At 38.5% G+C, this 72089-nt stretch overlaps 1 protein-coding gene across 1 annotated transcript; it reads right to left on the bottom strand.

Annotated features, from left to right (window-relative positions):
- Positions 1–61200: 61200 nt before the first annotated feature.
- On the bottom strand, positions 61201–64047 carry LOC147608674 (uncharacterized). Its single transcript, XM_086788242.1, has 4 exons — positions 63925–64047; positions 63439–63837; positions 62789–63353; positions 61201–62675 (listed from the first exon to the last, which is right to left on the bottom strand). The coding sequence occupies exons 1-4, from the start codon at positions 64029–64031 to the stop codon at positions 61545–61547; spliced, it is 2202 nt and encodes a 733-aa protein (XP_086644368.1). The 5' UTR covers positions 64032–64047; the 3' UTR covers positions 61201–61544.
- Between the last annotated feature and the right edge of the window lie 8042 nt (positions 64048–72089).

The following is a 72089-nucleotide window of genomic DNA, read 5'->3' as shown; positions in this document are numbered from 1 at the left end:
TCTGGATGTGAGAGTACCAGACCGAGGACCAAATCAACGTAGATTACCTGAGGAGGTTCAAGCACAACAATGGAGGGATACATGCATAAATGACTTGCAACCACCCTCGGGGGGGTCACTATATGTAAAATATCCCTATCGCGTGCGTTCAAGGCCTATATTTTAAATCCCTTATTTGTGAATTTTTAAATCTATATAATATCCCCTTTTCTTTAAGAATCTGTAAATTTTTTTGAAAAAATTTTAAATCATACTCTTATGTAAATATATTTCTATAAGTTTCATAAATTAAAATTATGCTTCTGTTGAACGCACGTGATATTCACATTTTTTTGTGAGTGACCCCCCCGAGCAACCACCTATCTTGCAAGCCCTTCTTCCCCCCCAGCCCTTCTTCCCCCCCAGCCTCAACATGTTAATTTTGGATCACTATGAGCAACTACATTGAGTAATTCCAAAATTAGCATTGTCTGGTTAACCTTCCCATAGAAATAATGCCATATTTTAGCGCACTCCTTCCTCTACCACCTTCTCCAGAGGCCGGCTTTTGTACAGGGTTGTCCTTGCATCCTGAAGTGATTGATACAATCTTTCCAGCAGAAGTGGGCATGGATCCACCACTAGTGCAAGGATAAGCTCATCAACTCCACAATAAGATCAACAAGCCAGGGCACTTTTCTCCCACTGGGTTTTTCCCCTCGGCTATATTCGGTGATTGGCACCAATAACAAATTTTATTCTTTTCTTTTCTTGTTTGTTAATAAGACATTTTGCAAATATCTCAACTAAACAAGAGCATACAAACACGCTCCAACAGTCCACCTACCGTGCACACAAATTAGGAAGAGGGGAGACATGCAATGCCTACAAAGAGCAAAAGAAGTAATCTGCACATCAGCAATGCATCAAGACAAACGCGCCACATCAACGAGCACTACAACAGGTGTATTCAAATCATAATCTTTATTTCTTTATGTGATTTTCACTTTTGCATATATTGTTTGCATGTTCACACATAGTTGGCTGGTTTAAGTTTTAAATTAGTTGTTACTATGTGGCGAGTGATTTCTAGATTCTTAGAGGACCTGGTAGAAGGTATTTCTATTTGAAGACGGTGTAAGACATATACCAATGGAGTATGGCAAGTTCTTATGCTCTAGAAGTATATTAGTTATCCCTAGTGGTAGCTACCTCTTAGGTATGGACTAGGTGCTATGATAAACAAAAATTTACAAAACACATGCCCTAGAAATATATAGAAGTGACTTGAGACATGATGTGTCTACGGCCATGTGAGATGCTTGGTAGGACCTTGGGTTGTTTTAGCACCTTGGGGCCAATGCCTTGGTTGCCATGGGGTGAACATTGACGTCTAAAAGATTAAGAAGAAGACCTACGAGGACTCTATCGCCTTGATAGATGCTGGTAGGACTCTTGGGCACATTATGGGCCCTCGAGACCGATGCCCTCATCTTCATGGGGTACTCCTTATGTCAAAAAGAAAGAAAAGAGTCTGTCGCCCTTGAGATACTTAGCGGCCTTTAGATTCTCTTCGGGGAGGTCTCTTGGCCATTGCTTGGGTCTCATTGGGATGGAACCTTCCTCTTTATCAAGCTAAAAATAATAATTCTCTTTAATCTTCTGCTCTTTACACACACAAAAAAAGAAAGAAAGAAAGAAAGAAAGAAAGAAAGGTCCAATCACCCATGGCTTATATTGAGGAGTAGGGTTACCACTTAGGAATAACTTAAACACTTGTAGGACATTGAGACTGTGGTCATAACCTACGGTGTACAAGCACACTTGCCTTTGCATATAGCACTATATCTACCACTTAGTCTCACTTTGACTAGTCTTTACTTGCTTCTTTTAGCACTCTTTAAAACTCTAATCGGCCTTTCACTTGCATGCTCACGTGTGAGATTGTCATTGCTGGTTTTTTTTTCAATAAAAGACTTTACTTGTCTTCCATTGTTTTTTGCAGCTTTTGTTTCTAGTGCGCCTGAGGAGTGCGCGATTTAGGAAGGGGGGAATGTTCCACGGGAACACTCACGGGAACACGGATTATGGAAGGAGGCCAGAAGCAATTAATGCGAGAGAGAGGGATTGTAGCCATGGGAACATAAAGACGCACATAATTTTTTCATATTTTTGTGCCAAACTGCAATGTAAATCGTTTTAGGCCTTAGTGTAGTGGGTTTAAGGGATTGAGAGATTGATTGAGGTGTTGAATGGTTGAATCGTCAAGTGGTGGTTCGTGTATGTGAGCTCTCCCGCAAGGGATAAGCCTTCATGCACTAATCGGGTCGAGTCCTCGGATTGATAGTGTGTTTCTCAACACATTTGTTGATCGGTAGTACTCTATGAGCACTATATTGCACGGTAGAGAGAACCGCTCTTCAATACTATAGATGAAAATGAATTGTGTCAGAAATTAGGGTTTTATATCTCTACAGTAGGCATGTCAGACAAATGACACGTTTTTACTTTTTTTTAATAACTTTATAAGTGATTGACACGTTTCACTTCTTTTTGGTGCTTTTTTTGAGATTTCTCCTGTCGTTTTTCTTATGTGTGCCTTCTCAGTGCTCAGGTCTCAATGCAATTTTATACCTAATGCATGGTTCATGATGTGACCCACTATATGATTGAGGAGGGATGCATGAAGAATATGATCCTATCCTTTTGATGGGAAAAAGACTCATTGACGGGCGGTGAGGATATTGGAGAGTACTTGTCATAAGAAGATTATTAGTTTTTCAAAGAATAATTGCATTGTGTATGTGCATGGGGAAAAACAATTGTGCTTAATGCATAGTGCCATGTAATGTTGCAGTCTTATATGATAATGATGCATGGAACATGTGTGTGAGATGAAAACATGGTTTTGGGCTTTTGGTGCGAGACTCTTCCTATGGAATCTACTTTATTCCACTGGCTAGCACTTAGATATATTCACGTATTGACCATTTTCCTACCCCTCCTATACATGTGACACGACTGTCCCTTTCCTTGCCTCTTCTAGCACAAGTGACTCTCATTAGCCAGATTGGCCACCAATACTAATATTACACTATACTCACTAATAACTATAACTATATAATATATAACCTATATAATACTATCTATATTAACTATATAATATATTACTAACTATGTTACTAACTATATACTATAATTAACTATACTACATAATATAAACTAACATAATATAATTAACTATACTACATAATATAAACTATACTAACAATATAATACTAACTATAATTGACTATACTAAATACTATAACTTATAACTAAAAACTAGAATAGTTATACTATACTATATTAATAATATTATATTGTACTAACTAATATATTAACTAATAACTATAACTACATAATAATATCTAGATTAACTATATAATATATTACTAACTATATAGTAACTATATACTAACAATAACTAACTATATTAACAATAATACATACTATAATAACAATATAATTAACTATACCACATACAAACTATACTAATAATATAACACTAAATAGATTAACAAGCAAAAACTAACAGCTTAGCTAGATTGTACAAAGTTCACTTGATATCCATAGCAAAAAAAAAAGATTTCAACTAGAGAAGGATGGTATGGTTCTAGGTGAGTTGGGCTGTAGTGGTAGGAAAGACAATATTCTAGGATTAGGATTATGCAAAATAGTAAAGCCAACTTGTAAGCACTGGAATTTGTTGTAAACACACGTACAAAAACATTTGTCTATGGAAGTGCTTCAAAGTACTTGGCTTTCCCTTCCTATAAATACATTTTCCTGGACCCAAAATAATGTTTTCACTACTATTACAACCCAATCTCTATGACTTTTAGCCCCATGTTTGACTTTACCCCAAAGAAAATGAAAAGCTTGCTAGCATGCAAACATCCAAAGATTTGACAACATTAAAGAGGTTACCTAATCTTAAGCTACCCCTACCAAATAGCATAGATCATTCATGCATCATGACACACCCCATGCCTATGAGAGGAGTGCAAGTGGCATTGTTCCAACAAGAAGGTGCCATATTTGATCTTCATGCAAAGAGGACTTCCCAGGCTGGTGAACCGACTCAAGGATCCCAATAAGGTCACCTTGCGACGAGGATGATGGAACCCTGGCCCACCATCCAACTGTTTGCATATTAAACCTTACCTATAATACATAGGTATATATATTTCTAGTTAGGTATTTATTCTCGCATCACATTAATGTAAGATTCCTCCCTCCAGCTTTTGAGGTGTTCAGGTATAAGAACCTCCCCTTCTGGTCTTATAATTATTCCCCTCTCTAAAATAAAAGAAAGATCCTGTTTTACCCTGTTTTGCCTAGAGAGAGAAAATATCTAGAGAGAGGTAATTCAAAATTGAGATATTTTTGGATATAATAATCTTCCTAGTGTCTAAAATGGTTTCCCCTGAAATAGAAACTCAAAAAGAACTTTCCAATGTGCAATTGGAATTAATTGAAAATAGGTTAAAAGGACCTTAGTCTAAGGGTCCAGATTTTTAAAAATTTTTGGATTATGGTCCAATTAAGGTTCCTATGGACCAATAAGATTAATCCAAATGTAGGGAGGAGATAAATTGAAGAATAAAAGAAAATCTCCCAAAAATGAGTAAATACTCACATAAGATGAAGAGTTGACTAAGGACAAGGTTTATTAGTTAAAAAAGAAGAGATATTTAGAGGAAATGATGCATTTTTGACACCTCAGAGTGTGGGGATCTCCCCTCATGAAGGAGGTACCTATTTCACATGTGTGGAGGAGTTTTAAAATAATAAATAATGAGATATTTTCATCTCTCCTCTCTTCTGTTTTAACTAGATCTAAAAAGTAAGCTAAACTGACCCAAAAATTGTCAAAATTTGACCAAACTGATCTGGAAAATTCTAGAATCAGTTTGCTTGGCTAGAGGCTCATTTTTTCCTATAAATAGAAGCCTCCCCCTTTATAAAAGGTTAATAGTGTTTATGCACTGTTACTCTACTCCTACCCAGAGCCAATTACATTGAATTTTCTTGATAATTCAATTGTTTTTGGCTTAATCCTCTCCAAAGTAATTGGTGGCCACTCTTGATTCAAACAAGAGTAGAATCCTCAATCCCTCAAGCCAAAGGAAAGCTTACAAACTCTATGTAAGCTAAATTCTTCTTACTTTTAAATTTTAAATCTATGGTTTTCTTAATCATCTTGTTTTTTTTAGTTGATTAAATTAAATTCTGATGCTATGCCTTGATGAAAAGGCCATCCCCTTCTCTTCCTTACAATTCAACCTTTCTTTATCCTAGAATTATTAACAAAAAAATTGATTAAACTTTTCTTATTGTTTACTCTCTTGAAATTAAAAATTGTGTAGATTAGAGTCTCTATATCTTATTGGGGTTAATTTAAATAGAAAATAGAATGTTAAAAATTGAGAAATGGTCAGCCATACAAAGGAGGTTATGGTAAATTTTCTTGAATTTTTTGAAAAAGAAAGTTTATTTTTATGTTATTCTAAAAGAGTAATTCCCATCGTTTGTGCATTCTAAAAGAAATATTCTAATTTACTCCATGTATATATTCACCTATGGATATGCATGGATATCACTGATATAATTATAAAAATCAATTTCTATGCATAGAAAGATGCATAATGGAAATTTTTATTATAAAAGCATTGTTTTGATTGAATTTAATTTCTATGCATAGAAAGATGCATAATGGAAATTTTTATTATAAAAGTATTGTTTTCATTGAATTTAATTTCTATGCATAGAAAGATGCATAATGTAAATTTTTATTATAAAAGTGTTATTTTCATTAAAATTGATTTTATGCGCATAGAAAGATACATAAAAGATTTAATTTTATTTCAAAAGTGTTATTCTCATTAAAATTGATCTTATGCATAGAAAGATGCATAAAGGATTTATTTCAAAAGTGTTATTTTCATTAAAATTGATTTTATGCCTAGAAAGATGTATAAAAGATTTATTTTTATTTCAAAAGTTTTATTCTCATTAAAAGTAATCTTATGCATAGAAAGATGCATAAAGAATTTATTTCAAAAGTGTTATTTCCATTAAAATTGATTTTATACCTAGAAAGATGCATAAAATATTTATTTTTATTTCAAAAGTGTTGTTCTCATTAAAATTAATCTTATGCATAGAAAGATGCATAAAAGATTTATTATTATTTTAAAAGTTTTATTCTCATTAAAATTGATCTTATGCATAGAAAGATGCATAAAAGATTTATTTTTATTTCAAAAGTGTTATTCTCATTAAAATTGATCTTATGCATAGAAAGATGCATAAAAGATTTATTTTTATTTCAAAAGTGTTATTCTCATCGAAATTGATTTTATACATAGAAAGATGCATAAAGGATTTTGTTCAAAAGTGTTATTCTCATTAAAATTGATTTTATGCATAGAAAGATGCATAAAGGATTTATTTCAAAAGTGTTATTTTTATTAAAATTGATTTTATGCCTAGAAAGATGCATAAAAGATTTATTTTTATTTCAAAAGTGTTATTTTCATTAAAATTGATTTTATGTATAGAAAGCTGCATAAAGGATTTTTTTTTTCAAAAGTGTTATTTTCATTAAAATTGATTTTATGCATAGAAAGATGCATAAAGGATTTTTTTTTCAAAAGTGTTATTTTCATTAAAATTGATTTTATGCCTAGAAAGATGCATAAAGGATTTAATTTTATTTCAAAAGTGTTATTTTCCTTAAATTTGAATTTATGCATAAATAGATGCATAAAAGGATTTTTATAAAAGTGTTATTCCCACTGAAGTTGATTTTTATGCACAAATAGATGCCTAAAGAATCTTTATATCAAAAATTAGAATTATCTTAAATTCTATGGTTAAATGTGAACTAGATAGATGTGAATGGATGGATGGATGTGATCAGAATAGAGGTGATGAGATTTGAGGTGAATAGATGTGATGAGATGTGCTGTGAATTCTCAAAAATTAGAATTCTCTTAAATTCTATGGTTAAATGTGAACAAGATAGATGTGAATGGATGGATGGATGTGATCATAATAGAGGTGATGAGATTTGAGGTGAATAGATGTGATGAGATGTGCTGTGAATTAGATAGACATGAATGGATGGATGGATGTGATATGAATAGAGGTGATGAGATGTGAGGTGAATAGATGTGATGAGATGTGATGTGAATCAGATAGATGTGAATGGATGGATTTTGCCTGGCCTCTAACGCTGACTGGTACTAACATTAATACATCATCCTCCACAGAACCACATATACCGACGTCGCTCAAGAGGATCAGGAAAGTAAAGACTCTCAAAATGACGTGCGAGTCTCACTTGCGAATAACGTAGCATATTTCTTGATAGATCACTTGAGACATTATAAATTTCTTTGTTTTGGTGGGGGAATTATGATATCCTAAAGAGAGACAAAGAGGCAAGATAAAAAATATCCCCTAACTGTTTAATGAAAAAAGTAATTTGATCAATGAATCCGACCAATGATAAACTTTCGAGAGAACAAAGGTGGCTAGTGTCTACATTCGTGGAGGTGCAGTGCGGTCACTCCATTTGTATAAGTAAGTTACTAGTATCCCATAAGATCCTCTATGTGGCTATCCCTCACTCGGTTACAAGTTGTAATGTCCTTGGCAAGCGGTTTCTTAGTACTTTCATTGATGAGAGTGTTTTTAGGTGGGGAGCTGGGGCATCAAAGCAATGAGATGCTTCGACACTATATAGGCATCGAGAGGGACATCTCTCTTATTGACATGGTCCACTACAAGGGATCGGGCTCATACCCGCGCTCCTAGCCGCTAAAAATGACTTGTGAAAAAAAGTAGCGGGCCCGTGTACCAGCGCGTGTATGATCGAGGCCACAGACATGCGTGTAAAAGCGCGTGTATAGGACCTCTCAGACGCGCTTATACACGGGTGTATAGCCGCATTCTTTTCACAGACGCGTTGATACATGCGGCTATACACGCCTTTCTTTAATTTAGACGCGCTTATACACGGGTGTATAGCCGCGTTCTGTTCAGTTCAAATGTACTCAGACGCGTTGATACCTGCGTCTATACACGCGTTTCTTTAATTTAGATGCGCTTATACACGCGTAATTGTCAGTTTTGACGCATAAATACATGCGTATTTTACAGATTATCCGCGTATATACACGCGAGTTTTAGCAGTTTTGACGCATTTATACACACGAACAGAGAGCAAAAAAAAAATCCAGAGAGTGCTATTTGGTGCCTAAATACTGTTCCAGCATTCCACTCTCTGGATTATTTTTTTTTGTGCATTAGACCATCCACGAAGAACATATGCACGAGGGAGATTAAGACAAGAACGACATGAATGCATACATTGTCAATACACGATTCAAGACAGACATGAATGTAATACTATCGATTCACGATTCAATATTACTATCAAAATTTCATACATGTATACAAGGGAGTCCATATCTCGAAGTAGCCCATGGCTTCAGTTTACAAAAGAATATATACAACCACATCCTCAATATGGAATGTGATACTATAAGTCTGAGTACTACTCAGACCCAGATGATGACTCGGTGCTCCCTCTATGCTCATATGAGCTCACATCGGTCGGAATGTCCGATGAGTAGTGCTCACGTCCACCCTCTGCAGTGGCGGCGGGTGGATCATCAGCAGCTTGTGCCTGTTCAAGTAATATATAGTATATAAGTATATATATATGTAATTCAATAAACCAAAATCATTCGTTTAGAATTTTCAAGTACCTGTCGACCGTATGGTCTCATGGCCATCTCAAACTGTGCGTCCGTAATACGTCCCTCGGCTCTGAAGATGGCCCACATGTCACGTCTGCTATGCCGGCGAGCATACGCAGTATCGTGGGTTGTGGGCTTCCTCCCCGTAACCCGTCGCTGTATCATAATCAACACAATTTGTAAGATTAAAACAATCATAGAATCAATGAATTAAGTAAACAATCAAATAAAGTGGCAAGATACTTACGAACTCTGCCTCCCATGACTCGACGCCGCCAGATCTGAAATGCGAAGATCCAATGGTCTCCATCTGGATCCGTCGTGCCTCCACATGCTGCCTGCTCTTCACGCCACCCTCTGCTCGTTTCTTTGCCTCCTTCCACTCGCGTTTGTGTGCAGTGGCAGGTTTCTCGGCAGGATAGCCACCCGCAGCTACATTTAGCCGGTCATCGTACGCAAGTTTTTTAAGGTGAGATCTTTTATTACTTAAGATCTCCCTTATTCGCGTCCTTCCCCATACATCCGAGAATGTAGCATGTGGGGGATTGGGGTACCGACTATGTACAGCCTCTATCACCTCCCCAACTAATCGGCTATTTTGATCTTTAAATTTAAAAAAATAATTTCTATATGAGTTTGATACTACCCCACGCATGTACTCCATTACCTCCCTCCCCCTCGCATCCATCACTATCCCGCCCCTATCCGTCACATCATAGCAAACCACTCTCTCCATCTCTCTCATCTCCTCTTCCGAACTGTCTCCTCTAACTCTTCTCCCTCTATCTCCTCTCTCACCGCGTGCCCTACTACCTTCCCCACCTCCCCCACCTCCCCCACCAAAGCACCCGCCGCATCCTCCACTCCCACTCTTCGTACTGCTGCGGGTGGAGTCACGACTGGGGGATTGTCTACGTGATGGTGGCTGTGAGCCCTGACGTGACGGTGGCTCTGAGGGAGCACATGATGTTGCGGTGGTGGACATTAGTAGGCCTCCCTCCTCTCGACACTTCGACTTAAAAGCAGTGTTGATGTGGACAATGCATGACTTTCCAAGATACAGCGATTGTTCTGGTAAGTATTCTAATTACCTCCCTACTCTATTACTATTGGCTATATATATTAATTATACATATTGACTTTATTATTCTAACTTTTATTTATATTTTAACAGGTTTGAAAACATCGGGTAAACATGCATGTCCTGTTTGTGGCCCTTCGTTAGTACATGAGTATGCTGACGGTTTGTGTAAGACTATATTCGATAATCATCATCGATTTCTCCCCTCAGATCATCCTAAATATGTTGCTAGTAAGAGTAACATTCCTCCACAAACACTTCGTGCAAAAGATTGGAAGCGTATTTGGGAGTCTACAACTATTCTTCCTCCAGATGGCATGAACAGGTATAGTAATGTTTTTTCAATCTTGTTTTATGTAGTCTCTAATTGGATTAAAGGTCACATAGAGCAATCCCTTGTGTAGGTACTCCATTGTTTTTCGGCTGCCATATTGGACCCATCTTAAGATCAACCATCTTCTTGATCCCATGCACATCTTCAAGAATGTGGGATCTGGTATTTGGGAACATATTATTGGTAAACGAGACAATGTTAGCGTACGTGAGGACTTGCGGGTCGCAGGACGTATGCGTCAAGCTTGGCCATGAGAGGTGGGTGGGCACGTCCGTCTTCCGCCTGCACCATGGATTATATCAAAGAAAGAGGAGAAGCAGGTAAAGCAGGCCATCACCACTTTGCGTACTCCCACTGGATGCATGAGATCATTGAAGGGAGCCTTTACAACCACTAAGAAAAGAGGCGTGAGCAACTATATGGGTTGAAGTCCCACGATTGGCACAAGATGCTTCAAGTAAGTGTTTTCCAAGTCTTATACGTACGTTGAAATTAAATTTTGTAATGCCATAAACCATACATACATGTGCTCTTATGTGCGCAGTTCATACTACCTACTAGCATCGACCATTGTGCAAATAAGAGCTTGAAAAAATGTATTTATAAGATGGGCGAGCTTGTGAGGTATGTAAAACCCATGTCAGATCACCCTTCATTATACCTTGCAAAATGAACGTGCATGAGGTATAACGTACTATTTATTTATTTTTCAGATATGTTAGTTCCAAAGCAATTGATCCAGCCACGTTGGATGATGCGCGTGTTATGGCAGTGGAGGTGGTTTGTTTGGTAGAGGAGACTTTTCCGCGAACCATTCTCACAAGTCAACTACATCTCATTGTGCATTTAGTGGACGAAATCGCTTTATGTGGTACTGTGCATGCACGTTGGATGTTCTTCCTAGAGCGCTTCATGAAGACCTTAAAGGACTTTGTGAGGCAAAGTGCAAGGCCTGAAGGAAGCATGGCCGAGGGTTGGTTGATACAAGAGTCTCTTGTATATATTTCAGAATTTCTTGGTCAGGTGGACAGCTCTTTGCCATGACTATGGAGCAATGAAGAGGACTTGAGGATGACCTCTATTGTGCCTCAAGGAAAAGGACAGAGTAAAGTAATTGACAGAACATTGATTGATGATCTCAATTTCACTTGTATCCTTAATAGTGATGTGATGAGCAGATGGGTTACAAGATATGAGGATGCAAAGACAAAAAGGCAAGCAGAAAGAGCTCTCTTTCGGAGGCAACATGGCTCTCGGAAGGCGTACCCTAAGCATCTAGCAACACTTCCGAATGATATCCATGTTGATTGGTTGCATGAGGAAATGGAGAGAGCAGAGAGCGACGAGGGGCTGCATATCACGGCGGAAGAATGGGAGTATGCACGAGGATGCATGTCAAAGGTACATAGAACTAATGTTTTGCATTAGTTGTAAGTGATTTGCTTTTAATATTTATTCACATTGCTTACACAAATATTGCTTCTATTTTGGTCCAGTGCACTATGTTCAATGCTATATGGTGTGAAGGCAAGCATTTTCGAACACAAAGAATTGATGAAAAGAGAAATACACAAGATTGCGGTGTCATTAGTAGCTTTGAGGGAGCTAATGGAAAAATGGATGATTATTGTGGCATAATCCAAGACATATTTAGGCTTGACTTTCGTCGCTTCTTTGTGTATGTTTTGGATGTCAAATGGCAAATGAACGTGGTGGAAAAAGGGCCTGATGCAACGATAAAATGCCATGCAAGTGGATATGTAACTATTGACTCTACAAAGTTCTGGAAAACAAAGAAAGATAGGCTCGTATTGCCACAACAATGTGAGCTGTTCTGGCAAACAAAGAAAGATAGGCTCGTACTGCCACAACAATGTGAGCAGGTATGCATTTTTTTACTAATGTGTTTCATGTACATATATATCTAAGCTCGCGTACCCCTTGACTTTTGATATGCTAATTAATTACTGTACTATGTGTATTTGAGTAGGTTATCTATCTACCAATGGTGCATGACATCAAATGGTGGTACGTCATCCCTATTGCACCACGTTCCAAAGTGATGTATAATACATTCACTGATATGGAGTATATGGAGGATGTAACAAGCGACAATGAAGATGATGTCGAACATGCCATTGAAGATGTTGTGATCGATGATCAAGAAATAAGAGATGATCATGATAATGAGGATGAGCATGCCATTTCTCATGATCATGAGAATGACCCTACCATTGAGGATGATGGTGATGTTGATGAGGATGATCAGGACATCGATACCATTATCAATGGAGTACAGAATATCGATAGTGGAATAAATTTAATCGTAGCCTTACAAATTGATCAAATGGATATTGATGTTGATCGTTTGGCAAGGATGGATCTTATTGAAGATGAGATCGAACCCTAACCAATCCGTCACTGTACGTTCTAAATTGATGACATTTCTATCATCTCATATGCATGATTTATTTTTGAATATATTTCATTGTTGTAAATGCATGTAGTGGGATTGTGTAATGATGTATACTGTAATGTACTATGAGATGGTTTAAAGAAAATAGTTTTTAATTTTGTAAAGGAATTTAGTTTTTCTTGAGTTTTTCTCTGCCATGCGTGTATTAATCCATGTATAGTGGCGTGTATTAATCCGTGTATGATAGCGTGTATTAATCCGTGAATATTACCGTGTATAGATGCGTGTATTACTGCGTGTATATAAACGCGTTTATACACGCATTGATAAATGCAAATATACACGCGAACTTAAATGCTAAAATACACGTGCCCGATTCTATTCAAATACAAGCGCGACCATACACGCGCTCGTAATTTATAGCGTGTATGAAACGTGTGTATGGCAGCATTGTCTTGTAGTGGTCCTCTCAGACATTCCACATACTGATATTCCTTCTTAGTGTCATGCAATCCTTGTACTTTGACATGAACTTTAGCTTTTAGAAAAACTCTTTTGACATAAACCTTTGCCATATTTATATCTTTAGAGGTAATGGTCTAACTTTAGCTCTACCTTGTTATCATTTTTTCATCTATATGATAGGCATACATGTTTCATGAATTATATAACGTGTTTCATGGATTCACATGTATGATTTTGATATAGGAAAGTATGTAATGGATTTGAACTTCTTGATTGTAATATATGAAAGTATGATATGGATATATAGGATACAAGTAGTTGGCCTAGGAAATACCATTTGTGCAAGTATTCAATCTATTTCATTGAGAAATTGGTTTTATAGGTGAGTGGTATGTCTTGATCCAAAAAATAGATAGTGTTTGGGGTGCTCTCTTCAACCCTTATATTTCTTGATTGGTGTTGAATTTTAAAGTGACATTTCATATAATGCTAGGATATATGACGCACTAGTTGTATGCCAAGATTTTCGTTTATTGGAGTTGTATTGGTATGTTTTTGAGACTAATTAATCTAGCTATTTGCGAATTGTGTGGATTGTGGACTGTTTGAGGTCTTCTTGATCTTAAGTTCTCTTGATGGCCTTATTCTTTTAAATTTGGGATGAGGCAAGGTGTACATGTTGAAGGGTTTTGAAAGATAGGTTTGAATGGTTACTTGAGGGTTTAATTGAACAAAAAGCAAGTAGGGTCAATTCTAGTGTTAAGGATAGGGAATCCTAAATTGGCCGCTTGTAGACATATTTCAACGATGATGTTGATCTAGATTTGATTGAATGGATATGCCAAAGATGAGAATGGAAAAGATTCCATAAGTTTTTATGGTTTAATTTAAAAAATCTAACAAAAAATTGGGGAGTTCCAAAAAAGCTCACGACAAAAAGCACACCAAATAATCACACCCGATTGGTGATGGGCTCCGAAATGACGAATGGAGAGCATCTGGTGGTACAATGTTTTGTAGATGGCTCGTTAGTTTTCTTGAAGGCTGATAATGACAATATAAGACATGCTTTACAGATAGTTCAATTATTTGTTGATGCTTCTGGATCTAGATCCATCATTCATAAATCCAGAATTGTTAGCCTGATTGAAGATGATGATTTTGACATGGAAAGATGGGGGTGTGAGGTGATAAAGAAGGGATAGATTGTTGGGCATTTTGGGATTTATTTTGGAGTGGGTGTGATTAGTAAAGTTGTAGCTAATTGGGTATTTGAGAGGTTTTTAGATAAGTTTAAGAAATGGGAAGGAATTAGAGTGTCGTTTCATGACACGGTGGCCATTGTCAATTCAGTTCTGAATGCATATATCATTTTTTAATGTCCAATGGTTGACGAGGGTCATGGCTCTAGTTAGGATCTCGTTTGTTTAGAAAAACAAAAGGGATGACAAGAAATATCTAGCTTGGTTGGCTTGGGAGGCTTATGCATTAGCCATAAGCCTCTATGCATTAGCCATAAGCCTCTATGCATTAGCCTTAGGCCTCTATCCATAGCCTTTAGAGAGCTATGCATCTCTCAAGAGGTGGACATATGCCTCCTACATTTACATTTACATGAGGCCTCATGCATTTACATTTATATGAAGCTAATGCCTAAAGCTTATGCATTAGCCTTATGAATTTACATTTACATGAGGCTGATGCCTAAATCTTATGCATTAGCCATTAAGCATCAAGCATGAGGCCTATACATTAGCCATATGCATAAGCCTCATGCATGTTGCTTATGCATAAGGTTTATGCATGAGTCTTATGCATAAGCCTCATGTATATAAATCCATATGCATTAGTCTTATGCATAAGCCATATACATGAGGCTTATGTTTAAGCTCATACATAATCCTTATGCATAAGTTGCATATAGACATTTGTCACTACAAAAAACCCGCCTTAGGGATGGGCCCAAAATGATGGGTTTTGTCCAAACGTAACACTTAAATGATGACAAATGTTGCTTAGCTGACAACTTTTAAATGTGAAAGTGTAGCATTGTAAATCCCGTTCGCATAAGTGATGCATATTTATGCATTGTGTAAATGACGATCAAAGCAACGCTTGCAAACTACAATGCATCCCATAAGTGATGTCACTAATAGAGACGTCACTTGCATGACGCTCAGGGAATTTAAAAAAAAACTCAAAACAGATGGCTCATGTGAATTCATAGGAGCCATTTGCATTCGTTGCATCGACGCCCTCTTCTAAGAAGACATACAATCAACTATTGCCGCTTCTCCAACCGTCCGCGCTTCCTTCTTCAGCTATCCAGGTCATAATTTGTGATCTTTTCTTTGTATATTAAATGTTTGTAATTAGCTCAAAGAGGGGAAGTTGAAGACTAGTTCTAATGCAAATACATTCCCTTATATTCAGTTGTTTTCACACCTAATTAGGCTTCACTGGCCCTTATGTGCTTACTCCTGGCTATTGTACAAGCCTATGAAGGTTATTGGGCTACCTCTGTGCTTGGTTACCTAGTTGGGTAAGTCTCCTAGAGCGACTCGGCTACTTGGCCAAGCCCTTTGGGCTAGCCGCCGATAGCCTGCCTAGCCCTTCCATGGGCTATCCAAAAAAGTCTAGGGCCTTTGTTGGCCCCTTGGGGTGGCACAATACCTACCTCTTTCCCATTCAAAGAATGCAACATCCCCTTGTTGGGGTAGCTCTAAGGGGGGCTGACCTGTCTTACGTGCAAACTACATGCTTCCTACACACGCATGGTGTCAATCCAAGTGTGGGATACATGTGACATGAGCCCTGGGATGTAACACTCTCCTTTCCTCTTGAGCTTTGTTAGACCTAGTACTGGACACTTGTTGACCCTACCATTGGGCATTTTGATCCCCACATCATTGATTTGACCAACTAACAGGCTATTGGTTTTACCTTTCAAAACCTCTACATCTTTGGCCTCCTCTGAATCTACCACCTTTACATATTTGGCCTCCTCTAAGCCTATCACCTTTCCCTTTATTTCCCATGACATAATCTTTCTCACCAATTGCTTTAGATTGTTAAAAACCACCAACAAACCTCATCTCCTCTAACAACATAAGAGGAACAACCTCTTGGAAACTCCTAGAACTAACATGAGAGGAACTAACTCTTGCAAACTCTTAGAAGTTTAGAAACTTATATCTCATTGAGATGGAGATCACAAAGGGCTTGGATTCTTTGCCCAGTCCATAATGTGTGACCAACACTAGGTTATCATCATAAAGAGTAACTCTAATAAACCCCAACAGTAGGTGATCATCATTCTGAGTGAAACATCTGAGTGACCTCATGCAGCTCCAATCAAGTGTGACCAACACTAGGTTGTCAACATTAAGAGTGACTCCAATGATCATGCAATGCTAATGGAGTGTTACCAACACTAGGTCATCAACATCAAGAGTCACAACTCCAACGGAGTGAGACCAATATATTTGAGTGACACATTTGAGTGACCTCATGCAAATGGAGTGTGACCAACACTAGGTCATCAACATCAAGAGTCACTCCAATGCAAATGGAGTGTGAGAAACACCAAGTCATTAACATCAAGAGTGAAACAAGGAAAATGGAGTGTGACCAGCACTAGGTCATCAAACATCAAGAGTGACTCCAATGCAACTGGAGTGTGACCAACACTAGGTCATCAACATCAAGAGTGACTCTAATGCAAATGGAGTGTGACCAACACTAGGTCATCAACATCAAGAAAGAGTGAGTCCACCAATAGGTCATCCATAATCCTTCCAATATTTCATATATCTGAAGAAAACATCGAGTGACCTCATGGAACTCCTAGTTGAGCTACAGAGCTGACCTCATGAAACTCCTACTTGAGTTATAGCTTCCTAGGTTTAAAGGATGATTGGAATACATTTACCAATCCATCCCATGCTTCCTTGGGAGTATGGGAATCTTGAATACCTACAAAAAACCCTAGAAAACCTTTGTACTTGACTCCTAGTTGAGTCCATGCAAGAACTTCACTATCTTTAAAATTGTTTACTTGCATAGTTAGCTTGCAGTGCTAGTTTGGATGACCAAATGCCCACCAAATGCAATGTACCTTTACAAATGACTTATCAACTGTGTTTGGTGCCACTATACAATGGTTGAAGTGAAATGGAGTTATGGAAGGGGGTAGCTTCTCTCACAAGGTAGCTTGGAGAGCGAGGTTTTGTGTGTGTGTGTGTGTGTGTGTGTGTGTGAGAGAGAGAGAGAGAGAGAGAGAGAGAGAGAGAGAGATGAGGCTCTCCTCTTATTTGTTTTTGCCTACATTGTAGGCTACCATAGGGTCATAATATTACTTATCCGGTGCTTGGTTTCTAAAGCTAACCCATAGGCTCTCTCTGATGCATACCGCACTCTGGTTTTGCATGGATTCTCTATTTTTTTTCCCTTTGCATTGTAACCCCCATGATCTCTCTAGGATCCATAACATATGTTGCTACTTGCATAGACTGTGTGCTACCACAGGCAGGCTCTCCTTATCCACGTCAAGTGCTCTTTTTGTTTACATTCTAGGATATTGTATGCTCCCCACAAGCGTGGCTGCACGGGAAGCTTGTTCCCCTTCTTACTCTCCTCTTGAGCCATGATGGAACTGCTCCCAAGAGCTCTCTATGTTTTTTGTATTTGTTAGTTCCAACAACAACTTCTACTAACCAAGCTCTATGTGGGTCTTTGTGAGCATAGATACCCCTCACATGGTGCAACCTCCCCTTTAATCTCTTCTCAAAAATAGTCTCTCGTCTCCTTGCCACTTCTGTTTCTAGACTCAGATGCCTTTGCACAACCCTAAACACCCTTCCTTCTCACCCCCTCTTTGATACACTATGTTCCCAAGCCCCTTGCCTGCCATCCCCTATTTTCCTCAACTTCATAGCACCCTCCTTATCTAAGAGATCTCAACATTCCCAATAAAATATCTTCATCAAGGGTCATGATCCACTCCACATCAAGTGTGTACAGAGAGCCATCAGTGTTGTGGCAAGCAGGGATTTAATATTCACGTGATCACAAGATTTTTTGTGATAATAACACATGTGAACAAGTTATTCACATGTTCTCATGTTACCGTTCACAAAATAACAGGTCACTTGCCATTTGGGAACCCCTTAAAAGCTTGGCTACACATGGGAATAAGCTATTCACATGTTCTCATGTTACCATCTTCACATAATAGCAGGTCAGTGGCCACCTAAGAAGGTTTTTATGCCTGACAAAGATAATTTTTTTAGGCCCTTGTGAAAGCTTTGTGAATATAACATGTGATCACAAGATTTTTTGTGTTATTAACATATGTTATTAACATGTTCACATGTTTTCGTTTACGTCATTGAAATCCCTGGTGGCAAGGGAGGTGGTGTATAAAGAGCCATCAGTGTTGGGGCAAGGGAGATCAATGTTGCACACAGAGAGCCATCAGTGTTGGCAAGGGAGGTCGGTGAGACATATTTGAACTAGAAGGTCTAGGACTTGGGGTGGAAAATTGGTCCCATGTGAGCAAAGTCAGCCAGGGTTCCACTCTATGCGTCCGAGGTCAGATGTGCATTGTCCTGCACATGAAGCAGTTCAAGTCCGTACTATGCGTCTCCCTCTCAAATGATATCAAATGATCTATGTATCTAGTTTTTGGATACCAGACTTCTATAGTGCATGTAGGTTTTTAGGTAAAAGAGGGACCAACCCATAGGGATACCCCACTAGAGCAGAGCGGAATGCTCTTGTAGGGGGAATGGGGTAGCTTAGAGCCACCCCAAGTGGCCCAGGAAGGCCCCAAGTTGTACCTAGGAGCTCTCAAATGGGCTAGGCAAGCTATCGGCTAGCCGTAGGGGCCCTGGCTAGGAAGCTAATAGGGCTAGGGACCTGCCCATCCAGTTTACTCAGTGTGGGGCAGTTTCAAATTGTTTCTACATGGCTGTGGAGCAGTCTAGACACCCCCTTATTCATGCACTACAACAGAATGAGAGTGTAGTAGCAAAAATAGCAACATTTTTATAACTATAAGGGTAGGTAGATATCGGGCTATTTTTGCTGCTAGAAACATTGCTATTTTCGCTGCTTGGCAGTGAAAAGAGCAGTGAAATTACGCTGCTGGGCAGTGATATTTTGCTTCTATTTTTGCAGCTCAGCAGCCGAAGCTCTCCATTGCAAAAAAAGAGCTCGGGCAGAATGGGGAGTCTACACAAGACTCCCCAGTATTCCCCAGCTCTCTTTTTAAATTCAAACAGAGTCATAGTTTCAGTTTTATGACACAAACACAAACATAAGCCTAACACACAGATTGTGGAAAATGCAATTGAGCCCAAAATTTATTATATTTCACGAAGTGTTGGACCTTTGGCTATATATGCATAAAATGTTTACTATGAAGGGGTATCTGATTAGAATCCTCATTGGATTCTGAGTGATCATCACCATCATCTTCCTCGTCCTCTTCACTTGCTTCTATCGCTTCATGCTCATAATCAAGATCCTCATCTTCATCTTCCCCTTCATCCTACATACATGCCATCAAGCGCAAGAGAAAGGGCATTAAAATACAATTAGATGTAGAAAAGAGAATGGTTCAGGCTCACTTATCTCATCTACTTGAGTCCCCAAAATGGACTCATCCAAGTGTACACCTCGCGTACACATCCACGCCCACAATTGCGGACGGGGGGCTCTATACCCATAGCCATACTCCTCCTTTGTTGGGTCACGCCTAGCAACCTCCCTCTACAAAAAACAATTAAGAAAATATACAATTAGTTAAAGAAAGCAATATAGTACAAAAAAAGAGGAGAAGAAATGATTACTTATGAAATGAGCAATAAAGGAAGATTTTCTGCCGGAGCACTGCAAAGCCCATCTCTTCCATAGTGATCAGGAAGCACTCGTCGCCGTTTGTTGTTGATGAAAAGCACGTGGGTGCTTTCTCACAAAGCTGCATGCGTGCTTCCACTCCTTGGTCGTGAAAATGTTGGGCTTTCTCCAAGTTATTATTTGCTACTCTCTTGATATTTTCTCTTCTATTAGAGAGCAAAAGCTTGATTTGCTTCTTCATCCACTCCTCAGAGAAGCAAAGACCCACATGCGAAACATGGAACTCTGACTTAAGCATATCAAATAATAACGTATTGCTTTGAAAGCTCTTCTTGTGCTTTCCACTTATTGAAGGAGTTCACGAACTCAAGGTTTACAAGTGCATGCATACGATTCATTACTTGCTTCCCTTGTGCATCCATGACTAGGGTAACATCGGCATCCATGGTGTATAGTAGGGTACGTGGATCAAGTGGTGGAATGGGTCTCCTGGGGGATGGCTCATAATGTGTAGATGAAGAGCCCCCCTTGTTGGGGAGATGCATCGGGAGACCTAGTTGTACTTTTAACAAAGCAAAAGCAACCTGCTTCCCCCCTCTGGTCTAGTTAAGAAAGGTGGTGTGGGGTCATCACAACCATATCGTGATGGGCCTGCACCACTTGGCCTTGTGTCTATCAAAGGCATGTTTTGCCCCAACTGGCCAAGTGGGGTAGATTGCCCCCATGGCATGGACGAACCTGATTGTAAGCTCGCCTGCATATAAGATTAAAAAATAAGACTTGTAGAACGCATAAAAGGTTAACTTTGTGTATGTGAAAAGCTTTGATGGAACCATACCTCTGTCTGAGTAAACTAAGATCAAGCTTGCTACCCATATAGTTTGTTTATAATAGATAGCAGATTTGCCACATTGGGTCTTATGAGGGGTTGATTAACATTGCTACTACATACATGCATAAGGCAATAAAATGGGATTTCTCTAACAAAATCCATGCTTAAATCTTAGACAAAAAAGTCCATGCATAAGGCGTATGCATAGCCTATTGCATAAGGCCCATTGCATAACGTCTATGCATAGGTTGCCTATGCATAATGCCTATTACATAAGGCCTATGCATAATGCCTATTCCATAAGGTCTATTGCATAGCCTATGCATAAGGCCTATGCATTGCCTATGCACAAGGCCTATGCATAAGGCCTATTGCATAGCCTATGCATAAGGCCTATTGCATAGCCTATGCATAGCCTATGCATAAGGCATATGCATAAAGCCTATGCATAGCTTATCCATAAGGCCTATGCATATGGCTATTGACCTAACCCTAATCCCCGACACCCAAGGGTGAAAAAACACAAAGATAATAAGCATAAACAAAGAATGGAAAAAGAGGGCTTACCTCTTCTAGCTGAATTCGTATGAGCCGCCCGTGGCCTAAATCCTTGGTGGTTGTTCACTTAAATAGACCTACAAGAGATTATCATAAAAAATCATAAAATTAGTTTATTTTAACATATTATGCAATAGACCTTATGCATAAGGCTTATTGCATAAGTCCTATGCATAAGGCCTCTTGCATAAGGCTTATTGCATAAGTCCTATGCATAAGGCCTCTTGCATAAGCCTATTGACCTAACCCTAAGGCTATGCATAAACCTATTTCATAGGGCTTATGCAATAGTCCCTATTGCATAAGGCTTATGAAATAGGCTATGCATAGGGCGTATGCATAAGGCTATTGCATAGGGCTTATGCATAAGGCTATGCATAAACCTATTGCATATGGCTTATGCATAAGACATATGCATAAGGCTATGCATAAACCTATTGCGGGCTTATGAATAAGACTATGCATAAACCTATTGCACAAGGCTTATGTATAAGTCATATTGCATAAGCCCTATGCAGCATAAACCTATTGCATAGGGCATATGCATAAGCCCTGTGCAGCATAAACCTATTGCATAGGGCATATGCATAAGCCCTGTGCATAAGGCTATGCATAAACCTGTTGCATAGGGTTTATGCATAAGCCCTATGCATAGGCTATGCATAAAACTATTGTATAAGGGCTATGCATAAGGTCTATTGACCTATTGCATATAAGGGTTGTGCATTAGTCTATTGCAAGAGGCCTATTGACCTAATCCTAATCCCCATCACCTAAGGGTGCAAAAACACAAAGACAAGAATCATAAGCCAAAATGAAGAATGAGGGCTTACCATATGAGAGGCTATGCCCAAACCCTTGTTCACTTTCAATAAACCTACAAAAAAGAAACATAATAAATCAAAAAGTTAGTCCTTAATGAACACATTAGCAAGCAAGGAGAAAAAGAGCAAAAAGAGGTGAGTACCCTAAACCCTACTCTTAATGCATAAGTGAATGAAAAAAATAGTTTATGTTAAGCCTAAACCCTAGCTCTATGCATAGAATGCTTAATAGGTAGAAAGCTTTGATGGAGAGCTCTCCATCAAAGCTCTCTAACTACTATTAGAGATCTATGCATTAGGCTAGGGTTAGGGCAAGGGAGAGGAAAGAGAGGGGAAGGGAGAAAGGGGAAGGAAAGAGAGAGGAAGGGGAAGAAAAGCTCACATTGAGCTATAAACAAGCTTTCCATGAAAGCTTGGAATAAGGAAAAGATTGAAGCTTTCCATTAAAGCTTGGAGAAAGCAAGAAAGAGGGCTTACCTTCTTGGAGAGGGAGAGTTGATTGATGAAAAAGCCTTGAGAGAAGAGGTGTGGTGGGAGGAATAGTCACACTGCAGGCATAGCCTCTGCATTTGTAGGATAGGTGAAGTATGTAGCTATTGACACCCGTCGATGGCATTTTAGGTGAGAGTCTCAATTCGCAGGTCACTGCTAGGTTCGCTGCTCTCAATAGTGAAATTTTGCTGCTAGGTTCGTTGTTGAGCAATGAATTTTCACTGTTGGGTAGCGAACAAATGCTATTGTATTTTTTGCTGTGTAGCAGTAAATATTGAGATATCGAGCTCATCCTGTGAGGCGGTGGACACTGATGACCCGCTTGGGGGATAGGCCCCACACTTACACCACTGGCATGGTTGGTGAGATCATGGGTGATATGCGGCCAATGGGATGACAGGCTGTGTGACAGCCATTGTAGAGACAAGCATAGTTATAGCGCCAGCTCATTTAGTTGGGTTCACACTATAGAGAACCCTTGTATGTATTTGGTTGAGTACCTTTCAAATTGTTTGTAAACTTATCTTGTATCTGGTGTGTTGAGTGAAGAAGAAGAAGATTTTCAGTCTCAGATCACCTTGTGTGTTCTCTATTAGGGTTTTGTGAGTGTGTGTGTGCTTGCAAGAGCTCAAGCTCTCTTCCCCCCTGCATCTTTTCATGGTATCAGAGCTTGGTTCATGCTAAGGGCTGAGCTGCAAGCAAGGAAGCACAAGAAAAGGTATGAGGGTAAGAGCTTCAATTACTCTTCCCTATTTGTGTTGATGACTACACCCTTGTCGGGAGCTCTACGGGAAGCACCGGCAAACGATCTCTGATTGAGGAGCTTTCTTCGCGGGAGTAAAGCTATAGGGAAACTATACTATCCTATCAGACTCCTATCAGACAATGCTTTTTAGGTTGAAAATGCGTTTCGGGCGCGTCTCGACCTCCATTTTTCAGAAAGCAGGCGATTTCGAGCACTGCGGATAAGTCATCGATTCTCTGCAGAACTCTGCTTTAAGAACTGCAGGAAGACAGATTGGCTAGGCGGCAGACACTGTGTGTGCTGCAAAGAGGTCAACAGTTGCCATTGGGTGTATGTATGCATATTGAAGTCACTGATTGTGACATTTGAGAGTACTATAGTACCGCTACAGAAAATAAAGTAGTTTGTGGAGGACAAACCAGAGTGCTGTTTCTGGTAAATTTGTGTGTCTGGGAAGATGTCAAATGATGGTATAACCCAGATTGTGGCTGAGAAGCATGATAAGAACAACTTCCATGCTTGGAGGTTCAGGTTGACAAATTTCCTGATGCGAAAGGGCTATTGGGACTACATAGAAGGTGAGCATGAAGAGGCACCGGAGATACCGGACATAAATCTGACTATTGCACATATGAAAGAGTTTAAAGACTGGAACCAAGGATCCAGGAAAGTTATGTATTGGCTCTCCATTAGTATACAGGACACCATGATTGGGCACATTCAGGATGCCAAGTCCCTCTAGGAAACAAATACCAAGGCACGTAAGATACAGTTGAAGAATGAACTTCATACTGTGGAGAAAAAGAGCATGTTTGTGAATGACTATGCATTGAAGATAAAGGGTATTGTGGAATCCCTTGTATCTATTGGTGTGTCAGTAGATGATGATGATAAGGTGGAAGTATGTCTACGTGGTCTCGAGCCACAATATAAGGCATTCAAAAGAGCATGTTTGTGAATGACTATGCATTGAAGATAAAGGGTATTGTGGAATCCCTTGTATCTATTGGTGTGTCAGTAGTAGATGATGATGATAAGGTGGAAGTATGTCTACGTGGTCTCGAGCCACAATATAAGGCATTCAAGATGTCTATTCAGACTCGGGAAAACATTCCCAACTTTACAGATTTGGTGTCTATGCTGATTATAGAAGAGAAGAGCTTGGGTGAAGACCAATAGTCCTCACAAAACAAAAATAGTTCAGAGCAACAGGCCTTCTACACAAGTTCAGGAAGAGGACGAGATAGAGGAGGCCGTGGATGTGGTCAAGGAGGTGGCCGAACAGGTAATCAAAATTATGGCCAGCAACAGCAACAACAACAGTCCCAGAATACACAACAACAACATCAACAACACACAGGTGGAAGAGGCAAATTCAGAGGTAGGGGGAGTCAAAGAGGACGTGGAAATTGGCAAAGGAAATATAATGATGCACGTGAATGCTTTTATTGTGGTAAGCCTCGACATGTGCAGGCAGAATGTTATAAGAAGCCAGCTGACATGCAAAATGGGAAAGTGCAGTAGAACAACTATGCATCCTCAAGTAGAAACAATGAGGATAATGAAAGGTTGTTTGTTATGCAGCATGTCGTGAATGCCATGTCTAAAAATGTTGAAGCAGCACAAAAAGATGATGTATGGTATGTGGATTTGGGTGCTTCGAATCACATGACAAGTCATGGGGAGTGGTTTAAGGAGATGAAAAACCTTGAAAGACTAGGTTTTGTGGAAACCGGGGATGACACTGCTCATCCAATTGCCCATGTTGGAGATGTGCCATTGTCTATGCGCAGGATGGCAAAGTGAAGTACCTTGCAGATGTACTTCATGTTCCGAACATAACAAAGAATCTGGTTTCAGTTGGCCAAATGATTGAGCAGGGTTTGCAGGTTTGGTTATGTTGAAGACTTTAAAGACAAGTGCAAGTTGGTTGCAAAAGGCAATAGACCGAGCATGTCTGCAGGCTGAAGAAAGCCTTGTATGGCTTAAAACAAGCACCAAGAGCATGGTCTGACAAGATTTCTGAATATCTTATCATTATTGGCTTTCATGTAGCCAATGCAGATTTCTCGTTGTATGTGAGACATGGTGATAGAGGGGTTATGCTTGTTGTCATCTATGTAGATGACTTGATCATTATAGGGGACCATGATGCAGAGATCTTTGATGTAAAGATCTTGCTTAGACAGAAGTTCGAGATGAAGGATTTGGGGGAGCTCAGATATTTCTTGGGCATTGAGGTGATTAGGTCACCACATGGTATTGGATTACTGCAGAGACAGTATGGCTTGGACATGTTGTCCAAGTATGGTATTATGACAAGCTGTAAGCCTATTTCCGTGCCATTGGATCAGAATGGCAAGTTGAGTGCAAATTCAGGAGAGATTTTGGAGGATCCTACTATGTATAGGCGCATAGTAGGAAGTTTGATCTACATGACGATCACTAGACCAGATTTGAGCTATGTTGTTGGGTTGGTGAGTCAGTTTATGCAGGTTCCACGAAAATGGCATTTGGATGCATTGAGACGCATACTGAGGTATGTGAGGTCTACTTTGCATTGTGGACTATTTTATGAAACTGGGATAGAAGATATGTGTACATGGGTACACAGATGCTGATTGGGCTGGTAGTATCTCAGATAGAAGATCTAGTAGTGGCTTCATGTTTTCTTTGGGGAGTGCTGCTGTGACTTGGAGCAGCAAGAAGTATTGGGCTGGTAGTATCTCAGATAGAAGATCTACTAGTGGCTTCATGTTTTCTTTGGGGAGTGCTGTTGTGACTTGGAGCAGCAAGAAGTAGCCTACGGTTGCTCTATCCAGTACAGAGGCCGAGTAGCAGCAAGAAGTAGCCTACGGTTGCTCTATCCAGTACAGAGGAGCTGCTATGGCAGCATGTGAGGTAGCTTGGTTGAGAAAGCTACTTGCAGATTTGGGTCTATCAGTGGATCGACAAGTTGTCATTTTTTGTGACAACATTAGCAGTATACAGTTGGCCAGGAACCCAGTTTTTCATACTCGCACGAAGCATATAGAGGTCCACTACCATTTTGTCACACAGAAGGTCTTGGCAGTTGACCTTGACCTTGTTTATGTTAGCACACAGGATCAGGTAGCTGACATCTTCACCAAAGCATTGGGTACAGAGAAGCTCCGCAGATTCAGGGCTTCGCTTGGTGTACATGAGATGGGAGTTGAGCTTGAAGGGGAGTGTTGAGATATCGAGCTCATCCAGTGAGGCGGTGGACACTGAGATGATCCGCCTGGGGGATAGGCCCCACACTTACACCACTAGCATGGTTGGTGAGATCATGGGTGATATGCGGCCAGTGGGATGACAGGCTATGTGACAGCCATTCTAGAGACTGGCATAGTTATAGCGCCAGCTCATTTAGTTGGGTTCACACTTTAGAGAACCCTTGTATGTATTTGGTTGAGTACCTTTCATATTGTGTGTACTCTTATCTTGTATATGGTGTGTTGAGTGTTGAGTGAAGAAGAAGAAGATTTTCAGTCTCTCACCTTGTGTGTTCTCTATTAGGGTTTTGTGAGTGTGTGTGTGCTTGCAAGAGCTCAAACTCTCTTCCCCCCTGCATCTTTTCAGTAAAATCATAGGTAATTTTCTATTTACAATTCTGAATGTTGCTGTGTGTTCTATATGAACCCTAAATCAGTTTTGGCAAGTGTAAGATTCCTCCCTCCAACTTTTGAGGTGTAAAGAAGTAAGAACCTCCCCTTCTGCTCTTGAAATTATTCCCCTCTCTAAAATAAAAGAAAGATCTTGTTTTACACTGTTTTGACCTAGAGAGAGAAAATGTCTAGAGAGAGATAATCCAAAATTGAGATATTTTTTAATATAAAAATCCTCCTAGTGTCTAAAAAGGTTTCCCTTGAAACAGAAATTCAAAAAGAACTTTCCAATGTGCAATTGGAATTAATTGAAAATGTGTATAAAGGACCTTAGCCTAAGGGTCTAGATTTTCAAAAAAAATTGAATTATGGTCCAATTACGGTTTCTATGGGCCACTAGGATCAATCCAAGTGTGGGGCCCACATAAGATGAAGAGTTGACTGTGTACAAGGTTTATTAGTTAAAAACTATGAGATATTTTGATATAATGATACATTTTTGACACCTTGGTAAGGAGGGGGGACTTCAAGGAGGTGCCTATTTCACACATGTGGTGGAGTTTTTAACTCAAAAAAATTGTGATATTTTTATCTCTCCTCTCCTGGATCAAACCAAATTAAAAGGGAGCCAAACTAGGTTCAAATCTTATCCAAATTCAGCCAAATTGAACCTGGAAAATTCTAGAACCTAGTTGGACTTGGTTAGAGACCTCTCTCACCTATAAATAGATCCTTAGTCTTTTGTAAAAAAATCTGTGAACTATACCATGCCAGTATTACATTAAAATAATGATATTTTTATTCAAGCTTGAGAAGTTTTTAAATTAAGTGTTTATAATGCAAATCAAGCTTTTCTTAAGAGTTGTAATGAATAATTAAGAAAAGTTTACCTTTATGCTTCATTAGGATGCTTTTTATGCTTATCTCTCTCTCCCCAAAAGAATGGTCATTCCTATGACCAATTCTCTATTCAATTGATGCTTCTCATGGAGAAATTCTCAATTCACAAATCAAACTCTAGGCTTGTGAAGCTAGAGATTAAGAAATGGTTTTTTTTACTTATATGCTAGTAAATTATGGTAGTCTTATGAGTTAAATCCATAAATATGATTTAAGGTTAAAAGATAGTTATACTATCATAATTATATTACTAAGTCTTATTCTTTCAAAAATATTAAAAAACTATCAGTAATAGCAGCGGAGCTATGGCAAAAATTTTAAGAAATTGATACGTAATTCATTCTTATGCATAACATGAAAAGAGGACTTTCTACCATATTCTAGGATTGAATATCCTAGGCTAAAAGAATGATTTTCATCACATTCAAAGAAAAACTAATTTTTAAGGTTTATGTATAATTAAATATTTAAGAAAAGAGAAAATTATGGTACTTTTATTTAAATGATAAAAGAGGAATTCCCATGACATTTGGAATTCAATCATTTAAATAGGAAGAGTGGAATTCTTAGCATATTGGAATTAATGGATATTTTATTTAAATTCAAAGAGGAGTTTTAGATAAATTTATTTTATGCATGAAAAATATTTAAATGATAAAAGAGGAATTCCCATGAAATTTTGAATTCAATCATTTAAATTGTAAAAGTGAAATTCTTAGCATATTGGAATTAATGGATCTTTAATTTTAGAAAAATTTATTTTATGAGAAATATTTAAATGATAAAACAAGAATTTCCATGATATTTGGAATTCAATCATTTAAATAGTAAAAGTAAAATTATTGGCACATTGAATTAATGGATATTTTTATTAAAGAAAAGAGAAATTTTAGATAAATTTATTTGATTTGATAAAAGAGAAATTCCCATGACATTTAGAATTCAAGCAATTAAATGTAAAAAGAGGAATCCCCATGATATTTGAGATCCAAGAAATTAAATGGAAAAAAGAGAAATTTTTAGTATAATTCAATTTATGAATATTTATCAAAAGTGGAAATATGGGTAGAATTGATTTTTATAGATCCCATGAATTCTTTTATTCAAAAGAGGAATATTGAATATAATTCAATTAAGAAATTCAGAAAGAATATGGAAATAGTCATCGAGAAAAAGAACCTATATCTAAGCCAAACAATTGGTAGAAATTTAGAAAAAGTCCCATTATTGGTATCAAAGTAGAAAAAGCTACTAAATGGAAATAAGATGTAAATGAGATGTGATAGGATGTGAATAGATGTGAAAATCCTCTACAATTTGGAGAGATTGGAGCTTCTCTCTCTCTTCAACCTTCTTTGGAGTCTTCATCAACATACTAAACCAATTGATGCTAGTCATGATGGTATTTACCTTATAGTTCCAAGTACCGTGTGACTACCTGTATATACCAAGGGTATGACTGCAGCTCTTTACTGGCAATATATACGAGTAAATCTAAGACTTGAAATTATAAGCAAAAATGCTATCCACATGATGAATTCGAATGTGGTTGATATGATTTAAAATTTTGGTTGAGAACTGACCAGTTGATTTGGATTTTGATTGAAAAATGATGATTCCTGAATTTTGGTTGAAATGTAATAAGCTAAGCAAAACCACAATGAGGATGAATGGGACGAGTCCCTGTGATGATGTTCGTAACTGGAATGACGTTAATGACTTCAGCAAATCACTATGAGATTAGTGGATTGTGCTGTGACAGATTGCTGCTGTTAACACTTGACCTAGTGGATCCAATTAAGGGATGACAAATTAAAAAACTGCATAACTGAAACTTCCATGGAGGAATGTTCAAATGGAATTTTCAGTTTGATGGACCATTATTGTGTTAAGAATATGAATGATATGTTCTGAATGAATTGTTATCTGAATGAATTCTATATAAGGGATCTTTATCCCATGATTCTGTAGAGAGCTAACCAATCTAAAGAACCCCAGAATCAGTTGGATCTAAAGCCGGATTTGAATTGTAAATAAAAGGACTTAACAAGAATTTTTCGTATTGATAGGATCATGGATTGAGGTCGTCGTCATGGTAGGAATGCTAACCCCCAACTCGATGAGAAAGAGCTTGACTTGGATGTTCGTAAAACTCTTCATAGATCGTAACTTGGACCTTTCAAGCGTGAAGGGAAAAACTTGGGTGAGATTGTGGATAAGTAGATTGGAGCAATGGAAGAGTACTTCGATGTCACCGGGTACAATGAGAAGAGAAAAATGGCTCTTGCAAGGCTGAAGATAGTAGAAACATCCAGAGTAGCCTGGAGAAACCACTGCGAGACAAACCATGTGGATCGAAACACTTAGACATGGAATGATCTCAAAATTTACCTAAGGAAGAGATTCTGTCCTCCCGACTTTGTGGAAAGAAAGATGAACGAATTCTTGGAGTTAACCCAGGAGAGCAGAACTATTGAAGTATATCACCAAGCGTTCGCTCTCCTCCTCAAATACTCGCCACCGCTGGATGAAGAACAGATGATGGCCAGGTTCATTTGGGGATTGAACGAACCTTTGAATATCCTAGTGAAGAATGCCAAGCCAATTTCCATGGCCGAAGCAGTGCGGATGGCGAAGGATTTCGCCAAGGCCTTTGATGTTAAGGTCCCGCCAAAGCCAGCACCATCACCTTTCAAAAGGTTTTTAGCTCGAGAAGGTGATTCCAACCTTCCACCGTCTAAGAGATATAAGGGTCAAGCCCAGGATATGGGAAGTTCCAGAACGAAAGAAATTTCCTTTTCCCGAAACTCAATCCCTTGGAATTCAACTTCAGAAGTTCCACCCTTGAACAAGGGAGTGAAATGCTATAGTTGTCAAGGATTTGGACATCGCCTTTTAGAACAAGGTTTTCAGGGTGGAAAAATCAGGGATCAAGATTCCAGCATCCAGCTCCTTCCTTCCAGAGTAATCAGGTTTCTTTCTGCCACAATCAGAGAAATCCCAGAGGTAGTCCCTCTAACCAACCCGCAGTTTAATCCAAAGTAATGCAAGACCTCCGCCTCAAAAAATAGGGAAAGTCAAAGAGAGATGTTCCCAAATCGGCCGTCCACTTCCAAGGCAGTAACGCTGGAAGTGATTGAAGAAGAAGAAGAAGAAGATGAAAGAGATCATACTCCACTCCACGAGATGAGGACATCTTGTGTTTTTAAGTGGGGTAGGATGTAAGATTCCTCCCTCTAGCTTTTGAGGTGTACAGGTGTAAGAACCTCCCCTTCTGATCTTGTAATTATTTCCCTCTTTGAAATAAAAGAAAGATTTTGTTTTACCTTGTTTTGATCTAGAGAGAGAAAATGTCTAGAAAGAGATAATCCAAAATTGAGATATTTTTGGATATAAAAATACTCCTAGTGTCTAAAATGGTTTCTCTTGAAATAGAAATTCAAAAAGAACTTTCCAATGTGCATTTGGAATTAATTGAAAAGAAGTATAAAGGACCTTAGCCTAAGGGTCTAGCTTTTCAAAAAAAATTGGATTATGGTCCAATTAAGGTTCCTATGGGCCAATAGGATCAATCCAAGTGTGGGGAGGAGATAAATCTAATTTTTAAAAGAAAAACCCCCAAAAATGAGTAAATGCTCACATAAGATGAAGAGTTGACTAAGGGCAAGGTTTATTAGTAAAAAACTATGAGTATTACTAAAAAAATGAGATATTTTGGGTATAATGATTCAATTTTGACACCTTGGTAAGGAGAAGGAAGCTCTTCAAGGCGGCACCTATTTCACATGTGTGGTGGAGTTTTAAACTCAAAAATATTGTGATATTTTTATCTCTCCTCTCTCCTAGTTCAAACCAAATCAAAAGGGAGCCAAACTAGGTCCAAATCTTGTCCAAATTCAGCCAAATTGAACCTAGAAAATTGTAGAAACTAGTTGGACTTGGTTAGAAGCCTCCCTCACTTATAAATAGATCCTAAGTCCTTTGTAAAAAAATATGAGAACTATACCATGCCAGTATTATATACTGAAATAATGATATTTTCTATTATCCTCTAAAAATCCTCTACAAATTGAAGAGATTGGAGCTTCTCTCTCTCTTCAATCTTCCTTGGAGACTTCATCAACATACCAAACCAATTGATTGGTTGGGGGCCTCTACTGTGATTAAAGAATTAAGTAATTTAGGAGGTAAATTATGGATTATTGTCTTCTTTTTCTTAAATCTCCAAATGTTTCTCTTTTCAACCCCTCTCAAGCTTGAGAAGCATTAATTTAAATGGCTTTTGAATACTTTTGAAGTTCTTTAATGTATTGTAATGAAGAAATACATAAATTTCCATTTATGCTTAATTTATAATGATTTTTAAGCATTTCTCTCTCTCTCCCCCAAAGAATGGTCATTCCTATGACCTATTCTCAATTCGAATGAAGCTTCTCATGAAGCATTTCTCTAATCTAAAAGTAATTTCTATGCTTGTCTAATTGGATAATGGCTTTTTAATACTTTTATGCTATTAAATTTATGGTAAAATTAAGAATCAATCCATAATTGGATAATGATCCAGTTAGTGGTTATTCTAATCATAGGGATATTACTAAACTTTATGCTTTCAAACTATTTGAGAATTATTAGTAATAGCAGTAGAGCTATGGTAAAATTTTTGAAAAAATTAACACATAAATCATTTTCATTTATATTATGAAAAGAGGACCTCCTACCATATTCTAACATTAATCATCCTAGATTAATTGAATGATTCTCATTATAATCATGAAAAATTTGATTTTTATGTTTATGCATAAATAGTACTTAGCCACATAAACATTCATACTTCCACATACACATCCACATCCAAACTATCCATACTTCCACATACACATCCACATCCATTCTTCCACATACACATCTTATCACATCCTATTTTCATCTTATCACATCCTATCAAATCCCATATACATCTTATCACATCCTATTTTCATCTTATCGCGTCCATTCACATGCTATTCCCATTTAATAGTTTTTTCGAGGCTAATCCCAATAATGGGACTTTTTCTAAATTTTTACCAATTACTTGGCCTAATTAATGGTTCTTTTTCTTGATGACTATTTCCATATTCATTCTCAATTTCTCGAATGAATTATATTCAATATTTTTCTTTTGAATAAAAGAATTCATGGGATTTACAGAAATCAATTCTACCCATATTTCCACTTTTAATAAATAATCATAAATAAAATTATACTAAAAATTCTTTTTCTTCTCATTTATTTTCTTGGATCTCAAATACCATGGAAATTCATTTTTAATTTTAAAAGAGGAATTTCTATGACATTTGATTTCTAGTATTTCATTTTTAATGTTAAAAGAGGAATTCCTATGATATTTGGAATTCCATCATTGAGATGGGAAAAGAGAAATTCCTATCATATTGGAATTAATGAGTATTTTAATTAAATCCAAAGATGAATTTTAGATAAATTTATTTTATCTATGAGAAATATTTAAATGTTAAAAGAGAAATTCCTATGACATTTGGAATTCCATCATTGAGATGGGAAAAGAGAAATTCCTGGCATATTGGAATTATTGGATAATTCAAATAAATTCAAAGATAAATTTATTTATCTATGAGAAATATCTAAATGTTAAAAGAGGAATTCCTATGATGTTTGGAATTCCATCATTTATATGGGAAAAGAGAAATTCCTAGCATAATGGAATTATTGGATAATTCATTTAAACTCAAAGATAAATTTTAGATAAATTTATTTTATCTATGGAAAATATTTAAATGTTAAAAGAGGAATTCCTATGACATTTGGAATTCCATCATTTAGATGGGAAAAGGGAAATTCCTAGCATATTGGAATTATTGGATAATTCATTTAAATTCAAAGATGAATTTTAGACAAATTTATTTATCTATGAGAAATATTTAAATATTAAAAGAGGAATTCCTATGACATTTGGAATTGATGGGAAAAGAGAAGTTCCTAGTATATTGGAATTAATGCGTATTTTAATTAAATTCAAAGATGAAATCTAGATAAATTTATTTTATCTATGAGAAATATTAAAATGTTAAAAGAGAAATTCCTATGACATTTGGAATTCCATCATTTAGACGGGAAAAGAGAAATTCCTAGCATATTGAATTAATGGATATTTCATTTTAGATGAAATTACTTTATGAGAAATATTTGATGATAAAAGAGGAATACCCATGAAATTAGAATGCAATTAATTAAAAGCAAAAAGAGGAATTCCATGGTATTTGAGATCCAAGAAAATAAATGAGAAGAAGAGGAATTTTTAGTATAATTCAATTTATGATTATTTATCAAAAGTGGAAATATGGATAGAATTGATTTCTGTAAATCCCATGAATTCTTTTATTGAAAAGAGGAATACTGAATATAATTCATTTGCTAAATTGAGAATGAATATGAAAATAGTCGTCGAGAAAAAGAACCTTTAATTAGGCCAAGCAATTGGTAGAAATTCTGAAAAAGTCCCATTATATCGGGATTAACCTTGAAAAAACTATTAAATGGGAATAGCATGTGAATGGATGCAATAAGATGAAAATAGGATGTGATAAGATGTGTATGGGATGTGATAGGATGTGATAAGATGTGTATGTGGAAGAATGGATGTGGATGTGTATGTGGAAGTATGAATGTGGATGTGTATGTGGAAGTATGGATGTGGATGTGTATGTGGAAGTATGGATGTGGATGTGTATGTGGAAGTATGAATGTGGATGTGTATGTGGAAGAATGGATGTAGATGTGGATGTGTATGTGGAAGAATGGATGTGGATGTGTATGAGGAAGAATGGATATGGATGTGTATGTGTATGTGAAAGAATGGATGTGGATGGGTATATGAAAGGATGTGATGTCGATGTGAGTGAATGGATGAGATGTAATGTGATGTGAATCCGGATGTGAGTGAATGAGATGTGATGTTCATCTGAATGGGATGTAAATTAATGATATGGGATGTGATGTGAATCGGGATAAGAATGAATGAGATGAGATGTGGAATGAATGTGATGAGGTGTGATGTAAATTGAAATAGATGTGAATGAATGAGGTGTGATGGGATGTGAATATGGGTTGATTCGAGTGGATGAGATGTGATGAGAATAAATGAGGAAAGATGGGATGAGATGGAAAATGATGTGATTGGATGAGAATGGGTATACATATGAATTGGATATGGATTAAATAATGTGGACAGATGTGGAACAATGTGAAAAACAAGAGTTCATTATAGAAACTGTATTTATGACTTGTTTTTAAATGACTATTTTATGTCAAGAATGCTCGAGAAGCACTTTGACCATCTTGTGAATGAGGTCGTGTGGTGACCTAATTTGATAAAGTTGCAATAGCTGACGGAGAGTCAATGGAGGACGTCTCGCGTAGCAAGGTCAGCGGAGGTCTTGACCAGCCTCAGTTCGATTTAAATGGTTAGCTTCCGATACGGTGGATGAGGGACCAAGGAAGCGACCTATGAGTGAAGCGCTAGGTCACCTGCGAAGGATCCTAAAGGGTGCTGACCATACAGTGCTCGGGCTCTCCGTCGCCGAAGATACCCACACGTGTGTCGGGGAAGATATTGGAACAAGGAGTAAGAGTTGTTTTCTGAAATCGGGCATGGATCTGGTTGCTTGACCTTGCTGGTCCTCAACGGATGAGTCCATGGTTCTTTTATATGGATCTGTTGGTTGATCTTACTGATCTTCAACGGAGATTCCATCTTGATTTTTATAAGTGAATATATTGCCGGTTACTATGATCTAGGAACTATCGAAAAGGCCCCTGAGGGACAGGTGGTGAGCGTTTTGGTTGCCAATGATGCCATAGATACACCGATGAAGGAATGATTGGAAATAAGTATTCAACCGGAGATTTTGAGGATTATGATTAGTGACACTATGGTTTCATTAAATGATTGTTTTAAAGATAACTAAATCTATGAAAAAGGTAATTTCATATTGGGTGAGTAAGTGGTGTGACCTGGCGTTAAATTTGCATCGTTAAATTTGCATGAATATCCGGCTAGGGGGCCTAGGAACTCTTTTCCTTGGTACCCGGGACAAAACCTAACCAAATTCCTAATTGGATCCCATCACTACAGTGGTTGGATGGTTGGCTGGATGGTTGGCTAACCCATGGGAGTGGATGGGGCTAGGCTGGACTGATGGATCCGTAAAATGAGACTCAATTCTGTTATAGTACGATAGATGAAGTAAATCTCGGATAGTAATTGTTCTATGGAAAAAGAATCAACCGTTGTGCCTCTCAATGGGGAAAAAAGCATTGGTTTCTATGATCCAAGTGCAAGTTTCTTCCTTGATCTGACCAAGAGACTCACAGGTTCGGTCGGATTAGTTTGGTCAGTAAGGACCCTGACTACGTTAGAGTAAAAATATCTTGGAGAAATCGCCCGTGCTTTTTGGGCGAGGGAAGTTGTTCCGGGCTCGGAAGAACCGAGGGATTAGTCTCTTGTCCGGATATCCATGGGTGAGGCCTCGGGTGAGGGATCTTGCCCCGCGCAAGGAGTGCTACTTCCGCTGGTAGCACCCCCGAATCCGTTGCGTGAAGGGGGCAGGGATCTTTCAATGCATGCAATGCTTAAATGTGAAAATGCATCTACCTTAGTTGTAAGATTCCTCCCCAGCCTCTCAAGATGTCTAGCATCTTCCCGTGTAATCAAATCCCTCTTCAGAAATATAAAAGATCTTGTTTCTACCAGTTTTGGTCTAGAGAGAGAAAATATTCAAGAGAGAGAATATTCAGATTTTGAATATTTTTGGATGAACAAATATCTCTTCTTATTAAAATAAGTTTTCCCAAAATAAAAGTTCAAAAAGATTTTCAGAAGGTGCATTAGAAATCAAGTATAATCTGTTCAAGAGGCCTTATCCTAAGGGTGAAGATTTTTTTGAAATTTTAAATTAAGGTTCCTATGGGCCAATAAGATTCATCCAAATGTAGGGAGGAGATAAATAGAAGAATAAAAGAAAAATCCCCCAAAAATGAGTAAATACTCACATAAGATGAAGAGTTGACTAAGGACAAGGTTAATAGTTAAAAAAGAGAGATATTTAGAAGAAATGATGCATTTTTGACACCTCAGTATGGGGGGATTCCCCCCATGAAGGAGGCGCCTATTTCACATGTGTGGGAGAGTTTTAAACTCCCAAATAATGATATATTTTTATCTCTCCTCTCTCCTGTTTCAACTAGATCCAAAAAGTGGACTAAACTGACCCAAAAATGGTCAAAAAATGACCAAACTGATCTGGAAAAATCTAGAATCAGTTGGCTTAGTTAGAAGCTCACATTTTCCTATAAATAGAAGCCTTCCCCTTTGTTGAAGCTCAATAGTGTTTTTGCACTATTACCCTACTTCTCCCAAGAGCCAAAAACTGTGAATTTACTCATAATTCATTAGTTTTTGACCTTCCCTCTTTTAAAGATTGGTGGCCACTCTTGTTTCAAACAAGAGTAGATCCCTCAAACCATCAAGCCAAAGGAAAACTCTCAAATTCTCCTTGTAAGTTGGATATTCTCCTCTTTTCTATTTCATTTTATGGTTTTTTATGATTTTTGTCTTCTCTAAAATGAATATGATATTATGCCTCATTGAAAAAAGGCATTCCCCTCTCTTCTTTAGTAAATTCAACCATTCTTTATCCTAGATGAATGATTAATGGATAAAATCAAGTTTTTCATAATGTTTCTCTTAAATAAGTAGAAATGTTTACATTAGAATGATTTAAATACTCTTGGTGAACTTCTAATTAATTTTAGAGAGTTAAAAATTAAAAAATGGTCACCATACAAAGGAGGTTATGGCAAAATTTTCTAAAATTGTGTAAAACAAGTTTTACTTTTTTAAAAAATTTCAAAAAGAGTAATCCCCATCCTATATGTATTCTTAAAGTGTTATTTTTCATCCTAGGTATAGAAAAATGCTTACTAAAAATATTTTTTTTTTAAAGTGTTATTTTCTTTAGAATTAAATTCTATGCGTAAAAGGAAGTATATTGAAATTTTTTATTTTGAATATAAAAGTGTTATTTTCATCATAAATGATTTTTATGCATAAATGGATGCATAAAAGAAATTCTTTTATATTAAAAGAGTGATTTTTATCATAAATGATTTGTATGCATAAAAGTTTTTTTTATATTAAAAGTGTGATTTTCATCATAAATGATTTGTATGCATAAATATATGCATAAAAGATTTTTTCTTATATTAAAAGTGTGATTTTCATCATAAATGACTTTTATGCATAAATGGATGCATAAAAGAAATTCTTTTATATTAAAAGAGTGATTTTTATCATAAATGATTTGTATGCATAAATATATGCATAAAAGATTTTTTTAAAAGTGTGATTTTCATCATAAATGATTTGTATGCATAAATATATGCATAAAAGATTTTTTTTAATTAAAAGTGTGATTTTCATCATAAATGATTTTTATGCATAAATGGATGCATAAAAGAAATTCTTTTATATTAAAAGAGTGATATTAAAAGAGTGATATTTATCATAAACTCTTTTAATATAAAAGAAATTCTTTTATATTAAAAGAGTGATATTTATCATAAATGATTTGTATGCATAAATATATGCATAAAATATTTTTTTAATTAAAAGTGTGATTTTCATCATAAATGATTTTTATGCATAAATGGATGCATAAAAGAAATTCTTTTATATTAAAAGAGTGATTTTCATCATAAATGATTTGTATGCATAAACATATGCATAAAAGAAATTCTTTCATGTTAAAAGAGTGATTTTCATCATAAATGTTTTTTATGATGATAAAAGTGTGACTTTCATCGGAATTGGATTTTATGCATAATTAAATGCATATACAATTTTTATAATTAAATAAGGGTTCTCTTTAATCCTCAGTTAATTTCTGCAAAAAATTGAAAAAATGAATAAGTAGATAATATGTGAGAGGAAATTCTACCGTTTCATATTCACTAAGATGGGAATGAGAAAATTCAAATAAACTATCGAAGTCAGAGATCGAGATAAATGATTATTTTATTCCTCCTAGGAAATTCATGTTTAGTTTGAAAATCTGTAAGCAAATATTCAATGAACGAAATTTAGAAAAAGAGAAATTGAAATATTACCTTTCAAGAAAGATAGTTTAGGAAGAACTTTTCCAGACTCAAACTTTGATTCAGACTTTTGACCAAGACCTAATTCCTTCGTTAGTTTCGATCAATGACGATGTGCCCAGTTCAAGAAAATTGCACTCAAATCACCCACCGAATCTGAAACTAAGTTGAGACCTTTGATTTTGATCTGAGGATCAAGATTACAGAATTTGAGGAATTTTGCTTGGGAATCTAGAGCGAAATGATTATTGTAATGTGTTACTAGATCTCGTTGTTGCTGACCAGCTGGTCCCAACGGCGAGTCCAAAGTGGTACTCTTTTTATGAAACAAGGGATGAATGGAAATTTTGAGTTATGAAATCTGTGACCATATCTATTTTGTAAATGGATTGTTTTTATATTAAAGTTTTAAAGAGGAGTGTGTGCGTACCTGTTTTCTAAAGCTAAAGTTAAGAAAGGCATTCAATTATGGGTGGGTAAGTACTTGTTTGGTTCTACCGATTCCAGTGGTAGAGTGATGGCTAACCCATGGGCCGGATGGGTTTAGGTTGGAATCAGTGGAGTTTTGATAATCAAACTCAAAAATCTTAGGATTACGCTAGGATTCGAGTAGTTAGTTAATTCCCTGATAAATTTCTCAATTGAGTGGATCAACGGCTGTGCCTGATCTTGATTAGGAAAAAAACGTTGAATTACTTAGATGATCAAATTATATCAGCGATAGTTTCCTTCTATCTGGGTTATTCAGGTGAAGGATAGTTTAGGTTTTGATCTCGTTAGAAAAATCCGTTTAAGAAATCCCCGCTTTTCGGGCATGGGAAATTTTCCCGGTTTCGGTTTTTGAAGTGACCACCAGCCTGGTCTCATGCCCAGCCATTCGTGGGCGAGGCCCCAAGTGAGAAACCCTGCCCCGCGCATGAAGTCATATATCTCCAATAAGATCATTGTCTTCTTTAAGAAATTGTTTTCCGAACCTCATAAGTCTTAGGATCTCGTGGATGATATCAAAATAAAAATTCAATAATATATAAATTTTTGGCAGAATCATGAGACGAGGAAACCGTAGCCATCAGCCAGACCCTCTCTCTGAAGATGGTGAGCTTGAACCTGATGTTTGCAAGGCTCTTCATAGGACTCAGCACAGCCAGGTCCCTTCAAAGGAGAAGGGGAGAACCTAGGCGAGGCCATGGAAAAATGGGTGGAAGCCATGGAAGATTATTTTGACGTCACAGGCTATAATGAGCGGAGCAAAATGGCTCTTGCCAAGCTGAAAATAGTGGAAATAGCCAAGGTAGCATGGAGGAACCACTGTGACACCAACCGTCTGGACAGAAATACTCAGTCCTGGAATGACCTAAAAACCTATTTGAGAAAGAGATTTTGTCCCCCTGGATTTTTGGAAATCAAAATGAACGAATTCTTAGAGCTAAAGCAGGGGAAGAAAACCATCGAGGAATATCACCAGGCCTTTGCTCTTCTACTCAAATATTCACCACCTCTAGATGAAGAACAACTCATGGCCAGGTTCATTCGGGGAATGAACGAATCCTTGGACACACTGGTCAAAATGCCAAGCCAGTGTCCATGGCTGAAGCTGTAAGAATGGCAAAGGATTTTGCCAAAGCCTTTGTAGTAAAGGTCCCGCCAAAGCTTGCACCCTCTAACTTTAAAAGATTCCAAGCCCACGTAAGTACTTCAAACTTTCCACCCTCGAAGAGACAGCAAGGCCCAAATCAGAATCAGGATTCAGGAAGATTTCGAAGTGAAGGAAGACCCTTCCCCCAAAATACTTTCTCAGGAGCCGCACCTCTTTCAAGAAATAAGAGAGATGAGCTCAGAACTGAAAATTGATGTTTTGTATGCCAAGGTTTTGGTCACTAGCTGAAAGACTGCCCGACTCCTGCCATGTCAAGGAGACAGGGAAGTCAAGGACCCTGAGTTCAGAGACCAACTCCTTCATACCAATCTAATCAGGGCTCATCTCGCCCAAGCTAGGGAAACCCCAGAAGAACTCCAGCTCAGCCATCAGCCTCTGTCCAGAGTAACCTTAGAACTCCTTCCCAGAACTGGGGCAACCAAAGAGAAAGAGTTCCGCCTCAGACTGCAGCAGCCAGAGCAGTCACAATCTCAGATGTAGTAGAAGAGGAAAGAGGGCAGATCTATGCTGCAATTAAAAATCAAGGGCCTAACCTTCAGTTCTCAGTCATCCATACTCCGGCAGAGTATCAAGGTAAACCTTTTAAGCTTTTGATTGATTCACGCAGTTCTCATTCATTCATTTCCCCTGGATGCTTGTGTAAGCTAGTTTTAGATCAGAAATCAGGGAAACCTATGCAAGTTGAATTGGCAAGTGGGAAGATTCTTTTCACTCACCTTGAAACAAAACGTATTCAATTCAACCTAGATGGGAGTTTAACTGACTGTCAATTCAGAGTTATACCTTTGGGAGTTTTCGACGAGATCCTTGGAATGGATTGGCTCCACAAAAATCAAGCTGACATTCACTCTCATAATGGAACCATTTCCTTCCGTGACCTTCACGGAAACAAGGTTCAAGGAACCAAAATTTCAGGATCCCCAAGTCTGCAGTTAGTAAAGGCTTCTAAGTTACTAAAAGGACTTAGAAAGAAGCAGCGCATTTATCTTGTCAAAATGAATCCGGTAGACTCAAAGTTAAAAGCTAAAGAACTTGAATGGTTAAGTGATTATAATGATTTATTCCCAGTTCCTGAAGCCATCAAACTCAAGGAATAGCTTAGGCAGCTGTTTAGAACAAGGGTTTGTTAGACCCAGTGTTTCACCTTGGAGTGTGCTAGTTCTCTTTCAGAAAAAGAAAGATGGAACGCTTAGACCCTGTGTGGACTATAGAGGTCTAAATCAGCTGGCAGTTAAGAATAAGTATCCTATTCCCAGAATTGATGAGCTTCTAGATAGGCTAAGTGGAGCCCAGATCTTCACAAAGATAGATCTCAAATCAGGGTATTACCAGATTAGGATTAATGAGCAAGATATCCCGAAGACAGCCATCAATACTCGGTATGGGCATTATGAATTCACTGTCATGCCGTTTGGATTGATAAATGCCCCAGCTACATTCAATCGCTTAATGCAAGACATTCTCAAAGAATATTTGGTTGATTTTGTTCTTGTTTTCTTTGATGATATTCTGATTAAATCAAAGAATGCAGCTGACCATGAAGCTCATGTCAAAAAGTTCTTGAGATTCTAAGGAAGCACCAGCTCGTTGCAAAAAAGAGCAAATGCACTTTCTTTGCCGACCATGTTGAATACTTGGGCTTAGTGAAAGAAGTCAGAGGATTCTTGGGATTAACTGGTTGGTATAGAATTTTTATACCAAAGTATGCTCTCATAGCTTCCCCCCTCACTAATCTTCTCAAGAAGAATATTTCATTTCAATGGTCTGCCAAGTGTCAGAGTGCTTTTGATAAGCTAAAGACCGCCTTGGTAACCAATCCCCTTCTGAAGCTACCAGATTTCTCTCTACCCTTTGAGGTAGTAACTGATGCAAGTGGTTTTGCCCTGGGAGGTGCACTCATGCAGGAAGGTCATGGAGTGGCCTATGAATCCCGAAAACTCAGAACGCATGAGAGGAATCATGCTATCCACGACCTGGAACTACTTTCAGTAGTATATGCCCTGAAGGTGTGGAGACATTACCTATTGGGACAAAGATTCACTTTGATGACAAACCATCAGAGCTTAAAGTGGATCTTCACTCAGAAGGATCTCAACATGTGCCAAAAAAGGTGGATGTAGACCCTGGAAGAATTTGATTTTGAAATCAAGTACCGCCCACGCAAAGAAAATGTGGTAGCAGATGCCCTCAGTAGAAAAGTCTCCTTGCTTGCAATTACTGTAGTATCAAATCCTTTGATTATTGAAGCAAGATCATGCAGGATAGATTCTTTGGCCCTATTGCTACCCTACTTATGCAGGAAAGCAAAACTCCACAGGAGTTGAATAGAGTTCAAGGGTCAGCCTGGATGATGGCATTATGTACTATAATCGCAGGCCATGCATTCCCAACGATGAGGGAACCAAGGGTCAAATTTTGAATGAAGCCCATGACAGCCTTATAGCAGGACATCTAGGTTTCATCAAAACCTACATGTCTGTAAAGAAAAGCTTCTTTTGGCCTGGCCTGAAAAAGGATGTACTGAATCATGTACGTCAATGTCTGACATGCCTGAAAGTCAAAGCTGAAAGAGTAAAAATGCCTAGGAAGTTACATCCATTGGACATCCCCCAAATGAAGTGGGAATGTATCAATATGGATTTTATTACTGGATTACCTTCAGTGCAGGTTACAACTCCATTTTCGTGGTAGTTGACAGACTAACCAAAGTTGCCCATCTGATTCAAGTAAAAGAAACCTACACTGCAGTGGATGTGGCCAAAGTGTTCCTCAAAGAAATCTTCAGATTGCATGGCCTACCCAGGAGAATAGTAAGTGATCGAGATCCCAAGTTTACTTCAAGGTTCTGGACTGCATTTTCCGAAGTAGTGGGAACTTTCTTGGATCTCAGCACAGCTTATCACCTTGAGATCGATGGTAAACTGAAAGGGTAAACCAAGTAATCAAAGATATACTTCGGTCATGCTGTGGCAAGGAACCCAAGAAGTGGCTAAGCTATCTGCACCGTAGTCGAGTTCGCCTACAATGCTTCTTATCAAAGAAGTATTGGGATGAGCCCTTTTAAAGCTCTCTATGGACAAGATTGCTTAACTCCATTAACTTGGTCTGACCCATTGATTAGGGTCCAGATGTCCAGACAGATGCTTGATGACATGGAGCAGCAGATGCAGTCAATTCGTAAAGATATTAAAGCTGCCCACGATCGACAGAAGCAGTATGCAAATAAGAAGAGGATAGAAAGAAAGTTTGAAGAAGCAGATATGGTCTTCATTCGAGTACGTCCCAAAAAAAGTTCTCTATCTCTTGGGAAGTACAAGAAGTTATCCCCAAGATATTGTGGGCCATATCTGATTACAAAGAAAGTAGGTTACTAAGCCTATGAACTTCTTTTGCCTCCTCATCTCAAAGTTCATAATGTATTTCATGTAAGCCTTCTAAAGAAATATGCGCCAAACCCAAATCATGTGCTTGATGATGAAATCCTAACCTCTTCAACCCAAGGGCACATGGACCTCCAACCTGAAGAAATTCTTGATGTTCGAGAAAAGATTCTCAAGAACAGAATTCTTAGAGAATTATTTGTAAAATGGAAGTTCTATCCTTTTGAAGATGCCACCTGGGAGAATGAAGCCGATCTGTTGTGCGGGATTACCCCCAGTTTGCGAGATGAGGGCATCTCGCATTTTTTAAGTGGGAGAGAATGTAAGATTGCTCCCTAGCCTCTCAAGATGTCCAGCATCTTCCCCTGTAATCAAATCCCTTTTCAGAAATATAAAAGATCTTGTTTCTACCAGTTTTGGCCTAGAGAGAGAAAATATTCTAGAGAGAGAATATTCAGATTTTGAATATTTTTGGATGGAAAAACATCTCTTCTTATTAAAATAAGTTCCCCTGAAACAAAAGTTCAAAAAGATTTTCAAAAGGTGCATTAAAAATCAAGTATAATCTATTCAAGAGGCCTTATCCTAAGGGTGAAGATTTTTTTGAAATTTTAAATTAAGGTTCCTATGGGACAATAAGATTCATCCAAATGTAGGGAGGAGATAAATGGAAGAATAAAAGGAAAATCTCCCAAAAATGAGTAAATACTCACATAAGATGAAGAGTTGACTAAGGACAAGGTTAATAGTTAAAAAAGAGAGATATTTAGAAGAAATGATGCATTTTTGACACCTCAGTATGGGGAAATTCTCCCCATGAAGGAGGCCCCTATTTCACATGTGTGGGAGAGTTTTAAACTCCCAAATAATGAGATATTTTTATCTCTCCTCTCTCCTGTTTCAACTAGATCCAAAAAGTGGACTAAACTGACCCAAAAATGGTCAAAAATTGACCAAACTTATCTGGAAAATTCTAGAATCAGTTGGCTTGGTTAGAAGCCAACTTTTTTTTATAAATAGAAGCCTTCCCCTCTATTGAAGCTCAATAGTATTTTTGCACTGTTACCCTACTTCTCCCAAGAGCCAAAAACTGTGAATTTACTCATAATTCATTAGTTTTTGACCTTCCCTCTTCTAAAGATTGGTGGCCACTCTTGTTTCAAAGAAGAGTAGATTCCTCAAACCATCAAGCCAAAGGAAAGCTCTCAAATTTTCCTTGTAAGTTGGAGATTCTTCTCTTTTCTATTTCATTTTATGGTTTTTTATGATTTTTGTCTTCTCAAAATGATTATGATGTTATGCCTCATTGAAAAAAGGCATTCCCCTCTCTTCTTTAGTAAATCCAACCATTCTTTATCCTAGATGAATGATTAATGGATAAAATCAAGTTTTTCATAATGTTTCTCTGAAAGAAGTAGAAAATGTTTACATTAGAATGATTTAAATACTCTTGGTGAACTTCTAATTAATTTTAGAGAGTTAAAAATTAAAAAATGGTCAGCCATACAAAGGAGGTTATGGCAAAATTTTCTAAAATTGTGTAAAATAAGTTTTACTTTTTTTTAAATTCAAAAAGAGTAATCCCCATCGTATATGTATTCTTAACGTGTTATTTTTCATCCTAGGTATAGAAAAATGCTTACTAAAAATATTTTTTTTAAAGTGTTACTTTCTTTAGAATTAAATTCTATGCATAGAAGGAAGTATATTGAAATTTTTTATTTTGATTATAAAAGTGTTAATTTCATCATAAATGATTTTTATGCATAAAAAATGGATGCATAAAAGAAATTCTTTTATATTAAAAGAGTGATTTTTATCATAAATGATTTGTATGCATAAAAGACTTTTTTAAATATTAAAAGTGTGATTTTCATCATAAATGCTTTGTATGCATAAATATATGCATAAAAGATTTTTCCTTATATTAAAAGTGTGATTTTCATCATAAATGACTTTTATGCATAAATGGATGCATAAAAGAAATTCTTTTATATTAAAAGAGTGATTTTTATCATAAATGATTTGTATGCATAAATTTTTTTTTAAAAGTGTGATTTGCATCATAAATGATTTGTATGCATAAATATATGCATTAAAGATTTTTTTAATTAAAAGTGTGATTTTCATCATAAATGATTTTTATGCATAAATGGATGCATAAAAGAAATTCTTTTATATTAAAAGAGTGATTTTTATCATAAATGATTTGTATGCATAAAAGATTTTTTTATTAAAAGTGTGATTTTCAGAAGTACCAAGACACCTAAGGAGGATCCTGGAGGGTTCTGACCAGGCGATGCATGGGCTCGCGGTGCTTAGGAAACCCATGCGTATGTCGTGGAAGATATATATGAATGTTGACGAAATGATTATTGTAATTTGTTATTAGATCTCGTTGCTTCATATGCATAGGATTTAAAGAGGACAATGCTTCAAACAGACTTCCAAATGGATCAAGGAAATATCCTCTTTCAATACCACAACCTCGAGTGCCTCCAGATTCTATAGGACATAGACATGGAATATAAGATAGAAAAGGTGGGTCTAGGCAAGATGGCAGAGGCACTACCCATCACCAAGGGGATGATCAGAGAAGCATTGCAATTCCCTCCCCCATCCAGTCATATGTCTCTCCTACTAACAAAACTAAGGCAGATTGTATGTTTTCACGTTTCTCTTTAACCCCTGTTGAATTCCCAACTAACCCTCTTGACCCTAAGGAGTTGCCAGGGGCAATTAATCTATCTACACCATAGAAACTTGATGAAGTACATAATCTACCTCCTCATGATGATTTACAAGATTTTACTAATGAAAATTTCATTGAATTTTTATAAGCCATACAATATGAGGGCCTAATTCGAGCAGGAAATCCCCTCCTAAAGCCAAAATTGATGTTCCAAGTGCTGATGCAGATTACACCCTTTGAGCCAATGAGAAGAATCTTGCCAAAGGCCTACTCAAACATGTAATCTAGGCGGCAACCATATGTGCCATATCCTCGGGCCCCCCAATGACCAACTTACCAGAGTTTCTACCAATGGGAGGCAAAGGCACTTTGTCAAAAAATGTGGCAAAGCACACCAAACTGGCAAACCCACCCTTGGCCGACCTGCTAAAAATTCACATCGTCACATTCATGATCAGATATTGTTTCCTCAGGTGGCACAAGCAATATCTAGTACATACATAAGGTGGATACACATTAATAGTTACAGAGGATACCAACCCTCGGTTAGTGGACTTTAAAATACAGCCTGATTGAAGAAAGGAGTATCTCACAGTACCAGAGTACAGCCTTCAATACTAGTTCTCCCCACCAAAAAAAGAGTAGATCCTCCATATATGCCAATTAGAAGGTGGCTCACTCCTTTATAGTTCCATGAGGCAAAGTAGCGGGATTCCCACCTTTGCTATAACTTCCCTCAATTTGCGCCATCAACATTTTAGGTTATGACCAATCAAACAAATCAGGTGATGACATGGATAAGAGCTTGGCCCAAAATACCAGATCCTGACATAGTGGCTACCCATGAGATTTTTGAAGTTGATCAACCAAAGGAAATGTATGATGAATATGAGGCAGAAAAGTTATTCTTTGACATGATCATAGGCCCAAATGGATGCTTTATTATCATCGCCTCAGGTGTCTCCCCCACGTTTACATCATAAATCATTAAAAGGGATTCAGGTTCTGTTGTGTTGTAGTTCCTTTCCTCCCTTATAAGGGCTTTGCCGGCGTAATGGATGGGCTCCATATAACCTTTTTGCTTTTCCTACATCACTGCACTGCCCACTTCTTTGTTTGAAGCATCTACATAAACATGGAACATTAAATTGATCATCATTGGTGTAGATGACACCATGTTCTTCAGCCAATGAAATGCCTTCTTACACTCCGAAATCCATTCATACTTTACATCCTTCTTAGTAAGTGCATATAATGGCATGTGCTAGATACTTCAAAAATCTCACATGGTGCTTCATCCTGCCAAGGAATCTTTCAAGTTGCTTAATGTTATGGGGAGAAGACCTTTTGGATATGTCCTCTACCTTATCTGGATCTATAGTCAATCCTTGTCCTAACATAATGTATTCTAACAGTGTTCCATATTTTACTACAAAAGAACACTTGGCCGGTTTTAACTTCAGCCTTGTATATGTGCATCTCCGCAAACATAGCCTCAAATGATAGATGTTCTCTACACTACAAGACAATGCTGCCATACACGCGTTTCATACACGCGATAAATTACGAACGCGTGTATGGTCGCGCCTGTATTTGAATAGAATCGGGCGCGTGTATTTTTGCATTTAAATTCGCGTGTATATTTGCATTAATAAACGCGTGTATAAAAGCGTCTATATACACGCAGTAATACACGCACCTATACACGATAATATTTACGGGGTAATACTCGCTATTATACACGGATAAATACACGCTACTATACACGGATTAATACACGCATGGCAGAGAAAAACTGAAAAAAAACTGAATTCCTTTACAAAATTAAAAACTATTTTCCTTAAACCATCTCATAGTACATTACAGTATACATCATTACACAATCCCACTACATGCATTTACAACAATGAAATATATTCAAGAATAAATCATATTGCATATGAGATGATGGAAATGTCATCAATTTAGAACATACAGTGACGGATTGGTTAGGGTTCGATCTCATCTTCAATAAGATCCATCCTTGCCAAACGATCAACATCAATATCCATTTGATCAATTGGTAAGGCTACGATTAAATTTATTCCACTATCGATATTCTGTACTCCATTGATAATGGTATCGATGTCCTGATCATCCTCATCAACATCACCATCATCCTCAATGGTAGGGTCATTCTCATGATCATGAGAAATGGCATGCTCATCCTCATTATCACGATCATCTCTTATTTCTTGATCATCGATCACAACATCTTCAATGGCATGTTCGACGTCATCTTCATTGCGGCTTGTTACATCCTCCATATGCTCCATATCAGTGAATGTATTATACATCACTTTGGAACGTGGTGCAATAGGGATGACGTACCACCATTTGATGTCATGCACCATTGGTAGATAGATAACCTACTCAAATACACACAGTACAGTAATTAATTAGCATATCAAAAGTCAAGGGGTACGCGAGCTTAGATATATATGTACATGAAACACATTAGTAAAAAAATGCATACCTGCTCACATTGTTGTGGCAATACGAGCCTATCTTTCTTTGTTTGCCAGAACTTTGTAGAGTCAATAGTTACATATCCACTTGCATGGCGTTTTATCGTTGCATCAGGCCCTTTTTCCACCACGTTCATTTGCCATTTGACATCCAAAACATACACAAAGAAGCGACGAAAGTCAAGCCTAAATATGTCTTGGATTATGCCACAATAATCATCCATTTTTCCATTAGCTCCCTCAAAGCTACTAATGACACCGCAATCTTGTGTATTTCTCTTTTCATCAATTCTTTGTGTTCGAAAATGCTTGCCTTCACACCATATAGCATTGAACATAGTGCACTGGACCAAAATAGAAACAATATTTGTGTAAGCAATGTGAATAAATATTAAAAGAAAATCACTTACAACTAATGCAAAACATTAGTTCTATGTACCTTTGACATGCATCCTCGTGCATACTCCCATTCTTCCGCCGTGATATGCAGCCCCTCGTCACTCTCTGCTCTCTCCATTTCCTCATGCAACCAATCAACATGGATATCATTCGGAAGTGTTGCTAGATGCTTAGGGTACGCCTTCCGAGAGCCATGTTGCCTCCGAAAGAGAGCTCTTTCTGCTTGCCTTTTTGTCTTTGCATCCTCATATCTTGTAACCCATCTGCTCATCACATCACTATTAAGGATACAAGTGAAATTGAGATCATCAATCAACGTTCTGTCAATTACTTTACTCTGTCCTTTTCCTTGAGGCACAATAGAGGTCATCCTCAAGTCCTCTTCATTGCTCCATAGTCGTGGCAAAGAGCTGTCCACCTGACCAAGAAATTCTGAAATATATACAAGCGACTCTTGTATCAACCAACCCTCGGCCATGCTTCCTTCAGGCCTTGCACTTTGCCTCACAAAGTCTTTTAAGGTCTTCATGAAGCGCTCTAGGAAGAACATCCAACGTGCATGCACAGTACCACATAAAGCAATTTCGTCCACTAAATGCACAATGAGATGTAGTTGACTTGTGAGAATGGTTCGCGGAAAAGTCTCCTCTACCAAACAAACCACCTCCACTGCCATAACACGCGCATCATCCAACGTGGCTGGATCAATTGCTTTGGAACTAACATATCTGAAAAATAAATAAATAGTACGTTATACCTCATGCACGTTCATTTTGCAAGGTATAATGAAGGGTGATCTGAGCATGGGTTTTACATACCTCACAAGCTCGCCCATCTTATAAATACATTTTTTCAAACTCTTATTCGCACAATGGTCGATGCTAGTAGGTAGTATGAACTGCGCACATAAGAGCACATTTATGGTTTATGGCATTACAAAATTTAATTTCAACGTACGTACAAGACTTGGAAAACACTTACTTGAAGCATCTTGTGCCAATCGTGGGACTTCAACCCATATAGTTGCTCAACGCCTCTTTTCTTAGTGGTTGTAAAGGCTCCCTTCAATGATCTCATGCATCCAGTGGGAGTACGCAAAGTGGTGATGGCCTGCTTTACCTGCTTCTCCTCTTTCTTTGATATAATCCATGGTGCAGGCGGAAGACGAACGTGCCCACCCACCTCTCGTGGCCAAGCTTGACGCATACGTCCTGCGACCCGCAAGTCCTCACGTACGCTAACATTGTCTCGTTTACCAGTAATATGTTCCCAAATACCAGATCCCACATTCTTGAAGATGTGCATGGGATCAAGAAGATGGTTGATCTTAAGATGGGTCCAATATGGCAGCCGGAAAAAAATGGAGTACCTGCACAAGGGATTGCTCTATGTGACCTTTAATCCAATTAGAGACTACACAAAACAAGATTGAAAAAACATCACTATACCTGTTCATGCCATCTGGAGGAAGAATAGTTGTAGACTCCCAAATACGCTTCCAATCTTTTGCACGAAGTGTTTGTGGAGGAATGTTACTCTTACTAGCAACATATTTAGGATGATCTGAGGGGAGAAATCGATGATGATTATCGAATATAGTCTTACACAAACCATCAGCATACTCATGTACTAACGAAGGGCCACAAACAGGACATGCATGTTTACCCGATGTTTTCAAACCTGTTAAAATATAAATAAAAGTTAGAATAATAAAGTCAAACCGTCTAATTAATATATATAGCCAATAGTAATAGAGTAGGGAGGTAATTAGACGTCTTACCAGAACAATCGCTGTATCCTGGAAAGTCATGCATTGTCCACATCAACACTGCTTTTAAGTCGAAGTGTCGAGAGGAGGGAGGCCTACTAATGTCCACCACCGCAACACCTCTCCATAGTTCCTCCAACTCATCAATCAGTGGTTCAAGATAAACATCCATATGCTTGACTTTATGTTTCCCTGGAATTAGAAGGGATAACATAAGATGTCCCTTCTTGATCGCCATTGATGGTGGAAGGTTATAATTCACCAGCACAACTGGCCACACGCTGTACGCGGTGCTTTTGAAACCAAATGGATTCACTCCATCCATACCCAGGCCAAGTCTCAAGTTTCTGAGCTCTGTTTTAAAGCTGGGCCACTCATCTTCAATATGCTTCCAAGCAGGAGTGTCTGCGGGAATTCTCCACATGCCATCATCCGATCGATGTGAGGAATGCCATGACATGAGCTCTGCTATAGATTTGCACTTGAACATGTGTTTGATGCGAGGAATTATAGGAAAGTGTCGCAAGACTTTACGAGGTACATCAAAACTCTTCATATCTGTTCTGTACCTTGCTTCACCACAAGTGGGACATGTCAGAGCCTCCTTATGCGTCCCACGAAAGAGAATGCAATCATTGACGCATGCATGTATTTTATCATAATCCAGTCCTCCAAGAGATATCACATAGCGCCTCGCTATGTCTCTTGAGGTGGGCAGTCTATTTTCCTTTGGAAGCATATTTGACAATAGCCTGCATCCAATATCATCAATTATAATTAGTCTTAAATCCTAAACCTTAAACCACTAATTCAAATTTATAAGTTAGAATGCTTACTTCAACAATGCGTCAAGACTTGCATTGCTCCATCCATAAACTGTTTGTATATTAAGTAGTTCAAGGGAAGCACGTAAAACTGAGAATGTGCACCCTTCAAACACCGGTGTCGATGAAGCTTTATAAAGATGCTCTTGTTCCATATCATCGTCGTCCATACCTTTGGGATCATCCTTAAAAAGATTTCGCACCATATCATCAAGCACCTCCTCTTCCACAACTTCGTGAGGTGCAGGGCTATTGTCGTCCCTTTCCCACTCATCTCTGACATTAGATCCCGAAGCTCCAGCATCATCTCGTCGACGCTTTACGTGCTCTCGTCGCGCGTAGGGTACCATGTTAGGGTGTGGTACTGCATCCTGCTTCAATTTATCAAATTATATGTTACAACTCTATTAATTTAATTTGGATACCATGAGTCATTTGAATACCATCAATTTACATCTACTCACCTCCAAACCTGTTTGATTCCATTCTCCATACATGGAGATATGATTCAAGGTAATTCGACGTGCTCGTACAATGCATCCTTGACATCGATTACACATACATTTGATCCGTTGTCCCAACCACACATCGCGATTACGATGACGCATTGTCTCATCTTCCTCAGAACTGCTTGAAGAGGTTGATGACATCCTGTGTACAAATCAGAAAACACAAACTCATTATATATTTTTAATGAAAGCACAAAAACGCGTGTATTCACGCGGCTATCTCCTACAATTTGCGTGTATAAACGCGGCTACTTCCTAAAAAACGCGTGTATTCACGTGGCTAATATCTGCAAAACGCGTGTATAAACGCAGCTAAAATCATGTACACGCGAATATACCTGCGTTTATATACGCGAACATAAACGCACCCATAAACGCGGCGGCATATTTAAACTAAACATAGCCCGCCTTCCCCAAATATAGATTTTGAACTTAGAAATCAACAGTGCGCCTGTTTTCGCCTCTTCCAACAGCAAAGAGGGAGCAGAGAAAGGAGCACACACACGGGAGAAGGAGGGAGCAGAGAAGGAGCAGAGAGGACTCACTTTTTCAGAGGTGAGTCACTTTGTCCTGTGCCTTGTCTCTTTTGTCAGATTTGTTTACTTTGCTCTTTGCTCTTTGGGTTTGTCTTTTTGCACACGATTGGGTTGCTGCATCCTGACAGGGGCGACAATGGCTGGTCCTTTTGTAAGGACATTCTGTTTTTGTCGGGGGGTCGGTCTTTTCGAGAAATTTTTTTCGCAGGTCGCGTGTAGGAACGCGTGTAGGAGCGCGTGTAACCTGTCTGCAGAGTTTTTCCACGCGCATATACACGCGTTTTTTGCCGGGTATATACACGCGTTTTTTGCCGGGTGCACGCGTTTCTGCAGACAGAAAACTGCCGCGTTTCAGATTTCAGGGTTTGCAGGCATTTGACTTGTGTAATGACAATGTGTGAGTCAAGAGACAGCCCATGATGTACATGATGATGTTTGTTGCAGGTTCTTTATGGATATTCCAGGTTCTTCATCCGATCCATTTGCGTACAGCAATTGGTTGATGGAGATGATGAATCACTTTGGGCGCCAACCTGGTCCGGTTGAGCTTACAGAGTATATGTATGTCCATCCCCCTCCTTCCCTGCCTGGTGTCTATACCCCTGTCGCGAGTATCCAGGGCACTCCAGTGCCGTCTATTCCTCCGAGTCCGACGAGACGGCATGCAGCTTCTCCTCTTCCACGTCCACCGAGGAGACATACCTCGTCCCAGACACACTCACGTACACCCTCACAGCCACCATCACGTGCTCCCTCTAAGCCACCGTCACGTCAGGGCTCACAGCCACCGTCACGTAGACAATCCCCCAGTCGTGACTCCACCCGCAGCAGTAGGAAGAGTGGGAGTGGGGGAGGATGCGGCGGGTGCTTTGGTGGGGGAGGTGGGGGAGGTGGGGGAGGTAGTAGGGCACGGGGTGAGAGAGGAGATAGAGGGAGAAGAGTTAGAGGAGACAGTTCGGAAGAGGAGGAGATGAGAGAGATGGAGAGAGTGGTTTGCTATGATGTGACGGATAGGGGCGGGATAGTGATGGATGCGAGGGGGAGGGAGGTAATGGAATACATGCGTGGGGTAGTATCAAACTCATATAGAAATTGTTTTATTAAATTTAAAGATCAAAATAGCAATCCCCCACATGCTACATTCTCGGATGTATGGGGAAGGACGCGAATAAGGGAGATCTTAAGTAATAAAAGATCTCACCTTAAAAAACTCGCGTACGATGACCGGCTAAATGTAGCTGCGGGTGGCTATCCTGCCGAGAAACCTGCCACTGCGCACAAACGCGAGTGGAAGGAGGCAAAGAAACGAGCAGAGGGTGGCGTGAAGAGCAGGCAGCATGTGGAGGCACGACGGATCCAGATGGAGACCGTTGGATCTTCGCATTTCGGATCTGGCGGCGTCGAGTCATGGGAGGCAGAGTTCGTAAGTATCCTGTCACTTTATTTGATTGTTTACTTAATTCATTGATTCTATGAATTGTTTTAATCTTACAAATTGTGTTGATTATGATACAGCGACGGGTTACGGGGAGGAAGCCCACAACCCACGATACTGCGTATGCTCGCCGGCATAGCAGACGTGACACGTGGGCCATCTTCAGAGCCGAGGGACGTATTACGGACGCGCAGTTTGAGTTGGCCATGAGACCATACGGTCGACAGGTACTTGAAAATTCGTAACGAATGGTTTTGGTTTATTGAATTGCATATATATATATATATATACTTATATACTATATATTACTTGAACAGGCACAAGCTGCTGATGATCCACCGGCCGCCGCTGCAGAGGGTGGACGTGAGCACTACTCCTCGGACATTCCGACCGATGCGAGCTCATCTGAGCATGAGGGGAGCACCGAGTCATCATCTGGGTCTGAGTAGTACTCAGATTTGTAGTATCACATTCCATATTTAGGATGTGATTGTATATATTTTTTTGTAAACTCAAGCCATGGGCTACTTCGAGATATGGACTCCCTTGTATACATGTATGAAATTTTGATAGTAATATTGAATTGATTGATCGATAGTATTACATTCATGGCTGTCTTGAATCGTGTAATGACAATGTATGCATTCATGTCGTTCTTGTCTTAATCTCCCTCGTGCATATGTTCTTCGTGGATGGTCTAATGCACCAAAAACCCTAAACCAGAGAGTGCTATTGGGTGCTGGAATGCTGGAACAGTATTCAGGCACCAAATAGCACTCTCTGGATTTTTTTTTTGCTCTCTGTTCGCGTGTATAAACGCGTCAAAACTGCTAAAAATTGCGTGTATCTGCGCGGATACACTGGAAATAACGCGTGTATACACGCGTATAAACTGGCAGTAACGCGTGTATAAGCGCATCTAAATAAAAGAAACGCGTGTACAGACGCAAGTAAAAACGCGGCTGGGACATTGGAACTGAACAGGATGCGGCTATACACCCGTGTATAACCGCGTCTAATAGAATAAGACGCGTGTATACTGGCGTGTATTAACGCGTCTGAAAAAAAAAACGCGGCTAAACACCCGTGTATACGCGCGTCTGAGAGGCACTGTACACGCGTTTGTACACGCATGTCTCTGGCCGCGAGAATACACGCGCTGATACACGGGCCCGCTACTTTTTTTCACAAGTCATTTTTAGCGGCTAAGAGCGCGGGTATGAGCCCAATCCCTTGTAGTGCTACCTTGTGCTTCTGCCACGCTAAAATCATCTACAAAAGCTTTCATGAAGTCTATCAGTTAGTCATAGAAAGTTTCCTACACCATTCTCTAGAAGGTAGTAGGTGCATGTTTTCTTGGGAGTGTCACTCATAAATATGTAGGCATAGCATGTGGGTTCAATAGTAGAAGGGGTTTTTTTAATCCCTTTTTCACACATTTTTCACATACAAAAGGGTGCCATTTAAAGGGAGTATTTACAGATTGAATAGAAAAAGGGTATGTTTTATTCATGAAAATTTTAAAGATAAGGGTTTTTTAAATTAGGCCTTGAACACACGTGATATAGAGAGTTTACATATAGTGAACTCCCCAAGCATTTTTTAAGCAAAACATCATAATGGTTGCTACAAAAATACCCCATTCAATGATGAATGTAGTCTTCTCCCTGTCTTCCAGAGCCATCTTCACCTGGTTGTACCCTTTTGCTAAGATGTTCAATCAATTTACCTTCTCACAAACATCTACCATGTTTGTGTGTAAGAAAGTACTAGGTGATGACCTGGTTGCCTTGCTTGGAGAGCACTGGAGTATTGTAGAGGGGTTGCATAAAAATGACACATTCAAATGTAATACAGTAGACTCTAGTGTTTCATTTTGGTATCTCAAAGCTCGTTCCACGTTATACATACGCTTTTATTATGAGCGGTGTGGATGAAAAAGAATAGTTATTGGATTCTAATGCAAGCAGATGAACAAGTTGTTTTACGTGTTGACATATGTGTTTGGTTGCCAAGTGGTGTGGTCGAAATTATAAGTGTAAGTAGACATTGGAGCCTCCTAAATGCTAGGGAGCACCTTCAAATCGTAGGAGGTGAGGATATTGGAAAGGCACAATTCAAGGTGAATAATAGGAAGATTCATAAAAGCGAATGGAGATGATGGCCTTGGTAGATACCGGAACTGGGAGGCTGAGGGTATATCGATGAGTTAATGAGCTTCTCTAGAACAATACCTTCCAAGATTTCTTTTCAAATCATTTTTGTAAAATCTTTTATGATTTACCAATCAAAAGTGCAATGTGTATTTTAATATATTTTCTTGGATTGTGGAAAGGTGTCCCATGGATGCGAATTCTTATAACACATGAATGGTCAATTCTGGGAAGGAAAATGGTTTTATGGCACACTCTAGTTCATGAGTTAATGGTTCATGAATTGCTAATTCATGAATTATTAAATCACAACTTAGCTAGCTCATGCCTTAACACTTCATGACTTAGCCAGTTCACAAACTTTCAGTTCATGGTTTAACACAACAAGACAAAGCACCTATAGACGCGCACACAGACGCGTTTACTAGTCAACTAAAAAAAAATTTACAGGCGCGTCTATTTCCACGTCTATTAGCGCGTCTACAAACCCACGTCTAAAGGCACGTTTAAAAGGTAGCAAATAGACGCGCCTATAAATGGGCCTATATATGCGCATATAGACGCGCATATAGATGCGCAAATAGACGGTCGGGGAGAAATTTAAAAAACAGACAAACACGCAAATAGATGCATATATAGACACGTTTATACACGCAAACTAGATGCAGAGTACACGCGTTTATAGACGCTCAAATAGACGCATTTTGAACAGAAGATGCGTTTATAGATGCGCTGCAGAATATTTTTTAAATTTTGTGTGCTTTAACAGAATGCTGTGTATGTTGTGTATGCTATGTAGTTACAGGAATCCCATTTTCACATTGTGTAATTCAATTCTTACAGCCAATCGCATTTTAATTGGCGCTCTTGCAAGCACGTCTATAGCCGACATTAATTACAATTCCAAATAAAACATTACAACTCCGAAACGTTTAGTTACAAGGCATTAATTGATGCTCAAAAAGTGCTTGTATGTACATATAGCACGAAGCTAAGCCACGTCCTGTGGCTTCAAGTATAAAAAATAAGAGGAGTGTATATACAAGAGACACGAAGCCAAGCTAGTGGCTAAGAAGAGTAGCTAGCACTACTCCTCGCTCCCTTCTGTGCTCCCTTCTCTGCCTCCTTCTTCCTTGTCTTCACCCTCATCTTCTTGTGCAAGGTCCTGTAAACAAGGGACAACATATATCAATGCATGAAAAATCAAATCTTTATTTATAATATTGACATTATTTAATTACTTTCAAATACCTCGGGGGACTCTCTAGTAGCCCGAATATACTGCTCCTCAGTAATCAACCCGTCATTATAGAAGTGCCTCCATGTATCTCCTCTGCGATGGTGGTGGTGGTAGGCTGTCTCGACACACAGAAGTAGGGTACCTGCCCACGATATCAAGCTGCAAGATGACACAATTTGCGGAGGGGTTAGTACAAAGAAACAACCTCCTAATAAACTACATAAACAATATAATTTGAAAATTGAGATCGATACTTACAAACTGGGCCTCCCATGATTCAACACCCCCTTCTCCAAAATGCACGCTTCCATATCGCTCCATTTGGATCCTTCGTGCCTCCACTTGCTTTAGACTAGGTTCCTCCTTCGCTGACTTCATTGCTTTCTTCCACTCACGCTTGTGAGCAGTGTGGGGCGGGCCCCTTGGTGGTTAACCTCCCTGGAGCCTGGCAAGCTCCGCTAGTGCATGCCTCTTAAGCAAAGATCTTTTATTGCTAAGTATCGAAACAATCTTTGACTTGGCCCATTTATCTGTGAACTGAACATTGGGGGGGTTAGGATACCTAGAGCGAACAGCAGCGAGGGTATTATCAGCTAACCTCTTTGGTTGATCTTTGTAGTGAATAAAGCAATCTCTGTAATTGTTAGCAATTACAGAGCGCATGAAGGCCATGATGTCCTTGTATACCTCCCTTTTGAGAAGCAAGCTACCACTAGGATAAACTCTATGACGGTCCCAAATCTAGCCATATCTTAATCATATAACTTAATCTAAGAAAATACTAAAACTTACTTAATCGTACTATTTCTATATAGCAATACAATCAAACCAACCCTCTCAAATAGCAAAATAAGTATGCACGCCATATCCAAGATTCTTATTACATAAGCAAAGAGTCATGTGATCTCAAACAAACACTCACATAATATAAATCTCTTTCAATTAAAACATAGCATCTCAATCAACATGTATGTCTCTATCTCAAAGATTATGTCATCACCACCATGCTCGACAACATGGTTAGTCATAATGACCAAAATCTAGCCAATCTAGGGCTTTCTCCGATGCCCGTCCACCCAACCTACACACTGGACATCATGGCTATCTCGGGTATGCCTCTTTCTGAATCTTGTCTTCTCTGGGTATGCCTCTTTCTGAATCTTGTCTTCTCTGGGTTCTACCACATGGCTCCCTGAGGGCATAGATCTCATTCGCTGTCCGATGTCCCCTATCTAAGGACGCCCACAGCCCGAATCTCAAAATCTCATGTCGAGTCTCATTATACACAAGCATATCAATCATTCATACACATGCATATCAATCATTCATTTTAAAACAAAGCACAAGTCATACATATTATCTCACACTCATCCTAGTCTATAATCTTTCAAGACATGCATATTCAAATAAATCAAAATCAACTTAAAGTATAAAACAAGCTTTTAATTCAAACAGTCCTTAACTTCTCTTAGTCTTTTAATTCTTTCAAGTCATACATGAATCTTTGTTTTTAATATAATTAATTATCACGTGCTAACCAGTAAGATCATCTCTAATTGCTATAGCTAATTCATAACTATGCTTACGTATTAGTCCGTTCGGTCTATATGGACAAGGTAGTCCATCTTGATAGCGAGTTTTAAGGCAAAGCCTGACATTTGGTCTCTTGGGAGAGTAGTATCTTTCAATCCATTTGGAATTAGAGAAAAATCAAAACTACAAAGGTTTAGGACTTCAATGCTCTATAAAACATATCTCAGTGGTGATAGTTCTCTAAAAATGAGTGCTAAGGTCTCTTTGAGAGCATTCAAAATATCAAAGTTGTATTTTCAACATGAAACTATCAAATACAGCCAAGTGCTTCACTTTGCACTCGAATAACTCAAAATCAAAAGGGATTTTGGCTTTCTGGAGTCTCGTATACTCTTGTAGAGTTTCTTGCCATCTAAAACTTTCATGTTTATATCAAAATCTGGTTCAAAACGTAAGGAAAGATAAACTCTTTCGTAAAATAGACAATAATGAAGGTTTTATCTACAATCTAGTCATAAACTAGTCAAATATTCTATCTTCTAATTCTTTATCTCCAAAAGTATTTATTGTATGAGTTTTTAGACTAAGGTGATAATTTATAATTAATAAATTCAACCGTTAAGCGTGCCATACCTCAGCTCAATTTGTCTCATATACATGCTTATCAATTTATTTCAAAAGAAATTAAAGAAAAATAATAAAAAGAGTGTTTCTGTACTTCCCCGATATATTTGATGATGTCTTGATTGATGGGGAATCCATGTCTCTCTAGAAGTTGTGGAAGAGGTGTTTGTAGATTTGGCAAGCCCCTCAGATCTATTGTCAGGGGGACTGCAACCTGCAAGAGGTATAACTTCGCACACAACTGTCAAAAACTAGTTGTGTGGGTAGTTAAAATTATCGGAACATGTGCGGTCTACAACCTCGCGCAGGCCGAATTGCCAAAATCAGCTGTATGTGAAAGTCAACACCAAAGATAGGTCACATTTTACTTTTTTTTATCAAATTTCAATTTGCATGTCCATCTTCACACTTAAAGGCTACCTTTGAGTATATTAACTAATAAAAAACTCAAACATGAATTTTCACTTAATTTTAACACTTAGAATTTTTGCCTACTCTGAAAAACTGTTAAACACCTGCTAGAATTCATTATTGAAATTTGTAATATCTAAAACTTCAGATTATCTTTAATCATAACTTGGTTAATCTCGGAAGTATGTAACAAACTCTACAAGACGTAAGGCATACGTTTGAAGTCCACATATTTGAAGGTTTTTTAATGGATAAATTTTGACAGTTGCTACTTGACAAATTCTTAAGTTTCTTTGGTGGCAAAATATATTCATGGTCACTTAACATTTGAAGGTTTCAAGGTCTCAAAAGAATCAATCTAAATAGACATTTCAAGACTCACATAGCATCAAACCTCAAATCTTTAGTGGCATTGGTGGAAGCATTGAGAGTAAGCATAATTGTACACGACTCATTATCTCATTATCTTGATACATGGTCTAGGTTAGAATCCGTTTCAGGAAGCAAGCTAAAAAGATAGCAAGAGCCAAAAGGCACAAGAAAGCAAATTTTTCAACGAATCATAAAACTTCCCACTGGCCTTGGTTGAGAAGGCAGAACACCAGGATCTCAAACATCGTGGGTTCAATCATTTCCCACCACACCCTTGAGGTGCAAAAACTGTAAGGTATTTTCTTAGTGCACTCTCCTGAAACACAACACTTTATGGCCTAAATTTTTACTGGGCTTCGTCAAGTTCTGTACACTGAAATTTACACCCGGTGTGGGACACAGTTCATTAGTGTACATGGATATATTCACTGAGGTCTGCTCCAAAGCCACCGATCACACACTTTTGCATCTTGCAACTCTCGAAAGTACTGTGTAGCTCCGGCATAGCCATATGTTGCAAAGCAATCGCGCCTATTTTGTGAAGCTCCTCAGTTTTCGAACTTCCCGCCTTTACGATGCAAAGCAGTATGAGTTTGCTTCCCCTCTCATCTTTTCCAAGGAGCACCAGGCGGACTGGGAATGAGTACACACACTGGGCATAATTACCTTTGATGGGCACCTCGAAGGACCCCAGAAGTGAGGCGGAGTTGAAGTCGAAGTGGAGGATGAATTGCTGAGCTGAGAGCATTTCTTTCAAGTCGAGGGGGATGCGAGTCGCTTGATCTGCAGCGGTCGACATTGCCGCAAGAGCTTGACAATGAGAAGATCTGCAAGGAGCAATGATCAGACAATGAGAAGCTTCTCCTTTTCTTTGATTGATATCTTGTTCATCTGTCGGCACGACCTCCCCGCATGCTACCTTGGCCTTCAGCTCCAGCCGGCCATCTTCTCTCAACCTCTCCACTTTCATATCCACCTGAGTTGGCCGTAGCGCGTACTCCAGCTTCTTGTTTGCACCATGGAAATCAGGAGCCCATGATAATCCCAACATCTTCCCGCCCTTCTGGTTCATCATGCAGAGCTCAAGCAGTATATCTGATCCTCCCGCTCTAATTAGCTCTATCACTTGATCTTCCAAGGATTTTCCCGTCCTCAGTTGATCGAGTTGTAGCCCAAGAAGCCCCATGATGGAGAGCACCCGATCTTCTTCCACCGAGCAGTCTCGCGATCCCACCTCGCAGATCACATGGCACGGCCTCCAGTTCCCTTCTGTGGCCAACGCGCAGTATAGGCCGCGCAGAGCTTGGATACCTGCGGTGGGTTCCAGCTCCGTCGGACCCTCAACCATGCGACTGTCGCACTGCATCAACGCGAGGTAGACTTCTCTGTCGACAAGATATGTAGGTGATCGAGTCCAAGCCGTCTTTGCTTTTCGAATCATGGGTTTAGAGCGGCAATGAACGCATTCGTTATCACTCCCAGTGATGATATTCTGCTGCCCGCGATGCTTTGTCGCCAACTTGAACGATCGTGAGAGCTGCAAGAAGATCGCCAAATTAGTGCTAGCTATAAGCCTACATGAACGTTAAAGAACGAGGTTCGAATTGCGGAAATGTACTCTTTTTGTAGTAACCGGATGATAATACGTACGCTTGGGCCGATTTGTGAATCATTTTGCATCTCCTTGACTAAATCGCGTCGATACGATTTATCTGTTTTTTCGTTATAACACCCATTGCAGCAATTGATTGGCTCACGATGGCGTGCTTCTCCTACTCTCCACCATTTGTGATCATGTTCAGCTCTCTCTGCCATGAGCTTCATGATGGACTTCCACTTATCATGACGAAGCTCGAAGCCCCCCATCCATTTCAATTCCTCACAGTCTAGCCAAGACAGTAAAGTCTGATCCAAGACGTCCATATTTAGGAAGCATTGGCACAACCCATCTCTTGATTTCTCTCTGATCAAGTGGTTCACTACAGCTACAAATCTCTCATCGACACCTTCCACTATAAAACAGAGTCGGCGAGGAAGCAGAAACTCTTGAAAAGTCCACACCCTTGTGAACCAACGAGGCAAAATTGAACCCCGATCAGACGCTCCCTTGCTCCAAAGCTCGTAGCCCTCGCCCACACCATGCGTTAACACGTAACAAGCCTTGCTCAGACTGTAGTATGGACCCATGTGAGTGATCTCGAGACTTTTCTCTTCGCTGTCACGTAGTGTTAGAAATGAGTATTATTCACGCCCACGCAGATGCTACAAAGGAGCTTGAGGAGATGCAGTTAATCACTTACTTTACACATTGATTTATGCAGAGGGCATCGAACCAGATTCTCTCCACTCCATCGCCCATCAGAAGCTCGAATAACTCTAATAGCTTCTTGTAGCAGAGGTCTTGGCTGAAGTCTTCCTCTTCGAAAGCACGGTTGTAAGCATCCGGATGCCGATGCGAGGCTGCTCCGATCCTTTGGCCTATCCGTAAGGACAGTGCTCGGACGGAAGCGCTCCAGGTGTGAGAAAGAACATGAAAATTCCAGTCAAGTGGCCCCATGAAATGAATGCCTCGCTTGCAACTGAGCGTCCTACGCACGTCGATCACTCGTATAGGTTTCTTAAGTTTGTCCGAGTCATGAGCATAATCTGAATCGCCATTATTCAATGGCGATGGGTACCTGCAGCAATCCGATGGGCACCTGCAACAGCAGTCGTGGCATTACTTGCAAAAACATGCTGGCTCCAAGAGCATATAGCTTGAACCAACGATCACAAGCAATACTCACCTCGATGATACAGCAGCAGTGCTCTGCGATGGAGGATTACCACAGCCAGACATCGTTGGCTTGAAATATCTTCTGTAACTGTCGTCGTGCACCAGATCACAGATCATTAAACTCCTTAAGCTTAAGCTTGAGAGTAACAAGTTAACAACAGATCAAACTATATAAAGTTTCGATCAGCCCAAGGTGAACGGAAGTTTCGATCAGCCCAAGGTGAACGGAAAGGAAGTTGCGACCGAGCTTCCCGCCAGGTTACTGAGTCAAGACTCAACGTGGAGAATCGGCGATCTGAACTATATCTAATGAAAGGCCGTGAAAGACAAAAACACCAGCGTTTAGTGTATTTTAAACCTTTGAAATTTTAAAAGATACCTTAAAACTTCTACCCTCGAGGCCTTGGGGTCATTTTTTAATTAAGCACTAGAACATCTGAATGGAATTATGTGGCTCAAATTTATGTTATGTCTAGCCTTAACCTTGACATTTATGTGAAGTAGTCTAGCCTTAAGCTTGGAATTTTAAGGCACGAGGGTCATTTTTTTAATTAAGCAATAGAACATCAATGTTCATCCAAAGAATCCAACAATAGAAAGGCGTAGCAAGCACGAAAACCAAAAAGACAGCAAGCACTGAAGCTTCTACGAAATCACAAAGACATTAATGAGTTGCAAAATCCCACCAGCTTATAGTTTCAAGTGTAAAATGCACTGATCTAGGTCGGCTCCACACGTAGATCTCTTTTATTATGAAGGTTTCCTTGCCCTTTGATTTGACAGGGCCGGCTTTGAAGTTTGAACCTGTCTCCAGAAATTACACTCTACTACGTTTTTTGTCGAACTGCCACAGTTCGTTTTGATTGAAGTTGTAATCAGCAGCAGCAGCAGCAGTTTTTACGTTCTACTGTATTTTTGGCTTCTTCTATGACCTTTGAGTGAAATTGCTTACATATCAATCTGGTACCATTACAAAGTCCCCGTCGTCGAGGATCCAAATTGCGGAGCAGCATGATAGGAGCATTAATCTTTGGAATCAAGTGATGAGGAGGGTAACCACCACCCAAGTTCAAACTATTCAAGTACTCAATTGGGTACAATATTGCATCATTCTCGAAAGAAGCAACTGAATCAGGACTAAGGTATTCTCTTTCAAGACCGGGTAATGCACTCAAGGCTAGTTCATTAACCTCATCAACCTCTAGATTTCGTAGTGCAAGTAGTTATTTAAAGGAGCATCCATATTCCTCCACCCTCTGAAGATCTTTGTATACCCATTCTACTAAACTCAAAATATACCCATTCTACCAAACTCAAAATGGAGTTCCCATGGATCAACATTCATGGTGGTATTACCACTCTGCCTTCATTGTTTGGATGGCCTATAGAGCCATCTCCAATTTGTAATGTTCATTTGACAAATTCTTGTTCCGTACAATCATAAGAACTCTGTCTAACCCGCATGTTTTGGGTGAGCTTTAGAACTTTCACATGTTTGCAAATATGTGATTGGCATAACGTTGCATCAACAATGTCCTCACGCGTTCCCTTTGGCACAACCACGATAAGATTTGCCTAAAGTCACCACCAAAGAGCATAACTTTCCCACCAAACATTGAATCACTCTACATAATGTCTTTCAATGTCCTGTCTAGTGCTTAATATGTGTACTGACGCATCATTGGAGTCTCATCCCAAATAATTAACCTTGCAAGCTTCAACACCTCCGCTAATGGGTTGTTAGCTTTAATTCCACATGTGCTAGAAGCATTGACCACCATCAATGGAGTCTTAAAACGTGAGTGCATTGTACGACCATTTGAAAGTAACAATGCAGCTATTCCAGATGATGCACATGCCAATGAAACTTGATTCTCTCCACGTAATCGTGACACCAAGGCATTATAAAGATAGGTTTTGCCTGATCCACCTAGTCCATCAAGGAAAAAAGCACCACCCTGGTTCAAAGAAATAGCGTCAAGGATAGTGTCAAATGCTCTTGACTGACAACTATTTAGACTCCTTTCCATGGAAACGGACAAATCAGCCTGCTGAACAGAATCAAATATAATCTCTTCCATCAGCAAACCATTGTTGACACTGACAACACTTGATCTATTGGGAATAGGCAACCCTTCAAAATTATACTGTTTGTAATAGGTCTTGCATTTGCAACAAAGCTTGATTCTTTGCTATAGAATGACAACCAAACACCAACATATGTACACTCTTTCTCCTACAAGGCATGGAAAAAATCATCTGAAAGCTCGATGGAGAATTTATTCCAAAGGTGTCTAGGGGATATAGGCTCACAAAAAAGTATTATAATGAAAAACAATTGACGTAACTAGAATCATGTTTTCTAAAATGCAACGTCTTGGTGGAGACACATATACCACTCCTCATCGCTCTCTAGCATTCCTCTGGCTTCACATGATGTAGCCTTAAAACAGGGATACAAATGTCTATTCACCGTTCATAAATCCTCAAAAGATTTACAACCCTTGCACACAGTAACATGTGTAAGTAATATTGCTCACCTGCACACTCGGAGTAACATTATACATACGTCTGATCACATTTCCCCTTTTCCTTTTAGTCCATGAGCACAAAGTTGAATTCCACACCCACTTGCAAAGGAAATCAACATATAGCAGGCTATTTGCATCCATATACAATTGATTAGCTTTGAACCATTCAGTCAAAGATGTTATTCGGCTTCTGTCCACAACTAATCACATCATGCAAATCATCCTGATCATTGAATATCACATTGCTTTGCATTGGGAGATGGACATGCAACCTTTGTATATCAGGCTTTTCATCATGCAAATCATATTGTATATGCGCTAGCATGCCTCTGACGCAGACACGCATTGTGCATACAAATATTGACTATCCTCATCAATAACCCCATGTGAGTCTTGCAACTCTATCGTAGCTCTATCATGTCCTTTGTATACATACTTATACAAATACTTTATGGTAGTAATAGTAGAGCATACTTCAATGTTAATATGGGCTTTGTACCTCATAAACAAAAAAGGGTTATATTATGGAACAACCCATCGACTATCCACCCTTTGATCCTTTACCTCCTGTATGAAACTACCATCGTCCCTCTACATGTAAGTTGGATATCCATTATCATCAACGCTAGTAGTCTCGCAAAAATTCCGAGAGTACCGATGTTTGCACCTCCCGTTGACCATGCAAGGAGAGAACATATTTAGTTCCCCACATGGTCCGTGGATGTTACAATGACTAATTATGGTGTGAAATGAAGGAAACATCACCTTATCAGGAAGTTTAGCACATACCAACATATCATATTGTGTGCAATCTCCACCGGTTTACTTCCACTTTCTAATATCAATAATATATGTGCATGTGGCAAGCCTCTTTTTTGAAATTCAATAACAGACACAAATCCCAAAACCTTTCCAAATATTTCTTTTTTCACCAATAAGTGCATCATGTCCTTGTGTTTCTCATAAAAGACATGAGCTATCAAGTCAGGTTGATCTTGGGGAACCTGACCAGGGAGTAAGGCATTGGTTATTTCATCCCACTTAGGATTGCAAGTGAAGGTAATAAACAGGTCAGGTTTACCCATCTTCCTAACAATTGCCATGGAATCTTGGTACAATTGATACATATATCTAGGCCCATGAGTATATGAAGATGGTAGAACTACTCTGTGCCCCAGCAATGCTCCCAGAGACTCTATTGACCCCACCAATTTAATTAACCATATCTACAAGACCTTGGTATACTTCAACATGCAATGCTTTCTGATTATTGTGTATCCACCATGATACTATATGCATCAACGATGTATTGTTGCAATAGCTGACCACCGCACAGAAGGTAGGCATTTGTATCTTTCCTTATTTGTAGTCTATATGCATAATATTGCCGTTGAGTTACGGTCTTTATCCCCTCATTTGAACCTTGTCTATTCCTACCATTGAATGGAATTCCAACATGCCAACCATCCTCCTCGAGGAAATAGAAGAATAGACAATAGAGGCATATACGAACGATGCAAGTTAGATATTTGTTTTATAGCACCTATGTGCAACACTATTTGAATATCTCTATGCCCCACATGTAAATCATCCCGTTGACCCGGCATGATAGCTGCTACCTCACTTCCTGTAGGAACCAAGTATTGCCTTGAAGTTGATCGCGCTTCAGTAACCATTCTCAGATCTGCATGTGGACTTGACTGCAACATTTCTCTCATTGTATGAAGAGTAGAGGCATACGGATTATATCCATACATCATTGTTTGCAACCTCTCAAGTACATTATGATTTAAAGAAATAATCCCATGATTTCTATTCTCTAATTCATGTTCTGTATCCTACACATATAGTTGGGCAAATCAAGGATCCGCATCTCGTGTTTTAGAACCAACATGATAATAGGTAGTACCATGGATTTGAAAACTAAATACTCCCCCCTCCCTAGTGAACTGATTATCCAAGTGAGCACCAAGTGAAATAAATGCCAAGGCATTATTTGTCAGAGAGCAGATATTCTTTCTGTATTCCTTACTTGTATTATCATTACCAAGCAGCAACTCAACCAATGCAGGAGGTGGGTTTTTCAAAGAGACAATTCCACTTCCACAGCAGTGTTTGTCTACATATTGTCTTAGCTTTCTTGATGCCTCACATTTCCAAATTATTGCATTACAAAAATGGCACATATAAGTAAGGGCTCCTAATGAGTGAAGAGTGCAATCTCCGAAATACACCACCATAGTTGCTGGGTGCTTAATATTCCGAGGAAATGAAAACGCATGCCTTATAGAGTGACATTCAGATTTAATATCTTTCACATAACCAACGACACAACAAATAGAATGGAAGTTATCATCTATAGGCATCTCATTTAAATCAAAGAAAAAAGAGACTTTCTCTATATCTCTCTGTGGTTGTGCATTTTAACATTCATTGATAGGTTCTTGAAGTACCATAGCATTGGCAATTGCTCTGTTTCTTGTGAGTAAGTGGATTCCACCATGGATTCCTCTATGTTCCTCTCCATTTTCAACCCTTCCAAATTTTCGAACTTCATTTTCATTAATGTAATTCATTAAATTAGCAACATTTTGTTTTTGAATGCAAGCCCTTGTCCTTGAACGGTTACGGCGAGACACACGCGTTGCATCCAAAACTCGAAGCTGGAGGAACTTGGTTTAAACTCAAGTATAAACAGCTCCTAACCATCTTCAAATCTCCTTCAAAACACAAAATAGGGAATACTAACTTCCTTTTAAAACATTCTTAACTTCAAACACCAACATAATATTCTACTGCAATAGCCATTATCACACCCGTGACCCTCCTCCAAATAGACTCAGCTGAATAAGAATGTAAATAGTAGAGAAGTTTTTAATACATACATGAGTATAACATATACAAACCATTTCCTAGATGAATAAGTGAGCATAATATATATAATCCCTCTCTTACAAAGATAAAGGGTAATAACATATACAATCACAGAGGTAGATAGATAGAGAGAGAGAGAGAAAATAGAAGTTTAGACACAATAGAAAAGTGTGAGAGCACAAAATAAGAGAGAAGTATTGAATTTGAGAAAATGGAAAACTCATACATATACATCCAAAAGAGAGAGCCAATTCTGCAAGTCGCAATACAATTTGTGCCTTGAGTAAAAACAACTCGAGAGTTTGGGAAAATCCCATTACTTTGGAAATTTTTTTCTCAATCTACATTTTTGTATATCTAGAGTATACCAACTTGAAAGTTGTCGGAGAATGTGGATTTAGCACCTACTCTTTAAGATCTTTCAAACGATATGTGACATGAGGGCATTTTGACAAAATCTTAAAAGGTTTTACCATGTCCCCCATTTTTTGATCTTGCAAAATGGGAATTGGGATTTTCCCAAACTCCCTAATATGGTCTTAAATTTACTCTCACAAAAACCCTAGACAGCTACCCGAGCTTCTAACATACGACTCATCTTTTTTATAATAGAATTGAGTCGATTAATAGATATCGTAAGACTCAATACCTCCAAGACTAAGTATGTACTTGCTCTTTTAGAGAATCCACTTGTTCTTTACATTGCCTATTACATCCACCTTGACGCTCCCCAATTTCAACGTGCATATTCTCCATGAAAGAAATCATGTCTAGTTGGTTAGCCTCTATCTGACCATCACTGTCAAGGATGCGGTGGAGATGATGAGACAACTCGTCTCTTAGCATATCTCCCCTTTGGCTGCCACTTCCATGAATCTCATCCCAAGTACTCCTTTGCAAGAAACCTGATTTTTCTCAGACCTTTCACATATGTCTGCAATATTTTGTAGACGTTCAAAGTTTGGTTGTCCAGATGGAGACCTTGACCTAGCAAGGTGTTTTGTAGCTTGAACATTCATCAACTCCGGTGGAGTAGAAAAAACTTCTTCTTCGTTGGAAGAATCCTTCACAGCCAGTACATCTCTTGGAGCGGTTGTTAAAATTCTGCATCTTCATTTGCTGAAATTCAAAATTAATATCTTAAGGCTCTAGAAATCTCTCTTCATATCTTTGCCAACATATAACCAACCCTAGAAACCTACCTATACAAATGTAGATTCCTCCTAGAAAACTATCATAGAGATACATATAAGTGTCTCTCTATATTTTATATATTGGTAAAATCATAAAATTTTTAAACTTTTTTAAGAACGTTCTGAAGTTAAAACAACTATTCGCTAGAACTCTCTCTACAATATCAAAGGCAATAGTCTAATAAATGGAATGTTTATAACTTATGTAGCTAAGCACACCAATATTGTAAATTGTTTAAATGTGGTAACACACTCAATGAGATTAAAAGAGAAATAGAGAATGTTTTAATGTGCTCTTTCTCTCTCTCTCTCTCTCTCTCTCTCTCTCTCTCTCTCTCTCTCTCTCTCTCTCTAGCCAACCATACAATAGACACACAAATAGATAAAGACAAAAAGGCCAACAAAGAAACCAACCTCAAGTTGAACAGAGAATTGGATTTGAAACACCAGCTTTGAAACTATCGTCCTTGTGCTTTCTTCTACACAATCACACTGAAAAACCCAAAAAATTTTAAACATATGATCTCTCTATTTTTCTAATCCAAATACACAATAAAATGTAACAATAACTATTTGTGTATTACATGATTGTATGCGACAAAGAGAGAGAAAGACAAACAAATAGAGAGGGAGAGAGATAGAGAGTGAGAAAGAGACATCCATCAATAATCTAAAAGATTATTACATTATCTTTACTGTAAGATTCCTCCCCAGCCCCTCAAGATGTCCAGTATCTTCCCCCTGTAATCAATTCCCTCTTCAAAATAATAAAGGTCTTATTTCTACCTATTTTGACAGAGAGAGAAAATATTCTAGAGAGAGGTTATTCAGATTTTAGATATTTTTGGATGGAAAAATATCTCTTCTTATTAAAATAAATTCCCCCGAAACCGAAGTTCAAAAATGATTTTCAGAAGGTGCATTAGAAATAAATTATAATCTGTTCAAAAGGCCTTATCCTAAGGGTCTAGATTTTTTAAAAATTTTAAATTACGTTTCTGAGGGGCCAATCACATTCATCCAATTGTATGGATGAGATAAATTAAAGAAATAAAGAAAATCCCCCCAAAAATGAGTAAATACTCACATAAGATGAAGAGTGGACTAAGGGCTAAAGGAAATACTAAAAAAATGAATTTTTGACACCTAAGGGGATTCCCCCTCATGAAGGAGGCGCCTATTTCACATGTGTGGTGGAGTTTTAAATTCTCAAATATTGAGATATTTCATCTCTCCTCTCTCCTAATTCAAGTCTAGTTCTAAAAAGTAAGCTAAACTGACCCAAAAATGGTCAAAAATTGACCAAACTGATCTGGAAAATTCTAGAATCAGTTTGCTTGGTTAGAAGCTCACTTTTTCCTATAAATAAAAGCCTCCCCCTTTGTAGAAGCTTAATAGTGTTTTATGAATTGTTACTCTACTCTCACCAACATTGATTTTTATGCATAAAGAAATTTGTTTATTATAAAAATGTTACTTTCATCAATATTGATTTTTATGCATAAAATGATGCAAAAAAGAATTTTTTTATTATAAAAGTGTTACTTTCACCAATATTGATTTTTATGCATAAAATG

The sequence above is a fragment of the Cibotium barometz genome, chromosome 52 (assembly GCF_041138505.1).
Source record: "Cibotium barometz isolate CiBa-2024 chromosome 52, ASM4113850v1, whole genome shotgun sequence".
Classification (NCBI taxonomy): Eukaryota; Viridiplantae; Streptophyta; class Polypodiopsida; order Cyatheales; family Cibotiaceae; genus Cibotium; species Cibotium barometz.
Note: the sequence above shows the minus strand (reverse complement) of the source record. Positions and strands in the feature narration are given on the sequence as shown.

Excerpts from the sequence above, each read along its gene's own strand:
- LOC147608674 (XM_086788242.1), bottom strand. The coding sequence starts at position 64,031 with ATGATCTGTGATCTGGTGCACGACGACAGTTACAGAAGATATTTCAAG. Across the intron at positions 63,838-63,924 it reads ACTGCTGCTGTATCATCGAG|GTGCCCATCGGATTGCTGCA; the intron begins GTGAGTATTGCT and ends CTGCTGTTGCAG. Across the intron at positions 63,354-63,438 it reads TGCATAAATCAATGTGTAAA|CGAAGAGAAAAGTCTCGAGA; the intron begins GTAAGTGATTAA and ends ACTACGTGACAG.